The following is a 72,089-nucleotide window of genomic DNA, read 5'->3' as shown; positions in this document are numbered from 1 at the left end:
CAACTTGAAATCGACGGCGATTTAGGCAAACTGCAGTATATCGCGGCCCCGGACTCCGTGCTTATGTTGGTCGACATGGGAGGTTAGAAATTCGTGAAACAATGAATAAACATGGTGGGAAGCAGCATTTACTGATGGGTGAAGATACGCTAATAGAAACGTGTGATCGGCTGCATTTTAAAATAATGCTCCGACAGATCTTAGTGTTAGATACAAAACAATATGTTATTGTAATATTAGTAAACCTTGCGTTAAAAACATCCCATTTAAAGTAATATAAGTTCTACAGTAAAATGTACTTATTTTCCTACGCATGACATAGAAATACACATTTAAAAGAAAATTATAGCCTGATGTTTATTTGCCATTACTTTACAGATAGCTTGAATTATCACTAGGTGAAATGTTAATGCTTTTAGATATACATATCATACCACCATAAATAGTATATTTAAAGATGAACTGCAGTGGAAAAAAAAAATAACAATAAAAACAATCGGTTACTATGTACCGCATTTGAGATTGAGTAATTTTGAGTAACTGTGTCGTTTGGGTTCTGAGATGTTCGATTTATTTTGATAGTATTCTCAAGGTGTGTGGAGGGTGCTACTTTCACATTTCTCAAGCGATTACATCGAAACTTCAAAAAGGTCATCAGCATAGTGTAGATGGACATGACACTTTTCACTCAGTTTTCCCGGCACTGTATAGTTGAACAATGCTGAAATAGCGATGGGGGTATAATTAATGTTTATGACAAAGCTATCATTTATATAGTTTTTTTCAAGTTTGGAGACGTCATTGTTTAATGGCGTTATATTTTCTCCAATCCATTCCAGTGACGCCTTTTTAATTTAAAAATAACCGAAACTTTCATGTTGTATTTATGATCTAGGAGATACAGTTGATATCACAACAGTTCGCGTTGGCGAAAGAGGGCAAATGGAACAATTGCAGATGTCAGGTGGCGGACCATGGGGCGGTATGAGGATCAATGAAAAGTTCTTCATTTTGCTTAGAGAACTTATTGGCCAAGACGTATTGGACAAATTTGTTACAGAGAATGAAATGGATTACTTCGATCTTAGGATGGACTTTGAAACACAAAAACGAGAGGTACGGACTTAAATGTTTCGCTTCATTAATGTCAATCTGTAGTAAAAGTGAATATTTGTTATGCAAAACAGTGGTCCGAAAATAATAACATCACTGTAAAATGTGTTATATTTCAGTCGAATAAAAACAAAACCGACATCGATGTATTTAAATGTTTATTTTAATTGATATGTATTCAGAGTAATTCATGTTATGAACATGAGACAAAATATAATATGTCTTCATATGTTTCAACTATTTATCGGTGTTTTATTTAAAAGGTTAAACACCCAAGTGACTCGGATTCCAGCCCACGATTTCGACTCAGAATTCCTGATTCACTGAAAACTTTGTGGGAAAGGAAAACAAACAAAACCCTTTCAGATATTATGAAACAAGATCATATGAGGGAAAAAGATATAAAGTTTGCAAGTTCGCGCCTATCAATTCCAATAAAAATCATCCATGAAATGTTTGATGAAGGTGTACAAGAAATTTTGAATTTCACAAATAAGATTATTGTGTCCCACAAAGTTAAGGGATTGCCTATTACAGCGGTGATAGCTGTTGGAGGTTTTGCGATGTCAAGCTATGTGATGAAGGCATTGAGGCAGGAGCTTGGTGGAAAGAACATACCGGTTGTTCGTCCTCAGATCACGGAGTTGGCCCTCTTGCTCGGTGCAGTTCTTTTCGGACAACAAGAGGACATCATAACTTCCCGAATAATGCCGTACACGTATGGCGTGTCGTGTACCATGGCATTTAATGCGGCAAGACACAGCGCGGAACACAGATTTGAAGACGGCGGGAGGCTTTGGGCTAACAACTCTTTTCGGAAGCACGTTACTCGCGGCCAGGCTGTTAAACGTGGAGAATGGATCGTGGACAAGGATTACTTCCCTGAATGTGATGACCAAACGTCGGCGACTATCTACGTCTTTGCCTCCGACAAAACGGATCCGATTCACACTACTGACGAAGGTTGTCAGTTCGTGGGTCAGTTCGACGTGGAGTTTCCACGAACTGTGGCTAAACCAATAGCAAGAAAGGCAGTAACAGTAGCAATGCGATTCGGAGGCACGGAGTTGGAGGTTAAAGCAACAAGCAATGACGGGAAAACATGCAAGAAAAAATTAAAATTTTAAACTATACAAAATGAATGTTTTGAAAGATTTTGTATTATTATTGACGATTAAAAGCACAGAGGTGTGACGGAAAAATAAGTACATCCTATATTTTATCTCATGTACTTTGAATGTAAATAAGACTTATTTCGGGGGGAAATGTATATATTATATATACATTTAGGGTGGTCGAGTGGTTCGATTCCCGGCCCGGGCACTGGAAATTTCAGAAATGCTTCATGTGTTTCCCATCAACTAGAGATGTACTGGTATGAAACCAAGGTAATTCTCACGTGTATCGGTGCTATACACTGAGTATTTCGCAAAGAGCTAGGGCATCGCACCGGATCCCTTGTATCCCAATACTGTCTCTTCTGCTTGCTGTCTCTTCAGCGAAATCCAAAGGACCCGATTGGAAATAAGTGCTTGCACTTTCATGGGTTATTCTTGACTACAAGGTCAAAAGAAACACATACATACATACCATTCTTTTTTTCTTTATTTTTAAGTTTGAAACTGTTCTCGGAATATTAATTTCTGTAGTGTTTGGCTATAGGCCTACTGCAGTAGTGATTCATGGGACAACGACCAAGGACAGGACCACAATGGAAATAAGGGCTTGCTCTTTTTTGTGTTATCCTTGGTTTGGTGAGCATGTTATAGTTTTTTGTACATGATATAGTTTTTAATAATTGCTTATAATTTTATTCTATGTTATGTTGTGAACTGTGTATATGCTTCATATGCCGAAATAAATCTATCTATCTATTTAACGTAGTATTATTGTAAAAGCAGTCGTGGGATACGCGTACTGCTTTTTATTATAAACCTGTTTAATGCTTTTAACAAAATACAGGTTGTATCAATCGTTGAAATAAAAAATCCCGTATTACGCTACTCGCTGTTTCCAATTCCGTATTACCATACTAGCCGGACTACTTCGACCCATTTAATGACGTCACATTACACGCACCGAAAATAGAAATATTTTATATTACGAAATATATTACGTTGTACATCGTGTGACGTCATTTCTGTGACAAAACACACTCGTTTTATCTAAACTCTGTAAGGACATGAAGGACGTGGTGTTTTTTAGCAGTAAACTATGTGTTAAAAACGTATTTTGGAGTGTGTGTTTATCATGCATAAATGATATATATTTCAATAGGAATACAATAAAATAGTGTGGTTTAAACTAAGTTTCGATAAAGACATGGGAGATAGAAGTGGAAATGCATATCGTTTAAACGTTTTTGTTATAAACATCGGATTTAAGTTGTCAACTTAATTGTTATAAAAATTGGATTAACGATGGCATTAAGGTAAGCGTGTCGGAAACCTGTGTTTTCCCGGTTCGAATGTTTACACGTAAATTTACATAAACTGTATTCATACGCGTCTTAAATAAACTATGGCGTACCGTTTAAGTCATTGTTTTGTCAGTTTTGTTAAAGTAAAAAATATATATGTTAACTGTTTTCGTTAGTTGTTGTATATAATAAAAGGAATATCTCGTGGCTTGTGCTATTTCGCATCACACTCGAGGCTCCGCCTCTCGTGTGATACGTCATCACACAAGCCACTCGAGTGATACAAACTCTTGGAACAATTGGTTAGCGTAATATTCCGTATTTATCGCATACCATACCCTGTTTCCCATGTAATATAACCATTACTTTTTTTTATTACACATGTGTAATAAAACATTTTTAAGCGTTTTCATTGGCTAATTTTTCGTTTATTGACCAATCGCATTTTGTTATTTTGCTGAAATGACGTTGCAACGTCATATGACGTAACGATTTATCGGGATTTATCATTATGTTTGCGTACATATTTATTTAATTTGCTCATTTAAAACCATGTGATAGAAAAAATATCTGACACTCGTTGTCATATCATACCATATTTTATTAAACTCGTCCAGGAAATTCGTTGGTAAGCTCGCCAAAGGCTCGCTTACTAACAAAATTCTTGAACTCGTTTAATAAATATGGTATGATATGACAACGAGTGCCGGATCCTATATATATATTTCAAATCTTATGCTGTATTATGTTGGTTCTTTATCTTCACTCTTATCCCCGCAAGGTCTTCCTGCACGAATAATCTAGTAACGTTCAGAGGAAGGGATCTTGACTTTTTTCTTTGCTCTTTACCTTAAACCAAGCTACGTTGTAAATGGTTGTATTTCTTTAAATTTAATAAGACGCGTGATAACATTCAGATTTAATACATCTTATTTGTTTAGTTCTACGAGTGAGAATGCGCTGATGATGAGTATTTCTAATTTGTATAGTTATGTTGATACACTCAAGCCATATAGATTTAATAATCCGATATTATAAGCATACAACGGAAGATGCATGCTTGCATTGTTTTCAGGTAACCCTGTCATACTTCTACATTTTAAGTAATTGTTTCGCGCGATAATCTTTGTTATCATGTTAATTATATGCATTTTACGTATTTTATGTTATTTCTATAAATTCTTATTTGTATGGGACATTAAAATAATGTTGTAGAAATAGTATTTGTTGTGTAATAAGCTCTACTGTGATCGCAAATGTTATAGTGTAAATCATTTTGTAATATACTAGCATATGTTATACCATGTAATATATTTATATAATAAATGTGTTGTAAGTATGTAATAGAGATTGGAATTTATGTACCTGTAATACTACATAAAACCACATTTTGGTCTGTATGTACCGTTGTTATTCTTATTTTTTCGCAAACTTACAACAGCCGTGTATTACTACATAAAACCACATTTTGGTCTGTATGTACCGTTGTTATTCATATTTTTTTCGCAAACTTACAACAGCCGTGTATTACTACATAAAACCACATTTTGGTCTGTATGTACCGTTGTTATTCTTATTTTTTTCGCAAACTTACAACAGCCGTGTATTACTACATAAAACCACATTTTGGTCTGTATGTACCGTTGTTATTCATATTTTTTCGCAAACTTACAACAGCCGTGTATTAAGTGTCCTCTTCTAAATATGAGTATCAACGTCTCTCTGGCAAATCATGGCTTAATAAATGTGCGTTTAAAGTAGTCCCAGATTAGCCCGTTTAGTCCGCGCACAGGCTTATCAGGGAAGAAACTCACCGCTTTTATGGTATTTTTCGTTAGAAGGAAATCTTTTCTTTGCGAAAAACCTAGTTTAGGCGGTAAGTGTCGTCCTTGACAAGCCTGTGCGGACTTCACAGGCTTATCTGGGATTACAATACGCACATTCTTTTAGCCCGATTTTCCCTGAGCGAGGCTCATACACATGATTTGCTATGTATCAAAAACATGTATTAATAATTTACTTTGTCATAAACATGACAAGTGGCCATTCAAACATAGACCATCTACAAACATTTTATTATTGCTGAACAATAAAACTTTTTGTGAACATTTCCTTACTTTCATTTTATGCATGCGTAAATCCATTACAGAAATAATTCCCATTATTATTGATGTATTAATCTTGTCTCTATACCTGTTTTGCCTTAATCAATGGAAATTTAACTGAATCATTAAGTAACATTGATATTCATATTAAGCTACAAAAGTGTATGTTTTCTGCTGTGATTTTATTTGATGTTACTGATCGTGAAACTTAAAGAATCATCTTTCCTTCAAAAATTGTTTTATGTTATATTTAAGAAATAATATTTTTCTATCATGGTTTATTGTCGAATAACCCACAATAAGGAGTATAGATGCGTAGGAATTAAATCACGAGTGCGAAGCACGAGTGATTTGATAACACGCATCTATACAACTTACTGTGGGTTATTCGACAACAAACCATCATAGAAATTTTTTATTTCGATTCTAACACGATTCTGATTGATTTGGTTCAAGCTTTAGGACGTGAACTATATTTTTTAATACGCCGCCCTTCTTAGTACAAAGTTCACTATTTAGTGACGTCATTGAATTGTACAAACATATGACGTCGTTTTCATTCATAAAAATGTTTTGCAAATGACGTCACTTTCATTGAAAACAACAATCGTAGAAACTTGATGACGTCACGTTTATAGATGCTACTGAAAAGCTGACATGTATGGCAAGCGGTTCGACGCATAATCCCAAGAAACTAGGTTTCTCATGAGAACCTAGGTTCTCAGAATGAGAACCTAGGTTTTCAAATGAGAACCTAGGTTCTTGTGAAAACCTAGGATACCAAACGAGAACTTAAGTTCTCAGAATGAGAACCTAGGTTCTCATGAGAACCTAAGTTCTATGTGTCTATGAGAACCTAGGTTCTCATGAGAAACCTAGTTTCTTGGGATTATGCGTCGAACCGCTTGCCATAGACATGCTTTAAATGTTTTCTGAATTACGTTTCCTTACCAATAACATTCTTTGTAGGTGTGGTTATGCCACTTATCACCAAATATACAATTTGTTGTTTCATTACATTTATATACATGCTACATTTATTACATTTCTTTTGGGCGGGTTTTAGCACCTGCATTTTACTGCAATATTTTCTTTATTTATTCGGAACTATTTTCGAAACATTAAGCTCCGCCCATAAGTTATTGCAGAATAACCCACACTTGGTTTCCTTCTTTGTCTATAGAAAACAAGTCGCGTGCCGTGTTAGAATATGTGTCCGTGTGTTTTACAAAAAAACAACAACATGTAAGTTATTAGAAAATTAGTTGCCTTATTGTCATTGAGCCCAGTGTTCACAGAACGACGTTTTTTAAGCATCTCCTTGGTCAAAATTTGAACTCCAAACATTTAATTAAGTAGAAAACAAAATGTAGTGAAAACACATACGAATTATTCTATTTTAAGTAACAGTTACTTTGACCTGGCCTGGATAGGCCTCTGAGTCAATCCAAAGCTGGGTCTACATTTAAGATTATCTCCTAATAAAATGTTCACAGAATACCTCCAAACTTTAAGCAAAACGTGTTGTATATTTAAATAGCAATAAACTTGACCTTGTTTTGATCGGTCCTTAATGCAATCTGAAGCTAGGCCTCAATGCAAGTTTCCCTAAGCTTTGATGCGTCCGTCGTGTAGAGTGTAGTTGAAGATGCTACAGATGACAACAAATGTTTACTCAAAGTCAATACCCTATCACGTTGTTAAATCAAACAATTTTGTGTAACCATGTGTCCCGGATCAAAAAACGTGAAAAAAAGAAACTACAGGAATTTATTGACATAAACCTCGGTGTAAGGATACTATTGGTATCGCGCATCCCTCTTCATTTAAACTTGTTCAGAAACACTTTCTTATTATTGATGGACAATGAACGTTTAACGTTTGTAACAATCGACCAACGTGCGATTTTACTTATAATTCTCTGTTCACGTGTAACAAGTCACTAAAATATGTTTCATATTCACGATTGAGTGAACAACACGCCACATATCTTGTCCACTGAAATATTAACAAGGACTGAAACGCTGAAAACAATATCAGGAAAGCAATTTTAAGTATCATTTTATGAAAGCATACTTAAAAATTGAAAACAAATAAATTACTGAACTTGCTCTAATAATTATTTTTAACAATGGTTTATTACTTTAAACAAGCGTTTGGGTTATTATGTACGCATTCATTTAATGAATTTACCAATATGAATGAGGCACATTTGTTGATAATAAAAACCCACATCGAACACTAGTCAGCTCACACATATAATGAAACAACTAAACGAGAATGTATATTTTAAAATATTATATGACAAATAAATGATATTAAAAACAGCGAATGTGGGAATCCGATCGATTTCAATTTGAAAAGCTTGCAATTCGAGAAATGTAGTTATATGTTTATTACTCGACTATTGTTAAATGGACGTGTTCAACATTGAAAATGTTCCAAAAAAGTTGTCACAGTTTCATATTAGAATGTATGAATTTTTTAACCGAGCAAATTAACTTACTAAAAACTGTTAATACATGAATATTTTGTATGTATAATCAGCCAAACTCGCAAAACTTATAAACCGTGTGTAACGCTTTTCATCTCTAATTTAACAAGAACGTGTATCGCCTGACAGCGTTTTAATTACCATCTTAATTGAAAAGCGTGGGAGACCTAGTGTTTACGAAATCATGTTTATATAGGTCGTGGGTTCGAACCCAAAGGCGGTTTTTTTTACATTGTTGTTTTATTTAAATAATTAATAGCTGTTTAAAATATTTCGGTTTTGTTTTTGTCTTTTTAAATTGCGGAAGGACTATACATAGATAAGCTTTGACATAAGTGTGCATATCCGCTTCGACATATGTGTGTTTATCCCTGCTTTTATGTGCGTAAAATATCAGTTTTATGGACCTGCATACCAGTTTCGTTCCTATTAATGCGCACGATATGTTTTGTAACCAGATTTTAAAATTAGTTCAGTTAAAAATCACCACCTCCGTTCTTATATTCCACTTTAAGATCGATTTCATAAAAAATGCAACGCTTACAAGATATTGTTAAAGTGATAATTATGTTTTCCTTTTGGACTTGCGGATTTGTTACAGCATTTAAATGTGGACCAAATATGATGTGTTATTGTATGAATAACACAAGCGATGGGTTTATAATGGACTGTGAGGGTAAATCGAATGTATCATTAGCAAGCATATGTTCGACGATTTCAAGGGGAACGGCAAAAGATTGATGTGTTAAAGGCAGGTAGAGACAATTTTGGACGGGCTTCCAAATATGGTTTACCAATTCCCAAATGTGAAACAACTAATACTGTCCGGATTAAATATAGAAAGGAATTGTGACCTAACTGCAGCAGAAAACTCCACGTTTGCGGAAATGAAATCTCTGCAAATTCTCAACAAATCGGGCTGTGGCATCACCAGAATAACTGCTGGGGCGTTCGAACATCTTCACAATCTTCGTGTATTGGATATATCTTACAACCGACAACTAGGATTCAAGTCTTTAGAAAATGTGACATACGGCCTACAGTTGCCAAGGATTAGTCATTTGAAAATTTCTTATTTGCACAACACATTTGGATTAGGTATTAAATAAGCCTGTCAGATCTGTGTTAGCTTTGAAACACATCCGTAAAAGAATTGGATATTTCCGGCAACAGAATAGAATACATCGAAACAAATGCTTTGATTTTGACTCCGCAATCGCTAGAGATTATTAAAGTGACTGAAAACAAGTTCACCTTTGGTCCTTATTTACTTCAGCTTGGTTGCATAAAATAATCTTACAACGATTCTAAGTCAACAATTGAACTATAAAACTAATGCTTTAAGGTATGTTATTGAAAATACATCTGTAGACTATGAACAATATCAGAGTTCATGCCCCTATTGTAATCGAACATTTTAAAAAGAACTCGCGCGGAATGCTTATTCTTGTCACTATATTGATAAGGACTTTAATACTCAAATTCATTTCGATGTAACACTACCTTTAAATTTGGTTAAGGTTATCTTATATCAATGTAATTTTATTTACAATCTCGATGATGACTCTACATACTATACTTCAACATATACTAATAACATTCGTTATCTGCATGTATAGGGAAACGTTTTTGAAAATATTCGTGGAGAATTTACGTCTCCAAATCTTGAACGTTAAATCTGTCCCGTTGCTACATAACCTGGATCGGCCCTTCCTCTTTAATGTTCGGTAATCTTACAACATTGAGGCTTTCTCAAAACGACATCGGCAATCAGCTTTCCAATAAGACATCCTCAAACATTTTTAGTATGTTACGGTCTCTCAAATTCTTAGACCTGTCATCAAATGGAATAACTACATTGTTTGTATCAACCTTTGATTTTCTTATACATTCGGAACAATTAGATCTTCGACACAACAACATTGAAAGTTTCGACATAAGTTTAAACACATTGTCAACTATATTTTATTTAAATACTGCATTTAACACTATTCAAACACTGAGTAGACAAATACAAATTCAGCTTGAAAACAAAGAGAACTTTTAATCGACTTAAGAAACAATCCATTAAACTACGGTTGTCAAAATCAAGCATTTATTCAGTGGTTGATACGATGCAGAGACAACATGGCAGATTTCCAATACTATCAGTTCTTTAATGACAAGACAGGACAGATGTTTACAACAGATGTCCTCGACGATATAAGCCATCTAAAATACAGGTATTATTCATATACTTTTATCATAATAACATGTGTAATAGTGCTGGCGCTTTTTATGTCCATCGTCATCGGTGGATTTGTTTACAAAAACCGCTGGAAACTTAGGTATTTAATGTATAGGACTAGGAACACGTTTTTTGGACACCGCAACTCGGCATACTACACTGTTATACAAAACTATCAATTCGATGCATTCATATCGTATGAAGAAGACAATACGAGATTCATACTTGATGATGTGATTCCTCGTCTGGAGACGGAGAATGTGTCACTTTGTCTTCATCAAAGAGACTTCCTCCCTGGCAATGAAATCTCAGACAACATAATTCACGCCATCCAGAGCAGCAGAAAGACGGTTGTCATATTGTCAAATGCCTTTCTGAAGAGCAAGTGGTGCATGTACGAATTCAACATGGGGCGAATGGAGAGCATATATTCTAGAGGCGAGGAAATTTCGCTTGTTATTGTGATGCTGGAAACTGTACCTAACAGCGCTATGCCGTTGGAAATGGTACGATGGATTCAAGACAATAATTATATTGAATACACTACCGATCACGAGGGGAACGCTCTTTTCGAGGACAAACAGACGTGTGATAACATCGTAAATCGAACATGCTAAATGTTATCCTTAGTATCTCTTTGTTTACTTTCTCCTCAGCAATTTAAATGAGTGTCGATGTTTTATCATTAACAGCCTTGTGTAAGGTTAATACTTTCTTGTATGTTTTATATGAGGTCAAACATGACCTATTCCACTATAAATTCGCCCATAATAGTAGCAATGTTGGTAAACATTTGTTCAAGGGTGAGATCGCCACGTCCTGTGTGTGTAGCTCAATAGACATTTCCAGAAATGTCATTTATCTGTTGTATTTCCAGCCACTTAGATATCACGTGTTTAGCGGTTTAACCATGTTATACAAAAGGTCATTTGTTTGTAACACATGGTTATTGTTACGATTGGCGATAATTATCTATGTTTCGTCAAACAAAAGCTGGTTAATAGTTAAAATCAATATTAAATAAGTATTTGTATTTAATTATTTGAGTATATTATTCGATAGTCTTTTTATATGTTTATTGGGAAAACACTTAAAGTCATTAACATAATTTGCAATATCCGATTTATTATCAATAAAACTTTAAAAGCGAACTAGATCTTTCGAATCTTTATGTAAAATACGAAATCATACGAATTATTTATTCTTGAAAGTATATTTTTATTTGAAGTTAATGAACAGTGTTTGAATGAGTACTTCGGTCAACATCGGAGATAATAACTAATCATTCATTCAATTTATTTAATTGAGAACGTTATATTTTGTACTTCAGACATTTTATTTTTGTGATGTGATATCCGGTTAAGCAACTCTTTTTTTAAATTTACTTTATTAGTCACAACGTATGTTTAAGCTTTTAAAACAAAAAGTTGTTCAGAAGATAAGAATATCTGATTTTAGTCGCATGTTGAACGCTATAATGCATAGGTTCTGGTTTGAATCAAAGTATGATAAGGTCCTAATTGGTGAACTGAATCAAATAAAACAAAGCGTTTGCTTTTGTGTGCCGACGTCTCTTAAGCGCCATTATTCTTATGTTCTGTTCTTGTCACATTTTCATTTACTGGACAATTGAATTATGTTATGTAATTATATCTATGCTACGTATTGCATTTTCTTTTATTTCCAGTACTTTATATTTTAGTGTATATAAATATTCAAAACATGTTGTTGTATCCATAGGTATAAATGTATTACCCAAACAAAAGAGCAAGTGATCTGAACTAGAATGTTAAGGTGTATCAACCATCTTAACAAGAAAATTTATAATTTTGAAACATCATGCGTTGTTAATGTTAAGTTATTACGTGTTTTAAAAAATCGTTTAATACATGTACTGTGTACCTAATTAAGTAACATTGTGTTGTTAAAGACGATGAGTACTATCTAATTGCAATAAACTGTAAAGCTGCTATGCGACACAAATGCATCTCTTCGTGTATTTTTGTTAGAAGAATGATTCAACCACCGATCTAAATCAAACGAAGCGAAGACGACACCATGATGTTAACGGACAGCTACCCTAGTTTTACAAAAGGGAAAACATGTATAACGCGATTTTACAACACACTTACACTTCGACATAGCTCAACTTGAAAAACATAAGCTTCTCGGGGGATGCCTAACTTTACCCATTATTTAAAAAAAATGGATGAAGTTACAGCGCTTTTAAAGTTTATATTTTTTCCCGTGTTTTCACGTTTGCCATTCTTTATAAATATGTCGCACTGGTCAATATTTCACCATTGCATATTTCATTTACATTTTAATCAAATGTATAAATATAGAAAGGTTCAGTTTGTTTATATAATATGATTCCTTCGTTAATCAGAATATTCCTAATATTGTTTACTAAATGAATCCTACGACACATGACACAATTATTTGGGTCTACTGAACAAAAACCAATAAAAGTGTCAACGTAGATTACTTACCGTACCTATCTGAACATGTATGTACCCGTTATCGAAGCAGTAGACAAACTGGTGAAAATAAAATAAGAGGATTGGTATTACAGCAAATGTATTCTATGTGTAGATTAAAGCAGATTTCCCGGTATGATTATTAAAATTTATTGTAAAAATTGTACTGTGCTGTTTTGTGCTGTTTTGTACTGTTTAGGCAATCGGTCACTTGCCTTAAATAAAGGACCAACTTATTGTATATAATAAGAATTCAATACTGCTCCAGCAGCTTGAGTTTCACTTCTTTATATTTATAATGTGAAAGAAACGCACCGCTGGATGATGTCATTCAATCATTGAGCAAAGAAGCCCTAATGATTTTTTGGTTACCGATCACTTGTACAATAAATATCCTTTTCGAGCAAAGAAGCCCGCACAATTCTTTAATTTCTTATTCCTCCGAGTCATGGTTGTTGGACAAATAAGCCCGTACAACTGAGCCTCGTTTTGTTTTGAAATCACTGGTATTAAAATTAAAATAGGTTGTAAAAGTCTCCGAAGAGAAATGTTTTCAAATTCCTTTTGAAAATGTCTATTGAGACAGAAGTCCGAATGCTTGATGGTAGGTCATTCCACAGTTTCGGACCAACAACTCCGAAACTCCTTTCCATGAAAGTTTTTCTCTTTGTGCGTTTCACATCATAACATCCGTCATACGAGACGGTAGATCGTACGTTACGTGTTGGTACTTTTTCTTTTAAAAGTTCTGTAAGGTATTTTGGCGCGTGACCAACAGAACAATTATACATGAAGGTCAGTAATTTGAATGTTATCCTAGCCTTTAATGGTAGCCAGTGTAGTTCATACAAGGCATCTTTTGAACTGTCATATTTCTGTCGGCCGAGTACCAATTTGGCACACATGTTTTAGATACGTTGCATATTGTTTTTTTTCGCATTGAGCTGTTCCATACAAGATGAGATAACAATAATCCAGATAGGATATTACCAAAGACAAAACGAGTATTTATGTTGCTTCTTCTGTTAAGTATTTCCTTATGTTTTTAATTTTAAGGTAGTTGTACATGGCTGTACGGCGCTTAATTTTTATGTGTTCTTTAAAATTTAGTGTTTCGTCTAAATATGCACCCAAATACCGTATGCATTTTTCTGCTTTAACAGTGTCACCAGTAATATCTATTTCTTTAGATTGACATTTATTTAATTGGGGTCTACTACCGAACATGATAAATTCCGTTTTTGATGCGTTCATTTTCAGTTTATTCTCGTTCATCCAGTTGTTAATAACGAGTGCACAACTTTCAAGTTCTTCAATGGCAGTTCTTTCAACAGAAGAAGATGTAGGTTTGAATCGCTTGTTTGCGGTGTGGTCGTCTGCAAAACCGTAGACGGTGATGGAGGGAGGAACGACATCAAACAGTGTTCCAGCGTTCGTCAGATAGAGCCATGGACCAAGACAACTACCCTGGGGGACACTACACTCCAAAGAACGTGCCGCCGATAAAGCTGAATTAACACTTATACGACAGCTTCTTGGACGAAGATAAGAGTCTACCCAGTTTAGTGCCGTGCCACATGCACCGTATTGTTTTTGCAACACGTCTAGTAGAATGTCATGATCGACTGTATCGAAGGCAGCACTCAAATCAATGGCTGTAACCTCTTGTTCCCCCATACCTTCGAGTATATCATTGACTAGTCTAAGTAAAGCAGATTCACAAGAATGGAATTGTCTGTAGGCTGACTGATTTTTTGGAAGGAGATTGTTTTCATTTACGTGTATATTGAGTCTTAACAGAGCAGCCTTTTCAATCACTTTCGATAGAAATGATAAGTTGCTCACTGGTCTATAGTTGGCATAACTCAGGTCTAGTCCATTTTTCTTAAGAAGTGGTCTTACTATTGCCTGTTTAAATTTTGAAGGAAAAACTCCTTGACTTAGAGAGAGATTAACCAATTTTGTCACAAACGGTAGTAACTCGTTTAAAAAAGATTTTAGTACTCTTGTTGGCAATGCATCTAGTTCGCATGACTTTGTTTGAAGATGATTGATGATCTTTTTCATTTCATCTTTGGTTAGCTCCTCGGACATACCGAAACATGGTACTTCCTTGTGATCGGATGTGAATTTTTCGAAGCTTGCAAGGGCATCTCGAATTTTGTTAATTTTATCCAGGAAGTGATCGGCAAAATTTTCAGCTATCGCGGTTTCGCTTTCACCTTCCGGCATAGGGTTATCAGTACTTTTTCCTGTTAATTCTGATACAAACTTGTAGAGTTTTTTAGAATCTCCGTGAAAATCAATTACGTTTTGACTAAGCGATCGTTGCTTCTCTGCATTCAACTCGAAAGTGTATTTATTTCTGGCATTTTTTTAAAGTTCATATTGGTCTGGTTGTTTGTATTTTCTCCATATGCGTTCCAGTTTGCGTGTTTTGCGTTTTAGTTCAATAATGTTTTCATCAAACCATGGTTTTGGTGCACGACGAATTTTGTTTGTGTGTTTTAAAGTTGTAAACGTTTTTCGTAGTTCACGACAGCTCTTTTTCAAATCATTGCATGCATGAACAGGACCTCGCATAGGGAAGTTACTGAGAATCCCATACGAAGGTCACTTGGGTACATAACACATTACTAAATGAAGAGATGTAGCTGATACTCATTCTTTGTTTCATTTCATTGTGCCTTGGAGAAAAAACTACAGTTCAAGTGCGATGGTAAGCATACGAACATTGAGGGATTAAACTGGAATTTAGTTGAAGAGTATCATCTTTGGTTAAATTTGATTTGAACTGTGATGTTATGACATTTAAACAAATATTTACACTTTAATATTATATGATAACATCTGAACAGTTTGTTATTTTAAGTGTTTTAATATTAGGTCTAAGTTGACATGTAATTCCCTTTATTACGACCCATGGATTAACTGCATTATATTTATAAAGACACTAACAATGTAATGCATTAAGGCCCGGTTATGGATGCAATACTGCTCTACTAAATAATTTTGAAGACTGGAAATACTTCTTGGACAAAAATCAGTATCTGGCAGCAATTCTGATGGATCTCTAAAAGCCTTTGACTGTTTGCCTCATGATTTATTGATATTAAAAATGAAATTCTATGGTATGTCTGATCAGTCTTTGAATCTTATTGAAAGTTATTTATTTAATAGGAAACAATGTGTTAAGATAGTAAATATATGTAGTAATTATCAAGGTATTATAAAAGGTGTTCCACAAGGTTCCATACGTGGACCTATACTTTTTAACATATTAAATAATGACATTTCTTATTTTATTAACAAAAGCCAATTATACAAATATGCAAATGACAATACTCTTTCTTACTATTGTTCCTGTGTTACAGATTTAGTTAGTACATTCGAAACAGATAGCTTAACTCTTATAGATTGGTTCTCAAAAAAATCATATGCAGGCAAAGCCAGAGAAATTTCAGGCAATAGTCCTTGGGAAGAAAACCCACCGGCAGAAAATTAACTTAAAATTTAATAATATAGAAATAGCGTGTGAAGATAAAGTGAAATTACTTTGTGTAAATCTAGATTTTATGTTAAATTTCAACTTTCATGTATCAAGTATTGGTAAGAAAGCTTCTAGACATCTGAATGTATTGAAACGGATTGGTATACATCTGAATAGATTAAGCAGACTCACTATATACTACTCTTTTGTTATGTCAAACTTTAACTATTGTCCTCTGACTTGGCACTTTACCAATGAATCTAATACTAGAAAGATAGAGAAAATACAGGAAAGAGCTCTGAGATTCATATATGATGATTTCTGTTGCAGCTTTAATGAATTACTTGAAAAATCTGGTCTTATCTCACTGAAAGTTAGAATGTTAAGATCTATTGCCTTAGAAACATACACAATTCTTAATAAAATGTCCCCCAGAGTATCTTCATGATTTACTGCATCTAAAAAAGGTTAATTATAATTTTAGCCACTCTAATACTGTTGAGATACCCCTACCAAGGACAGAAAGATATGGTTAGAAATCTTTTAGGTATGCTGCTGCCAAAGTATGGAATGACCTTCCGGAAAACTTCATGAAAGCATCCTATTTTAACCATTTCCGATCTCTAGTAAATACTTGGCATGGAGAAAACTGCTCTTGGTCCTCGTTCGATGTCACATAATTGTCTTTTCAATAGCCTTGGTATCGATATACCTGCATTTCTGTTATTTCGTTATTTTGCTATGTTATGGTGCAAGCTTTTTTATGTTGTTCTGCTACTGTTATTTTGTTTTCTGTTGCTGCTAGTTTATAGTTCATAGATAGCTTAGCAAAGTCTAGAACGATTAGTTGAATGCTCATAATAGCTTTATTAGCCTGCAATGCTTTAAATGCTTTACATGTGCTTGATTATATGTGCTAAATACTAGTCTTAATCATATGTCCTTAGTCACACTTGTACTAGCCTATTTCTATTTTAAATGTCCGGCTTTAACAATGTGCTATCCTTGCTTAAAATGCATACATTTAATTATATGTATACTCTGTCTTGTGAGGTTGCTGCTGCTCAGTTACTCACAAATCTAATTTGAGGGGATAGTCGATTTCTTTTTTTACTTGTCGCACTGTTGTGTCCATATTCGTCTTTCAGTGTTTTACTCTCTTTCTTTTATGGCGTTTTTTTATACATATAGTCAAGATCAGCAGCTACAGCACAAGTTTTAACTCTGTAATATTTGTATAATGTGTGTATGTCAGGTTTTTTATGTTTAATGTATCTATATCCCACCTAGTACCTTCCCTCTATGATGTACTACAACGGCATTATATTAACATATATATAATATTGTCTGTGATGATACATGCATTATTTAGTTTGTTTGTCTTAACATTATCTTAACATGTTTTATGTGTATGAATTTATATGTACTTGTTAGTCGGTTTAAAAAGCTCATTAGAGCTTACGTTACTTGTTTATGTATCCGACTTTGTAAATAAAATTTACTTGACTTGAATGCACATTTCACGTTAATAAGCAGAGGCGCAAATATGTTTGTAAAAACAATATGAGTCTCGCTCTGTGAAAACGGGGGCACATGCCCAAGTTTTCCCAGAGCAACTATTCGTGCAGTAGCGTTTTATTTCGCTGCATTCGTCCGGTTAATAAATCACGTACGTGTTTCACTGGTGGAGTACAAGGAGGTCACGGGTCCCGCCGTAGAGCCGAGTTTTACACACGCCACGCTGAATAGCCTGGGGCCGTATTCCAGTAGCTTCTTAAGTTTTCACTTAAGTTAAGAAATTTTTCAAATAAATTTCTTAAGTTAAATTTGAAATGTCAAAAACAAAACATGAAACGCTTAGTATTTCTCTTTAAGAAATCCTTTTAGAGTTAAAGGAAGTTAACTTAATTTCAAGTATATGAGAAAAAATACACAGAGTAAAGAAATTTATTAAGTTTATGAAGCTACCAGAATTTAACTTAAGTGAATTCTTATTTTTAAAGAAAAAATGGCGGAGATAAGAAAAAATATTGTGCAATATTTCAACTTAAGTTATTTTTTAACTTAAGAAGCTACTGGAATACGGCCCCTTGTCGTCAACGAGCATCAAGCTGCTTGCCTTCTCCATAGAACACCGGGCCGAAGAATTCACCCGGAAGTTACAGCTTCTTTAATTTAAATCTTTCCCATGTGATCTCACGGTTGCGGGACTTAGACAATTAGCTTCGAACGATCTCGAATCACTTGGTACGAGCATCGTTCTTCACCGGAAGTCGCCGCATTGCGCATTTCCGGCGGGAAATGTGCTATGTTCGATCTCGAATGATAAAGTATAACTCTTAGATTTTAAACGTGCCTTTAGGTGTAAACCAGACAGTTTTTAACGTGACTGAGACTTCGCTTTCGCACTTACATCACGTAAAGTCGTTGACGTTTAATGAAATTATAACTCCCAATTATGGGGAGCTCAGAAGTTTTCTGATAAAATAAAAACCGAAGAAATAGTAGTGTTTACATTACATTGCGCCTCGTTTTGGGAAAACTGGGCTGAATGCATATGCGTTAAGTGTCGTCCCAGATTAGCATGTGCAGTCCGCACTGGATAATCAGGGATGATACTTTCCGCTGTTACGATAATTTGCGTTTAAAGAAGTCTCTTCTTAGCGCAAATCGAGTTAAGGCACAGTCTAATCTGAGACGAGACTTTACGCACATGAATTCAGGTCCAGTTTTCCCAGAACGAGGCCTTCTTATTGACGTGTTCATTGCTTGCATTAGTAAAACTATTATATATTGTTATTTTTGTAGAAATTCCATTTTGAAATGATGTGATTTTGATTTGAAAAATTCGCTCAATTATACATTGCATTCATAAAACATATTTATTTTGTAAATTGTTTTTACTATATTGTACACATAATGTTATTGCCGGAAAATACACATTTACAATAAATATTGTATTTAAATCCAGCTGTTTGTGGTCCGCAAACCGAAGAGAAACAGGTCAAAAATACTATTATTAATATAAATCACGCGCCTATTTGATTCGTTCAGCTGTAAATGAACGGCTGATGTAAAGAAAGATGATGAATCGCATCAAAATATCTGAGAGGACGTCTTAAACACTGTGGCTAATGCATAATACAATTTAACAAATACATAATTCTATTATTAATGTGTGTTATCTTTTATTGTGTAAAACAATCATCATAAAATGCATGAACATGTAAACATATTTTCAAATAAATATTTGACACAACATGGACGAACAATATTTGACAAGTACCGTAATATATTAACATATACATGTATATACATCAACATAATTAAAATGTATATTAACAATAATTAACAATTTGAACAATCAATTGAAGAAACAATTAAACACTCCATGAAAAATGTATACACGTATATCAATACATCATGATATAAGCAACGTTCTGTGAAAACGGGGCTTAATACATGTACGTTAAGTGTCGTCCCTGATTAGTCTGTGCTGATTGTACAGGATAATCTTGGACGACACTTTAAGCACATGAGCCAATCCCGATTTTCCTAGAGCGATATTAATATAACAAATGACAAGTTAACAACATTCAGTAAATAAATGCGCACAGATCAAGAGAAAGGTTGGCATGGACAGCATGTCAAATACGTAATTGAAAAGTAACCAATACAGCGCTGTGTTATAACGTCTGCATATTGAATATTGCGCACAGTATTCTTATCCTTATATCAATGAAATTAAGTGCAAAAAAAAATATTCACCATCGTTGGAAACATACACAGCGCGATATCTTTTATATCCGAAACAGTACGCGTCCAAAGTACCAAAATATATTGCAAATCTTATGATGACATTGTATATATAGTACCAATATCTATTGCAAATCTAATGATGACAATGTATAGTACCAATATCTATTGCAAATCTAATGATGACATTGTATAAAGTACCAATATCTATTGCAAATCTAATGATGACATTGTATAAAGTACCATTATCTAATGCAAATCGAATGATGACATTGTATAAAGTTTTGTTTTATTTTGCCACAAGCCCTTTTATATCAGGTACATTCAGATCACATTAAAGCGACTATGTTCTAAACTGCAAAATTTCGTCGTTACTTAAAATTTCCTGCGAAATCTTTGATACAACACAAGGTCTCAGATCAAACAAGACTCGGCTTAACTGCGTCGGTCATAACGATCTGTCTGTGAATGAACCGCGTGGCGTCACTAACGTTTCCGTCTGACGCAGATTTTAAGTTCCGCCTCGCTTTTAGGTGACATAAACACATTGCTAGTAACGTCACCAAGACAACGGACGCTGCTGCTGCAGGAATGATTATCACCGGAAGAAACATCGATGCGTCCGCCCCTGTCTTCTTTTCTGAAATTGATAATACCGGTCAAGCCTTGTTTTTTATAATACCACTTCAGTGATCTTTGCCTGATATAACGCTGCTTGATAAATTTCTTTAATACCACGTCATGTTTGGAGGTAGGTCATATTACTCGGAATCAACTATAAATTCATCATTTTGGTAAAACAAGAATCAGATTCAACTAAACAAATACCGAGGTGTTATATATTTAAGACACAAAAAGCAACACAGCTAAAACAAACACGCTTTTAAAATAATAAACGCAAGTGCGTATTACGCCATTATTAAAACGTCAAACTTAAAACATCATATTTATTCACGCTTAACATGAAGCGTAATAGCGATTATATTATATTTTTTATTTTAAAATATTGACGTAGAGGTATGATATACAGAAAAACAGGTTACTGTCCTATCGTTGTGTAACATAACAAACTCACCGTTCTTTTATTCTAAGCCTCAGCTGATATATTACACAACGATATGACAGTAACCTGTTATTCTCAATAAGTTTGGTGACATCAGTTGACTCCAGTTAAATGCGTAGAATGCAATTACGTTTCGCAATAATTAATTGGTGCTAACAATTAAAACCAGAAGCAATATTTCTCATTACGTGATAACATATTATTTAAATTATAAAGCGTGTTCATACAGAGACTCAATAACAAGTAATAACCAACTATTGGGGACAAAGCATTAAAAAAAAATACTTACCTGTGAGTGTATGTTTTCAGCCGACCACTGCACACGATTACCGTAAACAACGTTTTGATAATCTGACGTCATAACAACATTTTGCACTGGACTATGCGTACGTAATATAAAAAAATCACCGGTAGAACGTACTTGCGTTCAGGATGTACTGTATATACAATTATAAGCGTACAGTGTCAAACGGAGAGTGATGAGAAAAGGTTTGTTTCACCCTAGAAGTACTGTATAGTAGAGGATGCATATAAAATTATCATTCACGACGTAGTGATGTGAACATTTTTGTTTGACCCTAGAAGTAGTGTGGGGAGAAGATGATACTAGTGAACTTACCATTAACGACGTAGTGATGTAAACACTTTTGTCTGACGCTCAAAGTAGTATGTAGAGTAGAGAATGCACATAAACTTACCATTCACGACGTATAGTGATGTGAACACTTTCGTCTGACCCTCAAAATACTGGTCAGAGAAGAGGATTCACATAAACTTACCATTTACGACGTAGAGTGATGTGACCACTTTCGTCTGACCCTCCAAATACTGGTCAGAGAAGAGGATGCAAATAAACTCAAGATCTGCGTCCCGAACTTCGACGTTGGAGACGGTCATATTTGACGCCAAGACGCCGTCATGGCTACAAAAGATGACAGTTCAAATTAAGGTTCTTCGTAAATATTTTTCATACAATTTTGAGGACATTGTGAGTTTGATCCTTTATAATGAGTGCTATTAGAGGGATGGTCAATATGTCCGTGATCTTTCAATATTTTAAACAAGCATCTGTCACCAGTCATCATTTCATATCGAATTTAACTGAACGAGGTCTAGAATTTCGTCAGAAATTCCATGCATGGATATGCATGTTTGTCATTGGTTTTCTTAATTTGATGTTCACAGTCAAATATCAATCATAAAAATGGAAATCTAAGTCAACAAATTGACAACGATATTGGGCGTTTAAATTCATTTTAAATCAATTCCATTTTAATAATTTTGTTGTGACAGCGTTAAAGTAACTTAAGATCAAGTGTTCGTTGTCAAGTAAAGTTTATTTACAATTTCAATTGCAAGTTTTGTAAAACTTCATAACTTGAATCAGAGGTAGGGGACAAATGGCCTTCACAATCATTATACCACCAAATCCTAAACAGCTCACCGATATCTTTTTGGCTGTGATTTCGATTAGCGATCCCCTACCAACTAGGCCAGCAGTCCCGTCTACTTACTACCAACTAAGCCAGCTGTCCCGTCGAATTACTACCAACTAAGTCAGCCGTCCCATCTACTTACTACCAATTAAGCCAGCCGTCCCGTCTACTTACTACCAATTGTATCAGCCGTTCCTCCTAATCACTTCCAACTAAGCTAACCGTCCCATTTACTTACTACCAATTAAGCCAGCCGTCCTGTCTACTTACTACCAATTGTATCAGCCGTCCTTTCTAATCACTTCCAACTAAGCTAACCGTCCCGTCTACTCACTACCAACAAAGCACATTGTCCCGTCTCCTTACTACCAACTACGCCAACCGTCCCTTTTACTTACTACCTACTAAGTCAGCCGCCCCGTATACATGTATGTATAACCAACAAAGCCAACCGCCACGTCTACTTAGTAGCAACTAAGCCAAACGTCCCTCTACTTACTACCAACTAAGCCAACCGTCCCTTCTACTTCCTATCAACTAAGCAAGTCTACTAACTAAGGTATGTCCAATAATCTCCTTCCAACTAATTCAGCCGCCTCGTCTACTTATTAAGTTTTGTTCTGAACGAATTTAATGAAATATTGCATTAAATAACGAGCGTCACATGCTTGCGTACGGAGGAAATCGTCCAAAGTTATTAAAGAAGAGTTTTTAAATCTTAAAATTCGTTTACGTACGCGAAATCAGTTCGTGGAGAAATCATGCGACACCAAAATAGTGAGATGCGATTGATCAGTGATGCTATCAAGTAAAACGCTTTAATTATCTTACACGTACGTACGAAAACATTATTGACAGTGAATGTTTACACACAAAAAACATCATGTAAACCATGTGATAAACACTTATATTAATACATATTAAACCCAGTCATTTCCTGGTTAAATCAAGGGAATGTCTAAATTGGTAAAACTATTAATAACGTACACTATGATATTTAATAATTTACAGGTTTTACCAGGTAGACGCACCCTCATTTTTTTAAATGAAACTTATATATTTCATCAGCTTGTGCAATATTACCTGTGATTCAATCCAACCGCAATATTAAATTAATGCGACCAACAGCGTCGAAATATTCGTTGTGCGACCATCCTTTTATATCGCAGATCAGTACAATTAACAAACATGTCTTTTAAATCATAATATTACTATATAACTTATTTACACTTTATGTACGATACTAGATCTACCCTGTCATTTGTTTATTGGATTAACGTTAATTATTTTATTTATTGAATACATTCAATTTATGCAGTAAAATGTATCCACTAGATTTATTGTTTAACACATTATTATCCGCTTCTGATTCAATTTGATTTGATTAAAGGGTGACCATTTTAAAAGCGATAATGTTTTTAATTATATTTAAATAACCTTAAGGTCATACAAAAATTCTTTTTGATTAGGGTCATGGGGCTATAAACGTTTAAATGCAAACAAGAAATATCTTTAAAAAAGATATACGGCGTTGATTGTGGTTTGAGTTTGTGAAAGGTAAAGAGTTCAAAAAATGAGACCAAGGATAGCGAATGTCTTTTTCTGTAGTTCTTAGCTGGACCACACGCAATACGGGATGTTACGCGGAGTTTTCGCGGCTTATTTTACATAATTACATATTGCTGGTCATAAACCTATATATACAAAACAGAAAACCAAATGAAGAATGGAAGTGAAATTTAAACATATGAGTCAACCGGCCACACGCGAAGTATCCGTACATATTTTAGATATTTATACGCGCGTTCTTCGAACAAACCTGTTTTAGTGGTTTGTCGGGCATTGCTTTTTGATTCGATTATTAACAGTATCGAGAATCATCGCGCTCATGCTTAATACATTAGGCAATATGGTGGAATAATTCTTGTTAAATTAATTTAAAATAATATTTATCATGGTATTGTTGAAAACACATAAAGACTCTATTATTGACATACCATAATTGTATCGCTGAATATCTTCATTTAACATCTTTTGTGGTCTAAAGAAAATCTCAGTTAACCTAGTTCACGGATAGGGTCTATATTATATAACAAACTGGCCACGAACTCAGGTCAGCACATAAGCGTCTTCGGACGCAGCGATGACCTGTAAATAAACCCTGATAACTTTCGGATTGAAATGCAATGCATTAAAGTGAGGCCACGCTTCCACTGCTTTTTATACTTTTACATGTTAACATGTTGATAGGAATATGAAAGTCAGTACTAAAATGAGAACATAGCCTTTAAGTAAAAACGCTGTTGCCCTGAAAATAAGAGGTGGACGCACAAACTGTATTGATGTCGAGATTGAGTGTAAAATTGTTCTATCTATTTAGCCTTTTCATTAGAGATAAAATTGTTTCATGCTGAACACGCAGTAAAACAGTGTTACAAAGACGCGGACATGTTTCCAATGTTCTGATGGTATGCTCATATCAGCCTATGGGATAACTGAAGTGTATTCATTCTGAACTATCCGCGGGAAATTTTATTTGAATTTTATTGGACAGTTACAAAGGTCAGGTAAGGTGAAAAGCTGGCGTATACAGCTAACGCCGAAAAAAAACAACAACCAACGACAATGTGCTCAGTTGAGTATAACAAGAGCACCGCATAACGGGTGCCACGCTCGGCTGCGAAAGCTTGTCAGATTTTTTTTAGAGGTCACAGTGACCTTGACCTTTGACCTAGTGACCCATAAATGGGTGTGGCATGTAGAACTCATCAAGGTGCAACTACATATGAAGTTTTAAAGTTGTCGGTGAAAGCACTTTGATTTTAGAGCCTATGTTAAAGTTTGATATTAGAGGTCACAGTGACCTTAGCCTTTGACCTAGTGACCCAAAAATGGGTATGGCGTGTAGAACTCATCAAGGTGCATCTACCTATGAAGTTTCAAAGTTGTAGGTGGAAGCACTTTGATTTTAGAGCCAATGTTAAGGTTTTATCACGACGCCTACGGCGGACGGCGGACGAGCTGGCTATGACAATAGCTCGGGTTTTCTCCGAAAACAGCCTCGCTAAAAATGAAGTTAGCTTGACTTGACTTATATTGTTCAATATGTTATTGACTAAGTCAAAATACATCTTCCTTTATATGATTTAAATTGTACTGGTCAGTCTTCACAAGAACAAGTTGCAAAAGTTCTAAAAGTGCTTTCTTTTCTACCCATAAGTTATGTTTTAACTGCTCGTTTTGTTAGATTCAAAATATAATAGGACTTTCAACATTGAAGAGAATAAGGCCTTTACTATTAGGGAGCATACTTACTTGTCGATCTGTGTTTGCGTGATTCTGTCGTCTGCTGCAGGAACTTCTGTCCACGAGCTATAATCGCTAGCCTTGGCTTTCATGAACCATGTCACCATTCTGACGTCATCTTGATCGCAACCGAAATATCCTGTGCAAGGGATAGTCACGTGATCACCCACTTTTGCTGACGTCACACCGCAGGGCAATGGCGCTATTGTGAACGGATATGGCAAGCGGTTCGACGCATAATCCCAAGAAACTAGGTTTCTCATGAGAACCTTGGTTCTAAGAATGAGAACCTAGGTTCTCAGAATGTGAACCTAGGTTCTCGCTTGAAGATTGCACATGGCTTCAAGAACCCAAGTTTTCAAATGAGAACCTAGGTTTTCATGAGAACCTTGGTTCTCATTCTGAGAACTTAAGTTCTCGTTTGGTATCCTAGGTTTTCACAAGAACCTAGGTTCTCATTTGAAAACCTAGGTTCTCATGAGAAACCTAGTTTCTTGGGATTATGCGTCGAACCGCTTGCCATAAACGGACCACGTTCTAGCGGGTCACAGACGACAACTTTTAGATCGAACACTGTCCCTGACTCGTCTGATTGGAATGACTTTCCGGAAGGACGCGTGCATTTGTATCGTCCGGTGTCGGAAAACTGCGCGTGCTTGATGGCAAGAGTGGCATTCCGTTCCAAAAATAGAATGTCGGATGTATCCGGATATAGAAGTTCCCACGACTGAGAGTCTTCGTTATATTTGTACCAGAGGGTGTCCAATAGTTCGGCATGTTCGCGTCCACATCACTGCAGCTCCTGGTATTGACCATACCGGACGTACACGTACTCTGAAAGATATACATTTAGAGAGGTTATTACTATGTAACGCGCATAGAGATTGTGTTCACATCAAGTGTGAGGAACAATTCACTGTATGTTTAATAATCCAAATATAAATGACACTCGCTCTGGGAAAAACGTGCACCTCGTTGAGATACTTCACAGCTGATTCTCTTGCCTGTTTGTTTTCATTATTAGCACGAGGTTTACTTGGTGTTGGTGTCGGAAAACCATGTTCAGAATCTTCTTCAGCAAGCCAGTTGTACAAGGTATCCTCCTATAGGGACAGTGCAGCTAAGAGCAAGGACTTACAAACAACAAAAAAAGGCTCACACTTTGGGCAATGTATCCCGTTTTCACGCTGATCGTCTAGATGATCGTAATTGAGCGACTCGTCCGGAAATGACGGATGAATGCATGTCAAATGATAGTAACGCTTGCAGTCATCAAACTGACACCGGACATACAATTGACCATTTGGCAAATTGATTAGGTATGGTCCAATCTCCACAATCTGTTCTAATATATAAATATGATTCCCAAAGATTGGTTTAAAATTGCAAATGTGACATTTATATGTCTGCAAATTTGTCTCAAAGTCACTTTCTGTGTCGCTTTCTCCACTCATGGGTAACCTGCGGCAAAAATAAAAAAAGATGCAAGTAATGTGATATAAATCCGCTCACTGCTACAGTGCTGCGCATTATTAAATTGACATGATTACTGGTTCCGGTCCGGTTCCACTCAAGTTCCGGTAAATTGAAATTGTGTCGTTATTTCCACCATATTATGCAATATTATCAGAGATGTACATAGCTTAGAGCCTAGTGAGACGCCGACTTAGGTGAGACATTGAATTACAAGGCGTCTTAACGGGATCCAATTTATATACAACTCTGATACTATTGAACAATAAAGTATTATGTTTAAACGATTCGGTACGGTTCCGGTTATCATTTCGATTTACTTAAGTTCAGTACTCTATCCCTAGAATAGGCAAATATCTTGGAAATGAATTCGATGCTAGATTACTAGGAATCACATTCAGACCCGACCTGTTTGCCACTCGTACATTTGTTTACTAAAACCTAGGAAGCTTTACTTCTTAAAGCCTTCTATCGCACCGAGTGAAACCTTTTACGCAAAACATGATATTTTTTTCTATGTGGTTTACGGATTATTGGAATTTGAGTTTCATCTTTTGGATGCACCCGATCGTATTACTGTAGACAATTTGCCTTTTTGCGTTGTATCGACATGTAGAAACAAAGATAGATCTATCAAAGGTCAAGCAGTTTAGATCTTAACAATATGCCTAAATTTCTAACATCACATACAGACCCATAGTGTGTATAATATAATCACATTAAAATAGATGCAGTGCTATGTACTAGTACATGTATATTGAAAGACAATAAATATTCCACAGGCCTTTATTGAATCTAAACGAACTACAGAGTAAAAACCAAAACGTGTGTAGATTTATAGTTTACTTTTATATTTATCCTTCTTTATTCCACATAAAGAAAGTGTGCACTCATTTTTCCATATTGCAAAATCACATATTGCATACTTGCGAACCTTTTAACGTGCCAATAATGAAGGAAAATTAATAGATCAACTAGGGTAAGAGTGCACTCTACTTGGGTACGATCTTGTTGGGGGCAAATTATTTGACTTGTTATTCGGAATATATATAAACTTTCCGTACATTTTGCAAGCTTAGTTTCAACAATAAATCAAACAAGAAAAGATTACATGATAATTAACAGTTGATCAGAGCAGCTCGACAGTTCGTCTTACACAATATTTTCCCAAACAGATGCAATAACCTATATTATATAAAATGCCGAAGCTACATATGAAAATGCAGTATGACGTTTTCAAACAAAAATATAAAATGCCGGAGCTACACAATTGAATTAAAAACACAGTTTAATGAATAAGTTTGTGCCATGTTTCATGCAGAATTATTTAACAATTATAACACTACAATTTACATCTCAAATCAATCGCATATTCATTGTTTATGTCTATTTCTTGGCGCATGGATTTGACTTCTTCATACTGACATTTTAAATGACACTTATTCGCCTGAATATGATTTACAACATGGTTTCTAGAACATATACTGCATCAAGGATAAATACATTAATGAAAAAGTATAAAAGCATATTATTTAATCAACTTACCTTTGTGTTTGAGTCGATTTACCAGCACACTTGTCCGTCCGGCATTTTTTTGTTGACTTTTCTTCGCATGGAAATGCCGGAGCTGCATTCAGTGCAGTTTCGGTATTTTATATATGATAGAAAAAAATAGCCAACGGAAATCCAGCATTTTATCACATGTTCAGTTGTACAAGTTTTGATTGGGCCACAATTAAAATATTGTTGGTTTGCCCTTTACCGACCCTAAATTTTACAGGTGGGTAGGTAGGTAGGAAAATTATTTTATTTTATTTGAGAAATAATATTTTTAATACACTAATAGTCTATGAATATTTAAAACACTTTTATTAAAGCACTGTTGCAGTGTACGAAGCCCTATGTAGCTTAACATTATCTTGTTTGCTGTTTCTTGCATATATTAATATCAAATGCATGCTTGTGTGTTATTTATTACATCAAATATTTGTTCATTATATGATTTTAATTGCTCAAATGCATTTATAATTATTTAACAGCCAGACAGCTTTTATTTTTAACTTAAACCTTTCCCTTAAATTGGGCTTAATTAGCATGCAACAAGCATTGAAGGAGTGTAGAAAGACAGCCCAAAGCCTTAAATGGAAAAATTCAGACGTGGCGAAAGACCATTACATTTTACAGGCCAGACTTGCCTACCAGGAGAAACAATTCAAAGGCCTGTTGAAGTTTTTACAGGCCTCAATTTTAAGTGTTTGACCGGTAAGTGCATAGTCTCAGCATGGAAAAGAAAATTCATAAAAGTGCAAACTGAACATTATTATAAAGCATTATTTCTTCTTGAATGCTCTGAGCGTTTATGAGTACATACGTACAGCTCAGAGGGTCAATAGCTGTGAGTTGTATTATTGCAACTAACATAAGCATAAAAACTTGATTTGGGGAAATAAATTCTGGATCTGGATAGGTACGTTGCAGGACCTTTCGGTGTAGGCGCAACGGGGGAGAGGGTGGTAAGTCCCACTGTAGGACAGTGGGTGTTAGTTTCAGTTTGTGGATATACTAACGCTTTAAACATATATACTTGAGTGTTGTCGATGTATTTAGCTAAGAGACATTAATAAATTAAATAAGTTTACCTTTACATATCCATTTCACTAACGTGCCATTACAGTAAACTGTTCAGTGTGGCAAACATAATAGAGCAGAATATGCACATGAATCTGATTAAACACAGATCCACTTGCATATAAATCAAATCATGTTTGTCTTTTATTTTGCATTTTCGACATCCTGTAACTGTTAGATGTATTTTTCTTTGCGAGTAGACTGCATTCCAATTTTCAAACACTTCATCACTTGTTCTGTGACATTCAGTTCATACATTTGCAAAAAAAAGAGAGTTTTATTTGTATCTAAAACCTATGCTCAATCGTAGAATGACACGCTCTTTTCATTAATCGATACTAATTATATGATGTCCGTCGTAAATTCGATAGTTATTTGTTCTCGCTGAGCATCGTTATTTCTTTTAATTGTCGGCCATCTTGGATCACGTTAACAACATGTGTACAACGAACGTAAACTCGTATATGTCCGACTACTTTTGCGAACCAATGGTTAAGTATGATGTCGTTCGGCCATTTTCACGGAACACCGCCGATCGCGATGCTGGTTATAGACGCTTGCATTACTGTCTATTCTGGGGCGTATGAAATTCCAACCATCGGAGCGACCTAGATCGGTCAGGGGCGATAATAATAGACAGGGATATAAATACGCACATGAATAAATATTGCTTTCGGCTCTTTTGTCATCGTCGAAAAAAACGAAAATAAAAAAAATAAGTTTTCAGAAATCGCAATAAAATTTTTTGGGTCGGGGGGTAAAAAGTGGGTCGGTCGGTAAAGGGCAAACAAACTCAATTTTAATTTAGGCCTTGATTTATTTGAATGGCTACCGGGCAGAAAGAAGCGGGAATATGCGTAGCTTCGGAACATAGGAAAACCCCAAAATGTCAAAATTTGCAGCTCCGGCATATTATAACGACGGTATCGATATTTATTTAAATACATCTGCATAAAATGCTTCATAATAGGTTGTTGTTGTTCGGCGATTTTTCATCTGCGCCTGAACCATCCACATAGTACCTTAACACGTTTTTGCTAAGGTCGCATGTTATTATTTTTAATACATACACTACTATAAATAAAACATGGGTCGCTGTCATGATAATAAACATTCCAAAAGACGTCTAATATTTTACAGTTAGTCATGCGATAATTTAACTAGCCACAATAAACATTCAAATATTAAAAATTGAATTTAATACTGGTACACATAAACACTTGTACAAATAGAGAAATAGAGGTGAAAGATTATTAAAAAGAGGATAGGGAAAAGAGTAATACGCATAAATATACAACATTCGACTATTTCAGGCAAATTTATTTTAGGTTAATTATTATGAAAATGTTTTGATAATTAAAAATATTTCCATTACGGAATGTATCGATACATACATAAAAGAACATTTTAAAACCCAAGATTAATTTATAGGGGTTAACTCATTTAGCAACTAGATGGTTATATCTCCTGCAAAAGGCTTAATATTCAGTGTTCAGTGGGTCACTAGTGAAGTTTTATTTAATCAAATGGAGAGATTCCAATTACAACTTCTTACAAACCATGATGAAAGGTCAAATAATATTCATATAGTGCAGTTAGTTTAGTTAAGTTTAAACCTATTTATTTTAGCTCGATTTCATCGAAAGTCTCAGGCTTATTGCAATTCTCTCGAGTACGTTGCCTGTGCCTATAACCAGTACTTGGTGTCTTGGAGGTAGATCTTAAGAACGCGCAACCAAAGTGGGCATCGAACTCGTGACGTCCCAGTCGCTAGGCGGACACCATATCCATTACGACCTTTCTCGCAGAAACAGTTCTTCGTGTTTATCCGAGTTTATAACCATGTGAATGTCTGAATAAATAAATATAATTATCTGAAAGTATAAAATATTTGATTACTATTTAATTCAATTCATTTAGAAATTGAAGTTGTTGGTTTACTTTGTTTCAGCCATCACCAGAATAAACAGCATCATCAATGAGGGAGAGAAATTCCGTTCACGAAAAAAAAATAATGGAAAGTTGATTCTGAGTGATATGACCTACCTCAAAACATTTACTGATATAACAACTTTATGTTTTAAAATATACCAGGCAGCGTAATATCAGGTAGATATGAACACATTCAAAGTAAAAGTAAAGTTTGGATGTAAGTGTATATGGATTGCTTTGCTAATTTTGATAAAAGGACAAAAAACAGCCAAAACAAATGAGAGTTTGGATGATAGTCCGGTACAACAATACGATAAAGTTTTCAGACAACGGCAACATGTGTTCCTTCATTTAATTATGTACAATACTATTATCGAACTGATATCTTATTAAAAACAAAATGTGTGATTGAAAAAATATAAAATAAAAGTGTGATACTGAACATATTACAAATGTTATCATTTTGATAATAGAACGTATGTTACCCTCAATTCTATAAAGCCAACACTAGGTTACCTTTGACAAAACTATAGCAATTAGAAATGAAGATGTCCATCATTGACTATCGTTGTTATCACATGCATTCGGAATTATATGCTACGCCCCCCCCCCCCCAGCTGCTTCCCCCTCCCCAAACCCTGAAAATTGTCCATGTGTTATACAAATTATCAGTTATTACAACAACAAAAATAACTTTTTTGTTTAATAACTATATAACTATATAACTATATATATATATATATATATATATATATATATATATATATAACTATAAATATATATATATAACTATATATATATATATATATATAGTTATATATATATATTTATAGTTATAAAGTTATATATATATATATATATATATATATATATATATATATATATATATATATATATATATATATATATGTATACTTTTGTAATTGTGAATCGTAAAAATGATAACGCCTTAAAAGTTAGACTGACCTACATATTCTACTTTTTGACGATGTAAGTTGACAGACACGACTTTTTCACTTAGTCAATGAGGTTTGCAATGTTCATTAGTTAACCTTAATCTTTTATTAACAAGCTCCTTCGTATTTGTGAAAAAGGTATCTGTATTTCTAAAGACACGTTATGTATGCTGATAAAGCTTTTAAAGGCAAGTCTTAGTATGCATTCTACAAGTAATATGGTTGAGCGTTATACGTGTTTATTATACGGGCAAAAGCCCGCGAAGCGGGCGTTGACCGTTCATACATATGGAAATTTAGACATAAAATTACATAAGAATACCACATATGGATGCGTCTCAAAATAAATTTGCCACGCGACATATATTTTCGCGATGCTATTTATGACCTTGAGCAAATAAAAAACACATTGACATATGCTAAATCACATGTAAATACATACCACAGGAAATTTTTTGTGAATGACATCATAATTGTGTAGCGAATCGCACTAAATGTTCTCGAATTATTTGTTTTTCTTCGCAACCGTTCCAGAATTAAGACATTACTCAATTATCTCCCCTGAATACTCTTCTTCAGTAGGCATAAGCCGAAGACTGGTTCACTACATATAGTGACAGTCTTTACCAAACACAATTTACGTGAACATAACCCGTCTTAAATATATTGCCGAATCTCAGATTTCTGTCGATTTTATTTGCTTTGATCTTTTCGATATCTTATTGTTATTATTATCCTGACAATTCACAAACGCTTGTTAAAAAAATATTTGTTTTAAACATTATAGTTGGCATCTCTATTCTTCCAGTATTATCGCGGTATTTCAATAACGACACCCTACTGTTTATTTGTCAGAATTTGTGACGCATTTTCCATTCGCTCTCAGAAAGAAGTTGTACGTGTGATCATGAGCAATATTCTGGTAAGTTGTCGTTGTTATCCATTAGAAACACATTTATTCACTTTATTTAAAGATATTCCGATCTAACTTTTTAGTCGTTTAGCTTTAATTTTTAACGTATTTACACCTCGTTTGCTCGCACTTTACCGATATCCCGAAAGGTTACATATCACTATAATAAGTTTAGGCCTAAAACCACAAAATCTCACAGATTCGAAGTCAACAAAAAACAAGACATTTCTAAATTGTCTGCGTTATTGATCAAATTTTAAGATATTTGTTGGTTTTCCGTTTTTAGAAGCTTTTCTGCCAAGGCAAGAGCTGGGCATCACACAAGCCATTCTATCCAGCAAAACTGACAGTTTTGGTTTACAGAAATCAACAAAGGAGGGATTCCTGAACTATCAAAATTTCCAAGCTATACACACAGTTATTATCTGTTATGATCTTTATTGGTTCTGTTGGTTTACTTGGATGCAACATGTGTGAACTTTTATAGAACTTTGAAAAGTAGATATCTGTCTATCTATATACAAAAATTAGCGATGGTATAATAAGATCAGATGTGCAAACAATGTCAAAGGGTTGTTAAATTAACAATTTGAAGGCACTTATGCTGAAAAAATATGAAAGTTCCCATGCAAATTTAGTCTGTATATCGACAAGTGTCTCCCAATAAATGTAAAACTAGTAATACAAAACTTACAACAAGGATGTAAAAGCACTAAGTACCTGTTGTGATCATTTTTAGTACGATAGTGTAATTCTAAACAGTAGCAAATAGCTTGTTTAGTAAATGCATAATGCAATTAATATGATTTCCTTTCTATGGTGTAATCAATTAATTGGTTGTTACTTGTTAATCCATGATAAATGTTTTATGTCTAGTACAAAACCAGCATTGTTAATTTTGTAAAAGGTAATAAAATAACACCACTTTGTAATTTCATATACGTAAATATTCTTGTACTGTAGGTTGATGACAGTGTTTTAGTATTACTTATTTTGTAACTATTATTTTATGTGCAAATAAATGATGTGAAGTGTTTTGTATCTCTACACAATACCACATACCTTTTTATATATGTACTGTGTTATGTGTTATTTGAATGTTTAAATAAAAAAATATGGATGATATAACATGATGCATTCTAATATTTGCATTCAAATTGTAACTATAGAGCTTAGTGAATGCAGTTTAGACTGTGATTTAAGAATTGCTACAAAATGGCTAGTTTTTAGTGGCGACAAAATTTAAACTATTCAACAATAGTTTCCGAAAGAAAATTAGAAACCTGCAAGATACCTGTATGTATTAAATAATTAAATTGCGAAACAAGTATGTTGTTATGCTGTTACACATTATTATACATTTATAATAATTAAGAAGACAATTAGCGTTGTTAACGTTTCCCAACAGTAGAAATCATTCTTCTGATGAAGTCATTGGTATACAGACGAAAGCTCCAGGCATGGCTTTCAATACGTAGTGTGTGTTATTTGACAGTCTAAAACTTATTGGAATAAAAAAAATCCTGTCAAATTTGTCAATCAAAATGGATTCGACACATCACATGATTTTGATTATGTTAAATCAGTGTACTGTATGCTAAATGCAACTGCTTTAGCAAGCTGTCAAGTTGAATTGATACATTTGATTAAACAAACTGTTTCCTGGGTAGGACCAGTACTTATTGTCTATATGACGTACCATTACGTCGAAAGTATACAAGACCTACTTGGTAGAACGAGATATGTACTTCGACGTACAATTTTCACCGACCCTTGAGTGTTAGCCAATCAGAAGACACCTTACATCTGTTCCTTTTAGAGATATTTGACTTTGAACATTATTATTATTATTATTATTTATACCAAATTATGCGACGATCGACCGCTTACTCATAGATATTGTGCGTATTTATTGACCTGGCGTGGCGGAATTGACCTCTGACTTATGCAAGTTATGGTTATCACAAAATACGACCAACGGGGAGGTTATTATACATTATTTATCCCGTAAATTTTTGGTAACTGTTTGGTTACAGTTGGGAATTTCCGACACAGTAATGCGCTGGATGGTCGTGATACTCCGCCCCGCATGATCAATAAATACTCACAATATTCTGAATAATTTTAATTTTAAACAGGTAACAATTGAATTTTCTTTAAATTTGTATATAATCTATTTCAATGCATTAAATACTTGAAACTTCTATGTGTTTTTTGCCATTCTGATATTTTTTATTCATTTGTTCTCAATTAAAAAAAGAGATTTTAAACATTTATTATGAATAAATCTGAAGGAAAAGCGGCTAAAGAGACAAGTTTTTTTATTGGCTGTTCAGAAAATTTGTACGTCGAAGTACAAACATGTATGTCGAAGTCCAAATAGTATTTTGACGTACAAATATATACTTCGAAGTGTATTTTATATGTGTATGTCGACGTACAATTATTGTACTTCGACGTGCATTTCTCGTTTTACCTTGTAGGTCTTCTTGACTTTCAACCCAAAATGGAACGCCATAGTATATCTTTAGGGTTATCTTAAGAATGCACCCTCTTAAGGGATCAATACAGAGACCTCCCATTGACTAAGCCAGTTAGCAGACTACCCACCCACTATACCACAGCCGCCGAACCAGCTTTAAATTCCTGTGGCTAGAAAAAAAATATATAAGATGCTAGATCTTTTAGCTAGGAACATGTAACTCGTTTTAAGATTGATTTTTTTGGATGCATTACTTAATTATTACAACAATTATAATATTTTGAACACAATCATATCCATATATATATTAAAAATACATGGTTATCAAAAAAAATTTAAACGCTTTTGCCCGTAAATTAGGTAGCACCTATAATCATATTAGTCAATACTTGTGGCTCATTATTGAGTCATATTCTAGTATTTATAAATCATATTGTATGTGTTTTGTAACATTGCTTACTTGCTTATTATGCAAACATTTTGACTGTATTTATTTAAAGCGCTTTCTTCATTAAAAATTAAATTAATTCTGCGATATTTGTGTAGGCAAGGCTATTGGGAGCGTAAAGACTAGTAAATCTATTGAAGATCAGTGTCACGACTTCTTGTCCAAGTTTCAGGAAAAAGTGGAGACCAGGTTAGTCGATATTGAAAAGGACGTGAAAGAGGTAAAACAGGAGCTTGCCGGGCTGAAGCAAGTAAAGGACGGAACTGATGGGAAGGGAGAGGCAGTCGCATCCGAGAACATTGTGAAACAGGCCACAACTGAAATCCAGTCAAGGTTTGATAGACGTAACAATATAGCATTTTATGGTATCAAGGAAAATAAGAGTAATTTGAAAGAAGAGTGTAAAAAGTTAGACAACGACTGTATAAATGATATAATCACAGAAATAGGGATCCATGTACATAGTGAAGAAATTAAAAATTTGAAAAGATTTGGCAAGAAAGGCTTGACTAGGGTTATTGAGAATAAGGACGGAAATAAGGAAGAGGTCGAGGTACCACGGGTTATAATTGGAACTTTCACGGAGGAAGCTTAAATCAGAATCATGAAAAATGCTCATAAACTTTCTTCTTCTAAATCAAATCATTTCAGGACGATTGGTATTAAGCACGATATGACAAAGGAGGAACGTCAGCGTGATAAGGACCTGAAGAAAGAAGCAAAAGACCGCACAGAAAAGGAGACTGAAAATTTCGTGCACGTAGTGCGCGGAATGCCGTGGGAGAGAAGAATCGTCAAAGTAAGGAAAGGTGGAGGCGTGGTGGCCCAGACCCATCCAGGTACAAATGGACAAAAAAGGACAATGTAAATATGTTTTAAAAGTTTTTTGTTATTTTCACGAACGCAGATACGTGTTCTGTAGATAAACTTCACGAAATCAGGGCCAGATTGGACCTCATGCAGGAGAAACCTGCCATTATTTCAGTTTCAGAGGTTAAACCTAAGAATTTCAAGTTTGAAAGACAGTTATCCGAGTATATTATAGAGGGATATGAAATTTTACCATTAAACTTGGGCAAACATGATAAAGGGAGAGGAATACTTATATATGTACACGAAAGTTTGAAATTTAACCAGGTTGAATTGAAGGTGGCATTTGTTGATCATGTTTGTATTGAAATAGAACTAAATAAGCATGAAAAATTCATGTATACTACCATTTACAGAAGTCCCAGTAGCGAAAATGAAAATAATTTAAATTTAAATGTTCTTTTGAAGTAAATATATTCTAGAAATTACAGTCATGTGCTGATTAACGGAGACCTGAATTATCCAGGAATAGACTGGGTGAATACAAGCACATCGCAGGGACAAGGTGAAATGGAGTATGAATTTTTGGAATCCGTGAGGGACTGTTTTCTCTACCAGCATGTTCAAGAGAGTACCCGTGGTAGAGGTAAAGACAAACCATCATTAATTTATCTAGTATTCAGTAATGAAGAAGGTATGATCTCAGATTTGAATATTGAGGCGCCTCTAGGAAAAAGTGATCATGCATTTATCAGTTACTGTTTTAATGTCCACAGGTATGGACCTAATTGTGAAAAAATAGTGTATAAATATGATAAGGCGGACTGGGATAGAATGAAGGAAATACTAAATATAGACTGGGACAGTAAATGTAATAATTTAAGTACAAATGAGCAATGGGAAGTATTCAAGGAAACCTTAGGCAGTGCTGTTGACCAATGCATACCAAAAATATCAGTCAATAGAAATAGGAAAAACAAGGTTAACCTTGAAAGCAAGAAGTTAAAATCTAAAATTAGACAAAAGCAAAGACTATGGAACCGATATGTAAAAGAAGGTGACTTAAGGGATTATGAGGATTATAAACGCACAAGAAATTAAATTAGGAATTTGACAAGGAAAATGATTAAACAAAGAGAGAAGAAAATAGCTAACAATTCTAAAAGTAATCCGAAGGCTTTTTGGAACTATGTAAACAGGAAAACTAAAACTAAAGTATCAGTTACAGACTTATATAAAGATGAATATAAAATAGACATGACAACAAACGATAGTGAAAAAGCAGGGGTTTTGGCGGACTTTTTTACATCAGTTTTTACTTTAGATGAGGATATTACACAACCAGATATTAGTGCTCCTCAAGATGTACCATTTTTGGATTTTTTTAAAATAACTCCGCAAATTGTTGAGACAATGTTGAAAAATTTAAATATTAGTAAATCCCCGGGGCCGGATAAATTACACCCAAGATTACTTCATGATTTACGTACAGTTTTGGCTAAGCCATTATCGATTATATTTAATAGTTCTTGGACTAAAGGTGAATTACCAGATGAGTGGAAATGTGCGAATATAACTGCGTTGTTTAAGAAGGGTGATCGCAAAGATGCGGGAAATTATAGACCAGTTAGTCTAACTTGTATATTATGTAAAGTTATGGAGACCATTGTCAGGGAGGAAATGGTGAATCACATGAAAGTAAACAGGTTATTTAGTGACAAGCAATATGGCTTTATCTCTGGTCGCTCGACAGTTTTGCAACTCTTAACAGTTATAGATAGGTGGACTGAAATTTTAGATAAAGGGGGAGCTGCAGATGTGGCCTATTGTGATTTCATGAAGGCATTCGATAAAGTAAGTCATGTAAAGTTAATTCACAAACTGAAAATGTATAATTTTGGTCAAAATATATAGACTGGATACAGGCTTTTTTGAGAAACCGAAAACAACGTGTTTTAGTAAACGGAGCGAGTTCAGAATGGAAAAGTGTTGTGAGTGGAATACCGCAAGGATCTGTGCTCGGGCCGATATGTTTTGTACTATATATAAATGACTTACCCCTGAGTCTATCAAATGAAAGTGAAATATTTCTTTTTGCAGATGATACTAAAATTTTTAGGGAAATAATGAATCTAAATGATTGTGAATTGCTTCAAGAAGATATATTTAAAATGAAAGAATGGTCAGATAAATGGAAATTAATATTTCACCCGGACAAATGTAAAGTGATGAGAATTGGTAAAAATAAAACTAGTGACTTTGAATACAAGTTAGACAGGAACTTGAAACCTATTGCAAAAAGTATTGAAGAGAAAGATATAGGGGTTGTTATTGACAACAAATTGAAATTTGATAAACATATAAATGAAAAAGTTAATAAAGCAAATTCAATAGTTGGAGTAATAAGGCGAACGTTTGAATATATAAATAAAGAAGTTTTTAAAACTCTGTCCACATCGTTAGTAAGACCACACCTAGAATATGCTAATCCAGTCTGGAATCCACATCTAAAAAAAGACATAGAAATGTTAGAGAATGTCCAAAGGCGTGCCACCAAACAAGTCCCTGGTTTATCCGAAATGTCATATGAGGAGAGATTAAATGAATTGAAATTACCTACTCTTGCCTATAGAACACTTCGAGGAGACCTCATTGAAGCATACAAAATAATTACTATGAAATATGACCCAGCAGTCTCAAACTTATTCGAGAAAAATTCTAGTCAATCAACAAGGGGGCATGAGCATAAACTTTTTAAACTACGATCAAGACTGGATGTTAGAAAATATTCGTTTTGTTGTCGTATTGTGGACACATGGAACAAATTACCCGAACAGGTGATATCCGCCAAGACGGTACACTCTTTTGAAAGACGATTAGATAAATTCCTAAGCGATCAACCCATTAAATATCAATTCACGGAGTGTCTCAAATTTACTGGAGGTATTAAGGACAATTCTAGTGATGAAAACGAGGAGCTAGCACTAAAGGATGGTGACACCAGCCTACTGCTAGAACGACATCTGTAAGTATCTGTAAGTATCTGTAAGTTTTTAAACTATTACAAAAAGTAAACACTTATTTCAAATGCAATGTAAAAACGTTAGCAAATGAAATGACGACACACCCTGTATGTTAACGGGGTAATCGGCTGTTAGTAGATTTTAACCTTTTTGTTAGCAAAACTTTGCTGTTTCAACAAAGAAATTACTTAGCGACACTCGCTAACGACAACATAAACAAAGTTGCTAAGGATTTTCCAACCAGCTTTTAAATAATATGCATTTTTACAAAACAGCGCAAAATTTGCAATAACACAGAACTAATTTGTACATAAAAACATTGAACATTCTGTAATGGCCGATGAAGAAGGAAGACAATCCGAAAGTCCAACAGCAGATGATGCTGGTCGAAAGTCAACAAGTCCTGAACCAGTTGAAGCCACAGATGAATTTCATGATGTTCACGATCTGAATCAAAATGCGACAACTGAAGGTGATGAGGCAAATGAAAATGGCGTTCCTGGTGAAGGTAATGAACATAATGGTGTTTGGTTAGGATATTCTAGTCATTTAGCGACCAAATTATTTGATAGAAAGCACAATATTACTACCAATAATTATATTGTATTGATTAAGTAAATTGCTATTTTCTCATATTATTTACTTAAAAAAATCAAATACTGTTAAAAAGTGAAAAAATACACTAATTAATTTAACACCTTTAATAAAGTTTGATAAAAAATACTAGTGCTGCAACAATATACTGGTATATCGATATATATCGCAATACGCAATCTGCATATTGTATTGCAATATGATTTTCATCATACCGGTACAAAAAAAATACAAAAAATCATTCACATTTCGTTCAGAACAGCCATCCGAAATAATGATAACAAGGTGAACAAAACAAAGAAGTGTAAAAAAAATTTACGTAAAAAAAAGCATTCTAAAAAGTGTATTATGCGGAGTAGCGTTGTTACGTGGGAGCATTCTCTAGATGATTTTGAACAGATTATCGTTGAATTAATTGCGCACAGCTGTAAATGTTTCGTTCGATTCTGAATTGAGCATTATTAAATTTGTAATCCGAATTTCGGAAACACGCTTCCAAATTTTAATGCTAACGCGACAAAAAAAAATTCTAGCGTCAAATAAAAAGTGCTTTATCCTTTGTCTCAATAAAAAGCGCTCGAAATTTATACAATCATGTAGAACGTAGCATGTAAAGTATAGGTGTATTTTGTGTTGTATAAAAACAGGAACATCACGTCAGGTGAATTACGCGTGTGCAGTGGAAAAAAAACGCCCTGGTTTGACGTTATTTCATCACATCTTTAAATAGTAACAAATGCAAAAATGTATTTGATACTTAAGATAATTTGGGAATGTTTGTGTTTCTTGTTATTCTTGAGCACATTTATAGTAAATATTTACCAGAATTTGCTTTAAAACTGGAATTTACGGGATTTACGGGTAATTGGCAAGTTATAATTTTGGTACAAGTTAGCAATATATTGCGATATATTGCAATACGGGTTTTTGAACTGACAATATATTGCAATACAGTTTTTTGCGTATTGTTGCAGCACTAAAAAATACTGTACTGACTTAGATTTCCTGCACTTAAATTTATAAATAATAATAATGTTTTGTGTAGGAAAAAAGATATTGAAGTTATTTTTAAAATACAGTGTCGGAACATTTCAAAACACACAGACAGTAGTCCACTTGCACAGGATTGTCCCTATATTCCTGTGCATAACATAAGTCAGGCGTCCTTTTCACATTTTGGTAAATTGATCAAATAAAAAAATATATTTCAGATTCGCAAATGTTGGTTGTAGTTATAATATTTGTGAGGAAACAGTAATACTAAGCATTTGCCATGCTCTAAAATATCCATTAAATGCATCTTTTGATAATTTTAAAACCTGAAAATTATGAAGCGTTGCAGCGCGAAACAATTTAATAATTTGGAGAGTTCTGTTATAAGTGAATAATCAACAAATGCATGTCTGCAAATTTCTGAAATGTATTTTATCATGTTCAATAATAACAAGTTGTTACATGTCATATTTGAAGATGAGTTAGACACTACTCAGCCTGAAACTGCAGAAGATGAGCAGATCATGGAACCAACAGAGTCTGGAGAAAATCTTGACGACACTGAAGTGGCACCTGAGGAGGATGCAGAGGAGCAACTGACAGGTGGGGATGATCTGCCGGCCCAGTTGGAGATGGATGCTGAAGAACCTGAGCAATATAAGGCAACTATTAAAGAGCCAAAGCCAGGTGTGTGTATGCTTGGTGACTTTATTGTCTTATTAATTGCATTGTATTTTATATCACTAATGTTATATTTTTTATTATTCTTAGGAAGTCTATCAGTTAAATGCACATTTACAATGTCAATGCAATTAATTTGATATTATCAAATCATATTCCTTTCTATTCTGTTAACTCATGGTGGTTATTTTAAACACATTGCAGAGAGTCCTGAGCATAAGCAAAAATCTGACTCAGAGCAGAAAACTATGTCGGAATCCCCAAAGCCATCTGTGACAGCAGATACGCAGGTGCGAAGGATACCAGATGCTCCACAGATACCTTCTCCTGAACGTGCAGAGTCAGAACTGGAAGGCACCATGTCAAACACAGCTCTGGTATGAACACTGCACTTCATTCCTACAATGATTTGTCTGATCACATGTATTATCTTATATAATTAATAAACATTCCTTTAAAGCTGTTCTTCGAAAACTGCGTAAGTCAATTTTTACAACTTTTCAATAGGCAAAAAAAACATTTTTAATTGTACTTATTTAGATAGTCTAAAAGAGGAACAAAATATTAAAGAGAAAACTGCGTAAGTCCATTTTTAGAATTAAAATGACAACTACAGGCCTTTATATTTTCATAAATAAAAAGTATGCCCATTTTGACATAGACTATCTAAATTAATATATTTTAAAATTTCAAAAAATATTTAAAAAATGTTTTTTGAAAAGTTGGAAAAATTTACTTACGCAGTTTTTGCAGAAACAATTAGTGCACCAATGAGTGTTCAGGATTTTCTCACGTGCTCATAACTATGCCTTCCAATTGGATATTAAATCTAGTGTTTTCGCAGAAAATGACCCGTGAACCAGCCGTTCTTATAAAAACAAATAACAATTTGCGCCAAATTTGACTTACGCCGTTTTCGAAGAACAGCGACGAATATGTTTTACATCTACTGGTATTTATACCCCCACAAACGAAGTTTTGGGGGGTATATAGGAGTGAACTTGTCGGTCTGTCTGTCGGTCCGTATTAAGTGTCCGCTCTCTAATTCAAGTAGTTTTCATCTGATCTTCACCAAACTTGGTCAGAAGTTGTATCTAGATGATGTCTAGGCCAAGTTTGAACATGGACCTTGCTGGATCAAAAACTATGTCACGGGGTCACTTAGTGCGTTTTAAATATTCAGCATGTTGTCCGCTCTCTAATTCAAGTAGTTTTCATCCGATCTTCACCAAACTTGGTCAGAAGTTGTATCTAAATGATGTCTAGGCCATGCTCGAACATGGGCCTGGCCGGGTCAAAAACTAGGTCACGGGGTCACCTTGTGCATTTCAAACATTCAGCATGTTGTCCGCTCTCTTATTCAAGTAGTTTTTATCCGATCTTCACCAGACTTGGTCAGAAGTTGTATCTACATGATGTCTAGGCCAAATTCGAACATGGGCCTTGCCGGGTCAAAAACTAGGTCACGGGGTCACTTGGTGCGTTTTAAACATTCAGCATGTTGTCCAGCTCTCTAATTCGAGTAGTTTTCATCCGATATTCACCAACCTTTGTCAGAAGTTGTATCTAGATGATCTTTAGGCCAAGTTCAAACATGGGCCTTGCCAGGTCAAAAACTAGGTCACAGGGTCACTTAGTGTATTTTTTTAACATTCAGCATGGTGTCCTCTCTATTATTCAAGTAGTTTTCATCCGATCTTCACCAAACTTGGTAAGAAGTTTTATCTAGATGATCTGAAGGCCAAGTTCGAACATGGGCCATGCCAGATCAAAAACTAAGTCACAGGGTTACTTAGTACATTTTACACATTGTGTCTGCTCTCTAATTCAAGTAGTTTAAATCCGATCTTCACCACACTTGGTCAGAAGTTGTAACTAGATGATGTGTAGGTCAAGTTCGAACATGGGCCATGCCGGGTCAAAAACTAGGTCACGGGGTCACTTAGTGTGTTTTAAACCTCACCATGTTGTCCGCTCTCTAATTCAAGTAGTTTTTATCCAATTCTTCACCAAAATTGGTCAGAAGTTGTATCTTGATAATGTCTAGGGCAAGTTTGAATATGGGTCATGCCGGGTCAAAACAAGGTCACGGGGTCACTTAGTGCGTTTTAAACATCACAATGTTGTCCGCTCTCTAATTCAAGTAGTTTTCATCCAATCTTCACCAAACTTGGTCTGAAGTTGTATCTAGATGATGTCTAGGTCAAGTTTGAATATGGGTCATGCCGGGTAAAAAACTAGGTCACAGGGTATCTTAATGCGTTTTAAACCTCACCATGTTGTCCGCTCTCTAATTCAAGTAGTTTTCATCCAATCCTCACCAAACTTGGTAACAAGTTTTATTTAAATGATCTCTAGGACAAGTTTGAACATGGGCCATTCTGGGCCTTAAACTTGGTCATGTGGTCACTTAGTGCGTTTTTTAACATTCAGCATGGTGTCCGCTCTCTAATTAAAGTAGTTTACATTCGATTTTTCCCAAACTTGGTGAGAAGGTTTATGGAGATGATCTTAAGGCCGAGTTAGAACATGGGCCTTTCTGGGTCAAAAACTAGGTCCAGGGGTCACTTAGTGCATTTTAAAAATTGAGCATGGTGTCCGCTGTTTTTTGTGAAGAAAACATGCAAAATATTATGTGTCAATGCAGCATGTGGGGGTATTCGTCACGTCTGTGACAAAGCTCTAGTTGTCTTTAGTTCAAGTGCTTTTATAAGTGCACAGATTGATTGAACTTCAAACAACTTCAAACAAAACTTATAAAATGGTCAAAATTATTCTTATTTGGATTTAAACTTAATTTTCCAACCTTTATTAAAGTTGTTAAAATTATGACAGTATTATAATTAAACACTGAATACAAGTTTTAAGTTTTCCTATTAAATTATTAGTTTAGCAGAATTATGCAATGTTTATGCACTAAGGATATTGGCACAGTTAAAAACGCAAATATTTGGGTTTATTATGTAAGGACCCTGACCAATCTCCATTACTCATGCCTGCAATTCAGCAGAATTATGCATCTTTCTGTTTGTAGAAAATTGTTTAAGGTTATCTTTAAATATCTCCTCCCACTACTTGTTTTTAATTTAAACCTAATACAATTAGGATATTGTGCGAGAAAAATGACCAAGTTTAACAACTCTGTCCTGCAATTCAGCGATATCATGCCTCTTTTTGTACTTTTGTGTGTTATATGAAATATAGGTTAAGGTTTGTATGTGGTGAGTACCTATCTTTGTAACTACTACAGTTATTCAATTGAAACTTCACACAATTTTTGTGGTTTATCATGGGAGGTCACAGACTAAGACTAGTAACTGTGACCTGCATTAAATCAGAATTATGTCCCTTTTGTACATAGACAATTCATGGAAGTTTTTAGCCTATTATATGATAAACTTGTGTAACGGACATTATTAAAAAATTTTGTAGGAGAAGAACAAAACTGTTTTATTAACATAATAAGCATTTTTCAGTTTTCCAATTTCTGATTTTAATAAAAATGTTAACAAAGCCTGATTGATAAAAAACAAACAAAGCTACACTAATTTTCTGAAATGTACAATTGTTTTTTGCTTCATTTATGAATTTTACAAAATAATTAACACTTTTGTTTTTGTTTGTGTTTTCAGAATATCATTTGGTCTTTTGGACTGAACAGAAATGTTCCTGTACTGAACCTGACAGACAACACTCGTAAAGTGATAATGTATACATGTGCTCATGTTGGAATCCTGTATGACTTCAACAGTAACAGGCAACACATTCTTCAGGGCCATGTAAGTTGTTGCTTTCAACTACTGTTAATCTGAAAATAAATATTTAATATTGGCTAAATGTGATTTTAGTTTGAAGTTTAAATTGTATAATGATAGTTATATTATGATACTTTAATTCTAACCCAATATGATGGTGTATTTACATAATTAACAAAGTTACCAAGAATGCAACTAAACAACAAAATTTCTACAGAACATAATCTTGTCGCAATAATTCTCATGCTCTTATGAGAATTTCATACAGTTATAATAAAATGATTGACTAAGCCACTCTTACTTTTGATTGTATAGAGGTTGCTTATAAGTTTATTTATAAATAACACAGTGTTGAATTTAACCCTTTGCATGCTGGGAAATTTGTCGTCTGCTAAAATGTCATCTGCTGAATTTCTAAAATTAGAATTTTCTTCTATTTTTTTTCAAAGAATACTATCAGAATAGCAAACAGTTTGGATCCAGATGAGACGCCACGTTTTGTGGCGTCTCATCTGGATCCAAACTGTTTGCAAAGGCCTTCAAAATTCGGTTCCCACACTGAAAGAGTTAAATACATATTCTTTAAAAGCCAGTAAACTGTTGGTTCTTTTTGTAGTCAAACCCTATCACCTGCACTTGTGTGAGCGAAGACAAGCGCTGGCTGGTAACAGGTGACCAGGGAAAGGACAGCATGGTGATTGTCTGGGACACATACACCGGGTAAACATTTTTTTAGCAGTTTAATATGTTGTTATTTATTATTTTGTTGTCATAAAGAAAGCCAGGATTGTAAAATAAATTAAAGTAAGAGCATTTCTAATACATGTATTTTTTGCTATATTGGACTGAGCATAATTATGGCCTCAAAATGTAATGACTTTTGTCATTTTTGGAATGTCTGGCCACTGTACTACCGGTAAATGTAAACCAAAGTCAAGCATAAAAATAATAAATTTTTGTGTGTCTTAAAATTTAGATGAAAAATGTTCAAAAAAGTAAGAGCGTCCGAAAATTTAGAGAGTCATGTATGTTATGTTTGTTTGCCAATTATTATATTGATATAAAACCAATTTATAAGTGTGCAATAATGTTATTGTGTTGTACTCTCCTTTTCTGCTTGAAATAGAATACAACGTCACTTATTTGCAATCTCTTACCTGAACAAAACTTTATAAAAAACAACCATACTGCTTCTTGAATATGATATTATTTCAAATGCTGTTGGGTGAAGCCATTGTTAATTACCGGTATAAATGGTAATCTTCCCAATAACGCAATAGTAATGGTCCATTGCCCTCAGGGCATTCTATGCCAGGTTTTATGACCTTAATCCGGTTGTGAAACACCATGATAAGCCAAAATAGGGCAGGAATCTATAAAAATAGAGCTGTAAAATATACTGTCCAAAAAATTGGAGTCATTAAATATGGATGATAACCTGTATGTCCAAAAATATAGTCACACAAAAAAAATTGGCTAAAAAAGGGGGTGTCTAAAAAACTTAGTGTCCAAAAACTTAAGAGTAATTACAGTTAATAATAAAGATATATAAATATATTACATATAATAAATGAATATTTGTATCAGACTTATGATACATAAAATTTATTCTGAAATCATTATGTGTTCTGTTTGAATTGATACAGAGTGCCAATCCAGACCATATTTGACACCACTGATGGTGCCAGTGGTGGTGTTGTTGCAGTTGGAATGACCCCTGATGCCAAATACCTGGCCACTCTGAGTGCTGCAAAGTCACAGGTGAACAACAGGGTTTAGACATGAGCGCCTATGGCCAATGTTTTTCAGCTATTTTTGTGCATGTGGAATTTGTTTGGTATGTTATTTCGACGCTCCAAGACAATGGTTTCTACATTTTATCTATCACTTATTTCAGGTTGTTAATATAATACCCAATTTCCAGGTTGTCAAAATTATGAAGGATTCATTGCTTTCATGTTTTGAGAGTAGCACAAGAATGATTGATTTTGGAAATGGATGTCCTGCTTTGTTGTTTAACTTGTTTGATGTGAAACGAAGTTGTTACAAAACAGTTTCATTTTAAACGGGCTCAATGAATAATTAATTAATGTGGATAACACCCAATTGCACTATCTATCAGACAGTCGTAGATAAAAACAATAATTAATGTTTTGTTTTTGAGAGATGATAATTTTTAAGACAGTATTTTCCCATGTGCAGGTTTTGTCTATCTGGGACTGGACAGTTGATGGTGACACTCCACTTTGTTCTGCTGAACTCAAACCATCATATGGAGTACAGGACTTTATCCTGTTTAATCCAGAAGACATCCATTACCTAGTTACCAACAGTGACTCACAAGTGATATTCTACAGCTGGGTATGCATACAATAATTTTACTGTTTTGTATTTATCACACCTTTGTTTTTCATCATAACTTTTGAATAATAATATTTTTTGTACTTTGTTAAGATTTTTGAAACAAAGCACTTTTTGTTTTTGTAAGGGGAAATTTGAAGTGCTTTTATTCATGTTATACTTACTCAAAAGAATATGCATATTTGTATTAACAAAATTTGGTATTACAAATATTTAGGGAAATTATTGGAATATTAAAAGGGTTTATTTTGTGAAAAAGCATTCCTCAAATGAAACTTGATATCAACAGTTTTGTTTTTGTTGTTTTTCAGAGTAATGGCCACATGGAGTACTTTGCCCCGCCCCTCACAGATCAGGATTTCAACAAGCAAGTAGGCCGCTATAGCCAATCTATCTTCCAGAGGAACAGTTCGAGAGCTCTCACTGCCACATCCATTGGAAATTTGGTGGTCTGGGATAACAATAAGCCGATCACTAAAGGTTTGTACATTTTCACTGTTATTTAGCTGTTTTCTTTGTAATCATAAATACCGGTACATCATTCGTATAAGATACAAAATTTCAAAGGAATTGTTAATAAATTTGGGCATTTTTGATGTTTGACCTAAAATGCTTTAAATTTATTAATGTAAAGAATATCCAGTATAAAACAAGACTACACTTTTAGAAAGGAAAACATCAGCAAAGAGTTAACACCCACATCATATGGGAGCACTGACCTTAGGCATAAATAAGCTATTTCCTAAACTAATAGGCCAAAGGAGCTGTTACATTTTGTCATTCATTTTGATACTTTATATAAAGCATTCCATTATTGACAAAAGATATAACAAAAACAGCAGAAGCATTCCAAATTACTTAATTGTTTTGCCGTATTAAAACAAAAAGTTTGAAAATTGTCATTCGTACTATTAACATCAGTTAACAAGTTGATTTAAGATAGTATTAAAGTTTTTTCTACATGAGGTACATACTTAATGGATATGCTTGAATGGTGACCAAACTTTGATTATTTTTTGTAAACTTTTAAAAATGTTCAAATGATCAGCCAACTTCTAAACCTAATATTTTCTTTGTACTACAGAGTGGGTATTTTGCTTTTGTTTTCTGGAAGCTGTATATATTATAGTTGTTAGTGATCCAAACATAGTTCAAATATTAAATGCAATGAATTTCTATGCATTGTAGAACAAATTGAAGAAATTTACAGAAATAACGGTATTTTGTGTATCTGTTTTTTTTAATGTAACTGTACTTATTGTTCCCACCAAATATTAATGTGTTAACAATTGTACAATAAGTCCTAAATTTTGCTTTGCAATTGCTATAAATTGGAAAAGGTGCATTGTTATGCATACAAGTGAATTCAAACTCGGTTCATTTACAGTGCTTATATGTGAGCTATTTTGTGTCTGTTGATTGCTGTTTGATGCCAACACTTTCTGTTTGTTGATATATTTGAGCAGTGCTCTTGGAAAACAGTGTTTAATGCAGCCTGCACAGGTTAATCATTGACTACACTTTCTGCAGCCTGCACAGGTTAATCATTGACTACACTTTCTGCAGCCTGCACAGGTTAATCATTGACTACACTTTCTGCAGCCTGCACAGGTTAATCATTGACTACACTTTCTGCAGCCTGCACAGGTTAATCATTGACTACACTTTCTGCAGTCTGCACAGGTTAATCATTGACTACATTGACTTTCTGCAGTCTGCACAGGTTAATCATTGACTACACTTTCTGCAGCCTGCACAGGTTAATCATTGACTACACTTTCTGCAGCCTGCACAGGTTAATCATTGACTACACTTTCTGTAGTCTGCACAGGTTAATCATTGACTACACTTTCTGCAGCCTGCACAGGTTAATCATTGACTACACTTTCTGCAGTCTGCACAGGTTAATAATTGACTACACTTTCTGCAATCTGCACAGGTTAATCATTGACTACACTTTCTGCAGTCCACACAGTTTAATCATTGACTACACTTTCTGCAGCCTGCACAGGTTAATCATTGACTACTCTTTCTGCCATCTGCACAGGTTAATCATTGACTACACTTTCTGCAGTCTGCACAGGTTAATCATTGACTACACTTTCTGCAGTCTGCACAGGTTAATCATTGACTACACTTTCTGCAGTCCACACAGTTAAATCATTGACTACACTTTCTGCAGTCTGCACAGGTTAATCATTGACTACACTTTCTGCAGTCTGCACAGGTTAATCATTGACTACACTTTCTGCAGACTGCACAGGTTAATTATTGACTACAGTGTTTAATGCAGTCCACACAGTTTAATCATTGACTACGCTTTCTGCAGCCTGCACAGGTTAATCATTGACTACACTTTCTGCAGTCTGCACAGGTTAATCATTGACTACACTTTCTGCAGCCTGCACAGGTTAATTATTGACTACAGTGTTTAATTCAGTCCACACAGTTAAATCATTGACTACACTTTCTGCAGCCTGCACAGGTTAATCATTGACTACACTTTCTGCAGTCCACACAGTTTAATCATTGACTACACTTTCTGCAGCCTGCACAGGTTAATTATTGACTACAGTGTTTAATGCAGTCCACACAGTTTAATCATTGACTACACTTTCTGCAGCCTGCACAGGTTAATTATTGACTACAGTGTTTAATTCAGTCCGCACAGTTAAATCATTGACTACACTTTCGGCATCAACTGGATTCTTGCTAGGAAAAAACATTTTTTTAAAGAAATAAACAATAAAAGCTGAAAGTGTATTCTCTGATGTGCCTGTGCAGACTTGCATAATAATCATAGACGACACTTAACACACATGCATTGAACCCCGTTTTCCTAGAGCGAGGCTTATGAATATAAGGCTGCTATATGAGTCGCGTTCTGAGAAAACTTAGCTTAATGCTTGTGCGTAAATTGTAATCCCAGGTTAGACTGTGCAAACTGCACAGGCTAATCAGGGATGACACTTTCCACTTTTATGACATTTTTGTTTGAAATGAAGTCTCTTAATAGCAAAAATCCAATTGAGGCGGAAAGTGTTGTCCCTGATAAGCCTTTGCGGACTGCACATGCTAATCTGGGACAACACCTTACACACATGCATTATGCCCAGTTTTCTCAGAACACGACTCATATATATTTTGGCACTAACCCTTGAAATTCATAATATTGAACATTACAACAAGGTTTGATTGATAATGTGTTTAATTATCCAATCAGAAAGCTTAGGTCTTGGTTAAGCATTCATATACTTCTTTGATAAACTGCAAATGATTAGCAGTTAGCTCATAGCATATACAGGTTATACAATTCTTTCCTATTGATATTTTCATATCAATTATTAAAGTGATAAGCAATTATTACTTATATTCTTTAGTGAAATTTTCTAAAAAAAAGTTGTCACAAAAATCACTACAGAAATGTCATTCAAAAGCAGTTAAGTCCATCAACATTAAACTCGAAATCTCAGCAAGTAAAGTTCAATATTTTACCATCTCAATACTGTTTTCTACTTATTTAAGTAAATGTGATCACTTCTGGTCATACACTTGTATGGTGAATATTATTTGGTGTATTGTCAGCTAGGGGTGTTCATGTGTATCTTGTGTTTTAGTTATCAGCTCAGAACCATCTGCCAACAAGAAAGCTCTCAAGATCATCCGTTTGCAAGAGAGAGGCATCAATGTGATCACAACCACTGACAAGTAAGGGCATGTACCCACTGTGATGCTGTCACCATTTTTTCTTATAAAACTCTATCTCGAAAATCTTCTGGTTCACTTTGATTCAACTAAAGCAGATTGTTGTACAGTGTGGCACTGAACATCTTTTTTTTTCTTTTTGAAGGACATAAAATTAAAAAAAATGTTATAAGGATGCAATGGCAATGAAACGCTTAAAATAATAAATAATGTTCAGTGTATAAATGTTACATGTAATGCTATGTAATAACAAATTGTTTTGCTTGAAATAAATATGTTTTAACTAAACGCTTAAAAAAACCCACTAAAATTAACTTATTTCGAATATTTTTTGTATGGACAGAATAATTTTTGTGTCACACAGGGTAAGCTACCCAGGGCCATTATTTTCCTCTTGTTTAACCCATTTATGCCTAGCATAAAAAATGCCTTGGCAAACAGCGTAGACTCAGATGAGATGCTGCGTCTCATCTGGGTCTAGGCTGTTTGCTTAGAGGAATTTCTGTAAGAAATATTCTAAATATAGAAGAAGAAAAAAAACTTGACATCCCTAATTTTTGAAATAAATTAATCCAATTAAGAAGGATGGGAGAGTCCACTAGGCATAAATGGGTTAAGGTGAAATACATTGTGTGACTTGTGTGTTGTAGGTACATAGTTGTGGGCGATGTTGCAGGCCATGTGAAATTCTTTGACCAGAGTTTGAAGCTCGTCCATTGGTACCAGGATCTCAACCTTGGTCCTGTTGCTGCCATCTCATTTGCATTTAACCCTGACTTCATGCCAGTGCAAGTCTATACTATTTGTGTATTTAGATGTTCTCACCATACCTGGACCTTGCTAACCCTTTACCACTTAAATACGTATTTTGACTCATTTGCTGTCCCTTAGAAAGTTAAATTTAATTAAAGACTTTTCTTACTAAATTCAAGTTTTAAAGGCTTCAAAGGCTTCATTTCCAACCCTTAGATACTGATGAGCTGCAAACCGCGTATAACCTGAATAGACTGTGAGTTACTCGCAGGCTGTTCTGGTTTTATGATGTTTGCACATGGCCATTTTCATTTTGATTTTGAGTGGGAAAGGGTTAAGAAGTGCATCATTGATGAACTATTATAAATCAGCTTTTGTTGAATATGTAGTTCAAAAACAATGTGCGAAATTTTAAGTTAATGTCTGTAGCCATCTTTGAGAAATTAGAATGATAAAAGTGTTTTTAGAAGACTCCTTGAGTGTACAGGTATATAATTATCTTTATTTATTGATAGCAACCTTTTACCCATGAAACACTTTTATTATGTTCTTAGGTAAAGGTGATGATGTGATTTACTAAATAGTAAGAAAATGTAAAATGTACTCACCGATAAATGTTTTTCAGTATTGTATATGATATAGGGAATGTTAAATAAATTCTATAAATTTTATTGTAAACCTTTGCACAAGAGTACATGTTTTATTAATCCTTTGCCTGCACAGAGCTAGGGAAGGCACCAACTACCCCCCTGATGCTACTATTCAGGCCAAGCAGTTTGTTATCCGTGACTTTGTGGTTGGCTCAAGTATCGCCATATACGGCAATGTCACAGCTGATGGAACGACTGTAAAGATGATACACAGGGAGCACGATGGGGCCATTCACTCTCTGGCTGCACACCCACTTGAGTAAGTATGTAGGGAGCATGATGGGGCCATTCACTCTCTGGCTGCACACCCACTCCAGTAAGTATGTAGGGAGCATTATGGGGCCATTCACTCTATGAATGCACACCCACTCGAGTTAGTATGTAAATGGGGCAATGGTGGACCAGCTATGACTTGTCTATCAACGACTGAGTTGGCCTAGTTATTGGTTTTTATCTCAGTACCAACTGTTCATGTTGATCTATTGTGGTTCCAGTATATAAAGGTCAATTTTAATGTAGGTCATTTGCTTCTGAGAACTAGGTCAACAGGTAAGATCTAAGAAAAGCTAGTTATCACTCTAGACTCAACGTGTTAAACAATTAAGAAGCCACATTTTTTATCGTATCCTAATGAAATTGGGTAAGAATGTTTATCTTGACAATATCTTGGCTTAGTTCAAATTTTGGTCTTGTGCATCGAAAAAGTTTATAAAGTTTGAATCTGGTTCACATATGTCCTTAGACTAGGTAACCTGGTCAACACATATGTCCTTAGACTTGGTAACCTGGTCAATACATATGTCCTTAGACTAGGTAACCTGGTCAACACATATGTCCTTAGACTAGGTAACCTGGTCAACACATATGTCCTTAGACTAGGCCTGGTCAACTACATATGTCCTTAGACTAGGTAACCTGGTCAACACATATGTCCTTAGACTAGGTAACCTGGTCAACACATATGTCCTTAGACTAGGTAACCTGGTCAACACATATGTCCTTAGACTAGGTAACCTGGTCAACACATATGTCCTTAGACTAGGTAACCTGGTCAACACATATGTCCTTAGACTAGGTAACCTGGTCAACACATATGTCCTTAGACTAGGTAACCTGGTCAACACATATATCCTTAGACTAGGTAACCTGGTCAACACATATGTCCTTAGACTAGGTAACCTGGTCAACACATATGTCCTTAGACTAGGTAACCTGGTCAACACATTTGTCCTTAGACTAGGTAACCTGGTCAACACATATGTCCTTAGACTAGGTAACCTGGTCAACACATATGTCCTTAGACTAGGTAACCTGGTCAACACATATGTCCTTAGACTAGGTAACCTGGTCAACACATATGTCCCTAGACTAGGTAACCTGGTCAAATCTTTAAAAAAAAACTTATTACCACTCTAAAGGCCATATTCATTACTCTATAAAACTTTTTCAGAAAGTTTACTTTGAAATGTCAAGGTTTAGTTTTAATCTGGGTGAAGTGCTACCAGAAAATAGGTAATGACGTCAATACTTAGATAAGCTTTGTAATCACGCCAGAAGCAACATGTGTGATATAGTTTTATATTTTATGATTATGATAAAATCTAAATGAAAGCTCTTAACAAAATGAGATGGTTCTGAGAAAACTGGGCATAATGCTTGTGCGTAAAGTGTCGTCCCTGATTAAGTTTAGGTGGAAAGTGTCGTCCCAGATTAGCCTGTGCGCTTTTATGGTATTTTTAGTTTCAAGGAAGCCCCTCCTTACCGAAAATCAAGTTGAGGTGGAAAGTGTCGTCCCTGATTAGCCTGTGCGAACTGCACAGGCTAATCTGGGATGACACTTTACGCACATGCATTATGCCCAGTTTTCTCAGAACACACTCATATCTATGATAATGTGAATCTATGTCATGTGCATCCATTAACTAGGTAACCAGGTGATATCTCATAACAATTTGTCACCAATGAGAGGCAGTATTAATGACTCAAGTTTGATGAAACATGATCAAAATGTTTATCTTTACAATTTGCTGGCTGAGTTTGGCTTTGGGTCTTAATGCCCAAAAACTAGAGAACCAAGTCAAATCTTCAAAAAAACTTTGTTTTAATTCTAGAGACTCAGCCTTTATCAAATGTGGTAAGAATTTTTAGCAAGACATTATCAAGGCCAAGTTCAAATCTGGGTAGTGGGGTCTAAATCTAGGTCACTAGGTCTTTTGGTCTACCTAAATTGACTCCGTTGAGCGCTTCTGGGAGTGGGGATACAGACATCTTTCTGTATGTGTGCATTCTTTCTTTTTTACCTCCTTTTGTCGCACCTGTTTTAATTAAAATTGTCCTTCTACATTTTATATAGTAATTAATTGCTACTTCCCATATTTTCAAGGTTTCGCCATTGAGTTATTTTTAAGGCGTTATAACCCTTTGTTAAAAAATACATTAAAACACTTCCATGGGCAACTCCTGCATTTTGCATGTCCTTTTTTATCAAACTTTTACAGAGTAATAATAAACCAGTTCTACATTTAATGTTGTTGAGGTTTTCTGAATTATTTTTTAAAACAGTGAATTCTGTTTATTTAAAATTTACTATATTGATTAAACTTGTTCCAGACCCGCTGTAGTGATTGGGAGTTACTCAGGTCTTCTCAAAGTCTGGAATTATGAAAAGAAGTAAGTAGAATTTTACCATACGTTGCAGAACACTAGAATCAGTTAAACATTTCATATGACTTTGTAAATAGAATGCATTTTTAATAGGTAGTTTAAGAATGCTGTTTTTGAAAAAGTCCCTTTCACTTAATAAGAGCCAGCAAGCTCAGTTAGTTAAGCTCAGGACTAGAAATTTGTGGATTGTGGGATTGATAACCAGCCCAACCACATAGCTTGTATAATGATAAGTAATGGAATTATTTCTATAGCCTGTCTGCCCCTACCTCTTATTCAAGTTGTCATTTACTGGCATAAGTATACCACTTAAGACTGGCTACCTGGCTTACACAAAAAAAGTGCGAGTAGGTTAGTTGACCACCACTATATGACTGAAAGACTGTTAATAAAAGCAACGTCGGAGGAAAAGTAGCCAGCATTTCCACATACTAGCCTGCGCAATCTGGCAGTCTGGTCAGGAGATATGCTGTTGGATATTAACTCTTTAAGTGCTGGAACCGAATTTTAAAGGTCTTTGCAAACAGTTTGGATCCAGATCAGGATCCAAACTGTTTGCTATTCTGATAGTATTCTTTGAAAAAAAATCGAAGAAAATGCTAATTTTAGAAATTCAGCAGACAACATTTTAGCAGACGACAAATTTCCCAGCATGCAAAGGGTTAAGTCAGGCAAGGTTTGGTTGCCTCATAAACAGACAGAGTAGCCTCTAACAAGACTGTGCAGATGCTTGTCGGTATATAGGATAGGTCCCGTTGTTGGATGATGCAAGTCATGTACTACTGTCATTAGATCAAAGCTTATCATATTTTGCCGAAAAGAATAGCACCGATGAAATTTTGTGATGTTGAATTCTATTGCAGGAGGGTGATGGTTTCTCGCACATTTGAAAAAGGGAATTTGATACGCTGCTGTAGCTACTCTCCTAATGGAGCGTACCTGGGTGAGTACCGTGTTGGGTTTTGTAATTTGTCCTTTGTTAATAACGAATGACTCTCATGTTAACTCTTCTAAGATGTTCTTATCACTATTAAGTAAATATTTTGCATACACGTGATTAAATTGTGTAGGATCTAAAAAAGAAAAATTGGCTTAGCAAAACTTTAACAGCAAATATAATATTTATTTCAAAGGTCTTTAATACTATCATAAACTAAAAACAAATTAACATGTATGATATTTCTTTGAAATTTTTACATGAATATTTACTTATGAGAGATTATTTTCACAAGTATTTATGTATAATTCAGCGGTAGGGTTTATGAACGGTACAGTGCGTGTGTTGGACTCCATCACTCTACAGGATGAGGTGCCAGAGCCATTCCGCTATGCTCGAGATGCCATTACACACATTGAGTTCTCACATGACTCTAAGTACCTGGCAACAGCTGTACGTAGAATGATTGTGTTGATTAGAATGAGGCTACCATACAAGCTCTTACATTTTGCTTATTGATGACATTTGATGAACTGTATTCCATACATGAAGTAAAGCAAACAAGTTTTTATGGTGTTTTCTGAACATTAAACATTCAAGATTCAAGAGGCATCGCTACTGTATTTTCAATAAAAAAATAATCACAATTCATAAACTCATTTTATTTATTAATCATTCTATGAATGTGTTGTTGAATGAAAATTGAAATTTTAAAAATATTTAACTAAAGAAGCATATCATAATCATAAAATATAAAATATAAAACTATATCACCATATTAGCTATCATTTCACACCATTAACCCTTTGCATGCTGGGAAATTTGTCGTCTGCTAAAATGTTGTCTGCTGAATTTATAAAATTAGCATTCTCTTTGATTTTTTTTCAAAGAATACTATCAGAATAGCAAATAGTTTGGATCCTGATGAGACGCCACGTTCTGTGGCGTTTCATCTGGATCCAAACTGTTTGCAAAGGCCTTCAAAATTTGGTTCCAGCTCTGAAAGAGTTAAGGGACTACATTTTGAGGCTTCCTGGTACAAAGTGTTGGCTGTGTCATTTCAGGACGGAGAGTACACTGTGACAGTGTTTGTCCGCAAGCATGGAATCAATGTCGCCCCCTTTGAGTACCTGGGACGTAACTGCGCCCACTACAAACCCATCAAGGAGCTCGTGTTTGGTGTACAGCTAGATGCAGACGCACCCAGGCTTCTCTCTCTTGGAGTGGACAGAGTGCTGGTGAGAAGCTTGCAATTATACCTTGTTACAGAATGTAAGCTGCATCAAAAGCCTCATGCCTTATTGATATGCTCTTGAGTCCATTTCCTGGGTAGAACTAGTCCTTGGTGTCATAAAAGGAGATATTGATAATGCTTCCATGGATTTTCTGAGAATAAAACTAGATATGATTTCCAGTTAGAAAGCATAATTATTGTCATGTTAGAAAATTCTTTGGCAAAATGTTTTTCAATTTTTTTTTGTTCACATTTTCATCAAAACAGGGTCAAACATCGATATGTTTAGTATCTATATTCTACACCAAATAATTACCACACCTTTTATTAGTTTTTAGGGCTGTAAATATGACAAATTCAATTCATAGTTCTCAAAAAGTAATAGAATGATCTTGTTAAAGCACAAGTAATTATTATGTCCCCCTTCGAAGGAGAAGGGGTATATTGTTATGCTGGATGTTGGTCGGGTCTGTCGGTAGACCTGTCGAAAGACTAGTCTGAATGTGGGAAGACCAGTACATTTCCGATAAATAAGTCGACAACCAATTGACCGATTGGCTTGATATTTCAAGTGTGCATTGGCCTTGGACAGTAGATTACCCCTTCTAAAATTGGAGTCACTAGGTCAAAGGTCAAGGTCACTGGTACTCATTAAGAGTACAATAGAGTCCGTTCAATAATTTGTCAACTGATTCACTGATTGGCTTGATACCTCTTATGTGCATTAGCCTTGGACAGAAGATGACCCCTATTGAAACTGTGGTCAATAGGTCAAAGGTCATGTTCACTGGCACAATAAGTGGGAAAAGTGTTCTTATCAATAGCTCCTCAATGAATTGACCCATTGGCTTGATACTTCACATGTGCATTGTCCTTGGACAGTAGATGGCCTTTATCAAAATTTGGGTCACTAGGTCAAAGGTCAAGGTCACTGTCACAATTAGTGTGATTTTTTTCTGATAAATAAATTATCAAGGAATTGACTAATTAGCTTGAAACTTCACATGCGCATTTGCCTTGGACAGTAGATGACCCCTATTTAAATTGAGGTCACTAGCTCAAAGCCCTGTTTGGGGGGGGGGCATATGTCTCCGACCGCGGAACACTTTATTTATTTATTTTGTCTCCTGAAAAATGACTAGAGGGTTTTTGGAGAACATCTTAAAAATAAGGTCAAACTGAAAATCAACATGGTTTCCCATTTTTCAGGTTGAGTATGACCTTGAAAAGAGCAGCCGAGATGACCTTCAGATTGCGAGCAGTGACCGGATAGAGCAGAGTGGGGTACCCCAGTGTATGACCTGGTACCCACCAATAACCAAGGAAGCACTTCATCCTCACAGCCAATGATCAGGTAATACAACAGGTTGACAATAGTTATATATTTTATGGTAAAATAATTGATTATAACAGGAATACTCTTGAATTCTTGATGTATAGAGAGATTGACATGGAACTCTTTATTTTCAAGGCCAATTGTCAAGCAATCTGCAAAAGTGTTAATCCTATGCATTCTAGTATGATACTACTTTAATTAAGATATTAAGAGAGCCATTGTGTTTTATAACCCACCAAATAACAATGCATCAAGAAATCAATGAGATTTCTTCTTATTAATATTCAGTAAAATCATGATGTGCATTGTATTTTTGTTATTGAAAGTGAAATTGAGTTGAAGCTTGCATGAAAGTAGCTTGTACATAATATACCATTTACTGGTTCCTTTCATGAAACAAATGTGAAGGTATCTCAATATGTTAGCATAAACCTATTATAATTCCTTTACATATTAATTTTTATCATTTGACTATTTTCCATTTAACAATGGGATGAAGATGATACTTATAGTGTTATTCTTGTCTTTCCACTTTCCAGTATAAATTCAATCTCTACAATGCTACCACCAAAATGTGCAGGAAAACCATTTTGGGACCAACATATGGATCACCAATTCAGAAGTAGGTCAAAAAGCCATATTATTATTATTTAGATATTTTATTGCCTAAAATGTGTTTTTACTATTGTTTCCCCAAAAACATATGTCAGAACCTCATGAAATCAGTATAACTGATTGATTATGCTTCCTTTCAACAAAGTTAATGTATATTGATTTAGTTAGTTTAAACCTATTTATTTCAGCTCGATTGCATCGAAAGCCTAAGGCTTATATATACGCTATTGAGTCCGATTACTGGGACTATTGATTTGAACCTGTATATTTGTTGGTTGATTGCATGGTTAGTCTGTTTAGTGTCAGAACAATACCTATTGACCTATGGTAAAGCAAATCGGTACTAAATTAGTATGATGGTTGTTGGGAATAGACGCAGATGCTTATTGATGTTGAGGTCAACACACCACTGGAGCAAATGTAAATTTTAGTATTATTAAAACCCATAATTACAATCCCTAAAGCAGAGTTTCAAAATAACACAGCACTATCTGATATTTGACATTTATTACTGATTTTTGGAAACAATAAAGTACTGGCATCTGTAAATGCATGAAAGAAGTAAAATTAAAGCTCTTTGACATGAAGTTTTGAACTCAGTTCAAGCCAGTGTTATTTGCCATATATAGATTTTTGGAATGCCCATTTGGAGTGGGAGGTATGAAGCATTGCACTTGTATGACCTTTTGTCTGTGTGTAGGTAGGTTAGGAAGCTTGTGTTTTCAAACCCCATATCTGGGTTGATCTCTGTCAAACTTTTACAGTAGAATGCCCTCAAGTTGTATAGATTGTAAAGGAAAGCAATTTGAACTGCAACTAGTTTGGGCAGAATTATGGCCCTTTGTCTGTATTTTTTTTAAATATAGAATATATAGAATATATTCCGCTGGGGTGGTATTCCAGAATCATCTTAAGTCTTTAATTAAATAATTTCACTTAAGTTCAAAATTATAATGTTTTGTATTGTCTTTACTAAATAAGGAAACACATTTTTTTTTGGTATTCCTAAAATAAAATTGGAATAATGATGTTATTTAAATGTATATCTTGATGCCAATCTATTGCAACATGAAATGAAACACTTTTAAGAAAATTTCCCAATTTAAGGATAAGAATAAAAATTAACTTAAGATGCTTCTGGAATATGACCCCAGAAGTCTTTTTCAAATCCTTTTTAAATACTTAATCTTTCAAAAGACCTTAATATGTAGATAATTGTAAGGAAGGAAATTTTGCTGTGACTATAAATGGCAGATTTATGGCTGTTCTTGTTTTTTCCATTATTAAATATATTCAGAGATTCCTAAATTAGTTTTTTTTTGTGCACTTCTGTGAGGATCTTGCTCAAACTGTCACAGTTAAATGACCATAGTAAACAGATGATTGTAAAGCAGAGACTTTGGCTGCCCTGAATTTTAGGCATAATTATCGCCCTTTGTTTTTCATCATTGACTATATGGTCCGAAATTTTGTGTTTTCTTGCTCAAACATTCACAGTTAAGTAAACTTTAAGTGTTTGTGGTCATTTTTAGCTGCTTTAAATTTTTATCAAAATTATGAACCTGTTTTCTGTCCACATTAGAATACATATATATAGTCCCAAAGTGAACTCCTTTTGAACAACTTGGTGAATATTACTCAAACTTTCACAGTTTAATGACTTCAATATATGATGGTAAATAAAGGAATTTGACTGCAACCAGGTTTAGGCAGAGTTATGACCCATTATCTTTTTTCCACTTTAGATTGCAGTAATTAGTGGAAATATCTGTGTCCATACTATCTGTGTGTAACACTTTTCTAGTTATTGCTGGCTGATTTATAATTGCGAGGGATTGAAATTTCTGCATGTTTAGTGTGGGAGCATACTGCTTTACAAAAATATCATGTTTGCCTTTGAAATTTTAATCAATGCCTATTTTTTCTGATTTGAAATCTAAGTTTATTTGTCTGGCATAAAACATGAACCTATACATTAAATCAACATACATTGGTATGCATGTTTCCCATGTAGAGTTGCAGTTGTTCCCACTAAGGATGCGTCGCGTGACAAACGGTACCTGGCATACATCACCCAGGACAAAGTTGGCCTTAACATGCTGCCCCTTGACGGCAACCCTCACAATGCAATGGCACTGATAGGCCACCCAGGGGGTGTGGCCAACATGGTGTGTAGCTATGACGGCAGATACCTGTTCACTGCGGGAGGCAATGACGCCACAGTCCATATGTGGGAGATCAACGTCAAGTAGGTTTTTGTGAACTCTTCATATTATATTCTCGTTTGTTGTACATTTGCATGCATGATATTGGATACCATTTCAGTTCTTTTAAATCGTCTTTTGGTGATTAACATATAAAATTGTATTAGAATTAAATAGTATATTTCAAGTTTTATTTATAACTTGCTTTGCTTAACTTGGTATCAACGCTCTTATGTTTTAGGGCCTTCCTTGATATTTTAATAGTTATTCTAGTACACTTTATACATGATACTTGGGCATCAGGATGTCCAAACTTCTTTCTGGATGTCGACTTTATTTGGAATGGGTATAAATGTGGAAAAAAATTACTTATCTAAGCTTACAAAGTTTACAGATTTTAACGCCTTTCAATATAAAAAACCTATCAACAGTTAATGTTTAAAGACATTGCTGAATGATATGGATCTGCCTTTATTGTACGATGGGATAAGATGTGATTTTTTTTTAAAGTGGAGTTATGAAGTACAAAAAGTCAATACACTATAGGCCAGTATGCCTTTGTGCTTAAGACTTGATCTCCTTCTGTGGCCTTTAATCATGTTGTTATATATGTTCAGTGCACTAGATGCCCAGTCTAGTGGCCTTTAATCATGTTGTTATATATGTTCAGTGCACTAGATGCCCAGTCTAGTGGCCTTTAATCATGTTGTTATATATGTTCAGTGCACTAGATGCCCAGTCTAGTGGCCTTTAATCATGTTGTTATATATGTTCAGTGCACTAGATGCCCAGTCTAGTGGCCTTTAATCATGTTGTTATATATGTTCAGTGCACTAGAGGCCCAGTCTAGTGGCCTTTAATCATGTTGTTATATATGTTCAGTGCACTAGATGCCCAGTCTAGTGGCCTTTAATCCTGTTGTTATATATGTTCAGTGCACTAGAGGCCCAGTCTAGTGGCCTATAATCTTGTTGTTATATATGTTCAGTGCACTAGAGGCCCAGTCTAGTGGCTTTTAATCATGTTGTTATATATGTTCAGTGCACTAGATGCCCAGTCTAGTGGCCTTTAATCCTGTTGTTATATATGTTCAGTGCTCTAGAGGCCCAGTCTTCTCTGGGTGGCGAGGACTTGATCCCATTCTATGGCCTGCTGGAAGGAGGCAGGGATGGTGAACTCTTTAAGGAGCTGGAGGACTACTTCTACTATGCCCAAATCAGGAGGTAGGAGATTGTTACTGCTGAGACAGTTCCCTTAGTTCCCCTGCTGCATATTCCTATCGGATCATGTATAAAACAGTTACCCACTCTATATGGAGCCGTACCTTGTAGATGCCTTGCCTTGTGGGGCTGGGTAGAATTTAATGAGATCTTTTAGAATTTGTATTGGTATTCAGTGTTCTATTGTTCATCTGGAGATTTTTGGTTTTGTTTATCGTATTGAGGCATATATGAAATAAATGTTATATAACAGAATATACTTGTACAGGTTCAATTATGCATTTGTTAAAAGATGTGGTATTTTATGATATACATTGTATTGACTTTTCGTGTAAAAATCTGCGTAATGAAAGAAATCTACTTTTACAATATACCATTTTTTCAAATAATTGATGGTGATAACTCTTTGATCTTTTCTAAGAAGTTTTCTATTTTATTTAGTAACTGTTTGGACAATTTTAAATTGTTTAATAATGTAATTTATTGGAATCTTTTGTGCTGAAGGCGGCTAATTGAGGAAAGGTTTGTGCAGTAAATTGTAGTTTAATTTTGTTACTTTGTATAACCTCACATCTGCAGCCATATTTATTGGGAAAAATATTGATTGGGGAAATTAAAATTGGAATTATCACTTTTTATAAAACAAGTCTTATGCTGGGAACATCATAATTAAATCACCATGTGTACTTTTACACTTCTATATTTTTGTTTGCAGGATTAATCCATTATTGGAGTTATTGCCCCAGTTTATAAGATTTTTTTTTCCTTTTTTCGATTGTGTACCATTAAAAAAATATTAAGCTGCAAGAGGGCAGAAACTTTACAAATGTATTAATCAGCAAACGAACTTGATTACACCTTGATATTTTGGTTGTGATATTTTTTAAATATCTGGAGTTATGGCCCCTTGTTTAATCAAAGATTTTTATAACTTATGTTGTGCAAAACTCAAAAAGTATCGCTGCTAGAGGGCTTAAACTCAACAAAAATGTTTAGCAGCATGTGAACTATGTTCATCTTAGAGTTTTAGATTTGTAGCTGTGCTCCTATTTATACAAGCAATTACAAGTTTAAACATGTTTCACGCATAACTCAAAAAGTATCACTGCTAGAGAGCTGAAATTTTACAAACAAACATATTTCACAGCCTTAGGTGCGCACTTACATATTATGATTAGAATGTTTTCTACGCAATGTAGTAGTAACCTCTATTTTAGAATAAATTACATTTTTCAATTGTGTGGAGCATATATATAAAGTATTCCTGCTAGGGGCTAAAAACTTAACCTACATACAATGTTTGAACACTTATGGGAATTTGCCACTCTGCATATTTTGTCTCATTTTTCTCCCGCTATAAGGAAAGTTGTCACAAAAGCGGAATGTTGGGGCATCCTTGTCCTAAGAGCACATTTCAAGTTTTATGCGCAAACCACAACAAAGTAAAGGGGTACACTTACCCAAACTGTTCAGGCAAATTACTTATTCACTTTGCAATGTACAACTTTCAGAATGTTTATGCATTGTTCCTCATAATATGAAGTTGTGTATGTTTACTACTTCTTATCCAAAGTTAAAAATTCATGAAGTTTCACCCATTTTTTTCTTAGAAAGACTAGTTATAATTATACGATCATAAAAACTTTATTGACATGGGGCATAGGGCAGTATTTGTCTCCACTGTGACAGGCTCTTGTAGATGTTCCTTGATGTTCACTGTATATTATGTTGTACTGATATCCATTGCAGTCAGATTAGCAGGTCAGGTAACACTGAGTGAACAGAACTTTCTCGTAAGATTGTGAACAGTACCTGTTATATTCTTGTTACCTATGTACATATGTCACATTCTTGTTTCTTAACCATTAATAACTATGTATATTTTCTAGAGAAAAATCAGTTTTTTAACACATTTAGAATTAATAGCATCTTAATCTCACTAGAAAACCATTGTTTCCTTTTTAAAATTCTGAAAAAATAAAAACTTTAATATAATGCCACTATTGGCTCAATAGAATTATAGAGGTATATCTAAGAGGAATGTAAGATGTGTCCTTGTAATCCAAGGCTTTTGATATGTTATGTACATAGCTGCTTTATGTAATCAGTCACGGCTCTCAATATATTACCATCATCATTAGCTCTACAATCTTTAACCAAGTATCAACACTTGAAGACTAGACCTGCTTACTATAGAGTGTTTTACGCAACAAAGTTACTTTCTTTTATACCAGAAAACTAAAACAAAGAGTATATTCAGACTTTTGACGTAGTATTTACATGTTTAATAATCCACCTAATTTTAATGATTGAGTAATATTAATGTTCTAACATGTTGGAAGTTGGGCAGATGTTTAAAAATATGTTTGTATTGTACTGTATTTAAATATAAGGTTGAAGGTTGTTTTATGTAGACTGCAATTTAACAAGTTAAACAATATGACAGTTTGTAAAGAAACATATGAAATATTATATGAAGCTAATGTGTTTATTTTTTCTGTGTTAAAACAGTCATGTGCTGGGTTAGCAGAAAATTAATGTTCAATCATGGTACTTACAGGGCAAACATTCCTCAGTGAAAGTATATGAGCTGTGCTCTGTTAAAAGGGGGTTTAATGCATGTGCCTAAAGTGTCATCCAAGATTAGCCTGTGCAGTCAGCACAGGCTAATTAGGGACACTACTTTCTACTATTATGATATTTTCTGTTTAAAGCAAAACATAACTCCAGTTTGGGCAGAAAGTGCTGTCCCTTATTAGTCTGTGTGGACTGAGTGCTGTCCCTTATTAGTCTGTGTGGACTGCACTGGCTAACCGGGAACAAACTTTACGCATATGAATTAACCCTTACAGTGATGGAACCGAATTTTGAAGGCCTTTGCAAACAGTTTGGATCCAGATGAGACGCCACAGAACGTGGCGTCTCATCAGGATCCAAACTGTTTGCTATTCTGATAGTATTCTTTGAAAAAAATCGAAGAAAATGCTAATTTTAGAAATTCAGCAGACGACATTTTAGCAGACGACAAATTTCCCAGCATGCAAAGGGTTAAACCTCCTTATCACAGAGCACTGTTCGTATTGAAAATCAATGAAGTACTAATATCGTGTACAATAATGTATTGTAATATAGTATGATACTGGCAGATTATCAAAGCATTCAGTTTCATCATGAAATATTTGCATATTTTTTGAATTTTGTGGTTTGTGACTTGAGCAAACAATTCTCTCTCATAATTGTTATATATGATATATAATATATATAATTATTGTTATATATGATATATAATTATGAGTCTTGGTTTGGTGAAAAAGGCTTAATGCATGTGTATAAAATATGGTCACAAATAAGCATGTGCAGTCATTTAGACAACATTACGATTGTATGGTATTTTGGGTTTAAAGGAAGTCTTTTCTAAGGCAAAAAAAACCCGAAAGTGTCACTTCTTATTAGCCTATGCAGACAGCACAGGCTTATCTGTGATGATACTTAAGCAGAGTTTTCCTAGGGAGATGCTCATATATTGAATTCAGGCTAATCAGACACACTTTTGGCCTACACTGGATTTTTGCTTAGAGGAGACTTTCTTTAAACTAAAAATATCTTACAAGCGGAAAGTGTCATCGCTGATTAGCCTGTGTGTACTGCACAGGCTAATCTGGGATAACACTTTAAGCACATGCATTAAGCCCCCTTTTCAAAGAATGCAGCCCATATGTTTTCCATGTGTTAACAGCCAAGGCGTGAATGCGATGGATTCACGAGAGGTATCTACCAAGATTCCTGTGTCGGAAATTCCATTTGTAATGAGGGCTATGGGTTTCTATCCATCAGAACAAGAGGTAGGCTATGGTTATATCTTGTTGCCTATAAGGAAAGGCCAATATTAACCCTTTGCATGCTGGGAAATTTGTCGTCTGCTAAAATGTTGTCTGCTGAATTTCTAAAATTAGCATTTTCTTCGATTTTTTCAAAGAATACTATCAGAAGAGCAAACAGTTTGGATCCTGATGAGATGCCACGTTTTGTGGCGTCTCATCTGGATCCAAACTGTTTGCAAAGGCCTTTAAAATTCGGTTCCAGCACTGAAAGAGTAAATCACATTGTTAGCCTTTCATCATATTGTTGGTTGGTATGAGGAACCAATCTCCACGCAGAGTTGTCATTCCATGCTTCTCACATACAATCTCTGGCATCACAAGAAAACCCTACCAGATTTGGTAGGATTTATTTTGTTGTTTAAGTATTATATTATGAAAAGTAGAATCATTTTCTTTTATATTTTGAAAATAGAGTATAAGTTTAGGTGCATAATACAAAAATAATTACCTTAATTCAAAAAAAGTAAAAATAACAACAGGAAAATTATTGTACCTGTACCATGTGGCTTGGCTATCATAATGTGGTTAGTTATGAAGGAAGGGATTCGATCCGACTATGCTGGTTCCAGTCAAATTTCTTTGCGGAGGTAGGTGCAGAACATGTCTCCGGAGTATTTGAAGGGATTTATTGAATCCACATTTATATAGAGAATAACAGGTTACTGCCTGATCTTTTTGTAATATATCAGGCAAGGCTGAGAATAATATATTTTATCCGCGCCAAGCCTTATAAATTACAAAAACATCAGGCAGTAACCTGTGTTTCTGTTTATCATACATCTACATCCCTGATTTTAAAGAAAGCTGCAGTATTAGCAGGAAAGTATATGACTTTTGTCGTTTGACGTGTTAATAGTGACGTCATGAGCATGCGGGCTTAATATTTGTAAAAAATGTTTTTTGCTGTTTGTGATGCATTTTGTGTTTAAAATATATTTCATCTTGGTATCATATTGTTTGTTTTGTTGAATCTGATTCGATTTTAATAAAAAATAATTACTTTATAGTTGATTCCGAGTAATATGACCATCCTCCACATATGACTGATATAAGAACTTCCTGTTGACCATGACATAAAAAATATATCAGGCAATGTTATGTCAGGCAGTTATCAGTGCGGTGGTATGATACAATTCAATCTTGATATACCTTAGTTAGAATATACACCTAAACAATATATCTAAGTAGAATTCAAATATTGGTCACATTTGTCAATAATGAGGATTACCAAGTCAAATCTTAGAATAATCTTGTAACCATTCTTAGAGCCACATAAATTACTCATTTTTGATGAAACTTGGTCAGAATGATGATCTTGAAAATATCGAGGCCAAGTTTGAATTTGGTTTCTCGAGTGTCCAAAAACTAGTTCATCGGGTTGATTCTTAACAAACCTTGTTTTCATTTTAGAGATAAAATATATGACTCATTCTTAATGAAACCTCTGTCAGGTTGTTTATATAGACAATACTTTAGCTATTTTGTATATTTTATATTGATGATTTTGAACCAGGGTATAACTTACTGTATATTACCTGAAGATTGGACCTTGAATTTTAAAAAGTATCTTTTTTTACTGATGTGATATGTTATTTACTGTATCTGTATACATTTTAGATTGAAGAAATGTTAAATGAAGTGAAGTTCAGCCGCTATGTGGAGACAGGCAGTTATGTGGAGGCAATAGATCTTGGAGAATTCATCAAATGTATGATTAATATTTTTAATGAAAATGTCATTTCTAAAAGGATTTATGTTAACAATTTTGAACAGGAATGTAGTGTCCAAAATGATAGCTTATTTGATGCATTCTTAAATTTACTAAATTATGTATGTAATAAAATTACACCTACAATGTTTGACCTTATTTTAGGAAGTCAGCCAATATTGCTAGATGTCTACCAGTTTTAATCACATCTCTTTATTAGCGTGATTTCATTTTGAAACACAGCCCAAGTTATTTTTCCCTATGTGTTTTAGTGTACATAAACCATCGACCAGCCTTTGGCCTGTCCCCGGAGAAACTAGTGCAAGCCTTTGCAACATTGGGTATGCCTGTCTGGAAAGGGTTCTGCCATCAACAGGGGAGATCTACTGGAAATGCTTCAAACTAAAGGTCAGCTTAAAGAGCATGTGTGCTGTTGTGATCAACACATATGCTCAATTCTGAGTTCTTGACAGCTCATTTCATATGTATTATATTTGCTTTATAGTTATTGGTCTGGAGGCTAATGTATATTAAGATTCTTTTGAATTTGTTTCTGTGATGTTTTTTTGTCTCTATCTTATGCCTGGTTCTAAGATAGGAAATAAACATTTCAATCTCCAAAGGCAAATGCTAACACACTGGCTTTTAGAAAACGACTCTATGATACCTTAACATGCTTTTATCTGTAAAGATTCTAGGTCCATATTTGACGTTTTTATTAAAGGGTACATGTTTAGTACATGACTACTAGATCTCAAGCATGATGTTTTGATACAGACATGGTTATTCAACTGTATTTTACATGCATTCAACCATACACATATGACTATGCTATGATGTATTTTATGTGCATATAACCATACATATATAACGATTCTTAAATTGAATTCACATAACTAATACCATAGCCACGTGAGTGTACTAAGATGTAGTTAACATTATTTCAACCATACACATATGACAATATTTTGATAGTTTTAACATAAACCCATTTATGCCTTGTGGACTCTCCCATCCTTCTAAATTGGATTAATTTATTTCCAAAATTAAGGATGTCTGGTATATTTATTTCTATATTTAGAATATTTCTTACTTAAAGAAATACCTTTAAGCAAACAGCGCAGACCCTGATGAGACGCCGCATCATGCGGCATCTCATCTGGGTCTTTGCTGTTTGCCAAGGCCTTTTTCTAGATGCTAGACATAAATGGGTTAATTAAATCATACATATTTCACTACACTGTGTTTTACTTGTTTTCAGCTATATATATATATGTGACTAAACTTAGATGTATATATTTATGACTTAACTGAGATGTTTTTACATGTATTCTACCATAAGTATGTGAATGCTTCTTGTTTGACCTTTAACAAACGCGGCCATCTATTACGCAGGTGAGCACATGACAGAATATGAGCTGGCAGAGTACCTGATGACGTTGCTAGGATACCATGCAGAGGGAGGCAGCAGCGAGTTGCAGGACTTTGACACCAACATTGCCGGTGACATCATCAGTGATAACCTGCCTGTTGACATCACGGCCGACATGTTTGCTAACGAGGTGCTGGGATTTGCCATGAGCATGGAAAGTCAGGGCAAAGCGTGAAACACTTGACGGACAAATGTGATGGTTTTTCAAGTGTGTTAAAGTTGGACAATAGCTATTTGTTATATGTTTTTGAACCATAAGATATGTGCATATTTTAAATAAAATGTTATTTAATTGAAAAATATTGATGGTTTAAATGAGTACTTGTTTGAGATATGATCTTTTTATGTTGATAAGGTATATTTGTATGTACTTAAATGCCTGTGATAGAATAAATGTTCAATGAGTTTATTCAGTAACCTTTATTCTTTCCAGCAGCCTTTCAAAAACCTGACATATTTGAATGGATCATAATAAATGGTAGTCGAGGCTAAGCCAAACTATATATGTGTATTAGTAATTATTAAACAATATGGGAAGTATTATTATGCATGTTAATGTGTAAATACTGAATACATAATTAATTTCTTAATGTCTATTTATCCAGAAACACAATCTTGCCTATTTAAGTGCTCTTTGTTTTGTAAGTTCGTCTGTTCATCTGTCTGAAATGTATTGCTTCGATTTCTGAAAATCTAATGGAGTCACTTGGATTAAAAGTGTTATACTTATAAACGGCAGTGTCAAAAGTATACACGACCCATTTTAGTTTTATGCTTGTGAACAACTAAGGTTAATACCACGTTCTGCAAGC

At 34.7% G+C, this 72,089-nt stretch overlaps 4 protein-coding genes across 4 annotated transcripts in view; 3 read left to right on the top strand and 1 right to left on the bottom strand.

Moving 5' to 3' along the window:
* Positions 1 to 5,638, top strand: part of LOC127849162 (heat shock 70 kDa protein 12B-like) — a 45,852-nt gene extending 40,214 nt beyond the window's left edge. The window contains exons 6-8 of the mRNA XM_052381881.1: positions 1 to 82; positions 896 to 1,116; positions 1,377 to 5,638. The exon at positions 1 to 82 is cut by the window's left edge and continues 81 nt beyond it. Of these exons, the coding sequence (XP_052237841.1) occupies positions 1 to 82; positions 896 to 1,116; positions 1,377 to 2,240 (1,167 nt within the window). The 3' untranslated portion in view covers positions 2,241 to 5,638. The remainder of the gene's footprint in view (positions 83 to 895; positions 1,117 to 1,376) is intronic.
* Positions 5,639 to 9,901: 4,263 nt separating this feature from the next.
* Positions 9,902 to 11,585, top strand: LOC127848804 (toll-like receptor 4). Its single transcript, XM_052381437.1, has one exon. It carries the CDS (start codon positions 10,259 to 10,261, stop codon positions 10,973 to 10,975), a length of 717 nt encoding a protein of 238 aa, XP_052237397.1. The 5' UTR covers positions 9,902 to 10,258; the 3' UTR covers positions 10,976 to 11,585.
* A 7,966-nt stretch (positions 11,586 to 19,551) lies between these two features.
* On the bottom strand, positions 19,552 to 26,302 carry LOC127848859 (uncharacterized). The gene is made up of 3 exons (XM_052381521.1): positions 25,899 to 26,302; positions 21,927 to 22,069; positions 19,552 to 20,724 (listed from the first exon to the last, which is right to left on the bottom strand). The coding sequence occupies exons 1-3, from the start codon at positions 26,150 to 26,152 to the stop codon at positions 20,504 to 20,506; spliced, it is 618 nt and encodes a 205-aa protein (XP_052237481.1). The 5' UTR covers positions 26,153 to 26,302; the 3' UTR covers positions 19,552 to 20,503.
* A 14,438-nt stretch (positions 26,303 to 40,740) lies between these two features.
* On the top strand, positions 40,741 to 71,686 carry LOC127847713 (cilia- and flagella-associated protein 251-like). Its single transcript, XM_052379801.1, is given in 25 exon segments — positions 40,741 to 41,062; positions 42,619 to 42,828; positions 43,027 to 43,199; positions 46,455 to 46,601; positions 47,194 to 47,297; positions 48,224 to 48,338; positions 48,780 to 48,938; positions 49,250 to 49,418; positions 52,556 to 52,646; positions 53,294 to 53,431; positions 54,120 to 54,305; positions 56,657 to 56,716; positions 57,574 to 57,653; positions 57,961 to 58,100; positions 58,712 to 58,885; positions 60,091 to 60,207; positions 60,209 to 60,235; positions 60,757 to 60,839; positions 62,847 to 63,080; positions 64,131 to 64,259; positions 67,993 to 68,098; positions 69,755 to 69,845; positions 70,118 to 70,193; positions 70,195 to 70,253; positions 71,241 to 71,686. Coding segments are annotated over 25 exon segments (3,255 nt in total). The 5' UTR covers positions 40,741 to 40,887; the 3' UTR covers positions 71,453 to 71,686.
* Positions 71,687 to 72,089: the final 403 nt, after the last annotated feature.

This window comes from Dreissena polymorpha, chromosome 10, assembly GCF_020536995.1.
Source record: "Dreissena polymorpha isolate Duluth1 chromosome 10, UMN_Dpol_1.0, whole genome shotgun sequence".
NCBI classification, from domain to species: Eukaryota; Metazoa; Mollusca; class Bivalvia; order Myida; family Dreissenidae; genus Dreissena; species Dreissena polymorpha.
Note: the sequence above shows the minus strand (reverse complement) of the source record. Positions and strands in the feature narration are given on the sequence as shown.

What these genes read in the sequence shown, in the direction of transcription:
- LOC127848804 (XM_052381437.1), top strand. Translation starts at nt 10,259, where the DNA reads ATGGCAGATTTCCAATACTATCAGTTCTTTAATGACAAGACAGGACAG.
- LOC127848859 (XM_052381521.1), bottom strand. Translation starts at nt 26,152, where the DNA reads ATGAGAAACCTAGTTTCTTGGGATTATGCGTCGAACCGCTTGCCATAT. An exon ending in ACGCAAACACAGATCGACAA is followed by an intron (nt 22,070 to 25,898) that starts GTAAGTATGCTC and finishes CATCTTTTGTAG; the next exon opens with CCATGACGGCGTCTTGGCGT. An exon ending in ATCACTCTACGTCGTAAATG is followed by an intron (nt 20,725 to 21,926) that starts GTAAGTTTATGT and finishes TATCAATTTCAG; the next exon opens with AAAAGAAGACAGGGGCGGAC.